This window comes from Notamacropus eugenii, chromosome 1 (genome assembly GCF_028372415.1).
Source record: "Notamacropus eugenii isolate mMacEug1 chromosome 1, mMacEug1.pri_v2, whole genome shotgun sequence".
Lineage (NCBI taxonomy): Eukaryota > Metazoa > Chordata > Mammalia > Diprotodontia > Macropodidae > Notamacropus > Notamacropus eugenii.
This window is the reverse complement of record NC_092872.1, coordinates 741,892,786-741,964,874: the sequence shown is the minus strand read 5'-3', so window position 1 is coordinate 741,964,874 and position 72,089 is coordinate 741,892,786. Positions and strand designations below refer to the sequence as shown.

General features: G+C 39.7%; 1 protein-coding gene across 4 annotated transcripts; it reads right to left on the bottom strand.

Moving 5' to 3' along the window:
• Positions 1-25,091: 25,091 nt before the first annotated feature.
• Positions 25,092-61,051, bottom strand: ADAMDEC1 (ADAM like decysin 1). Of its 4 annotated transcripts, none has more exons than XM_072636302.1 (15): positions 60,974-61,051; positions 57,004-57,158; positions 51,493-51,611; positions 49,287-49,363; positions 47,680-47,758; positions 45,659-45,735; positions 44,376-44,556; positions 44,037-44,093; positions 41,304-41,375; positions 39,417-39,580; positions 37,082-37,163; positions 35,702-35,832; positions 33,903-34,080; positions 32,268-32,353; positions 25,092-25,681 (listed from the first exon to the last, which is right to left on the bottom strand). In XM_072636302.1, exons 3-15 carry the CDS (start codon positions 51,607-51,609, stop codon positions 25,678-25,680), a joined length of 1,305 nt encoding a protein of 434 aa, XP_072492403.1. In that variant the 5' UTR covers positions 51,610-51,611; positions 57,004-57,158; positions 60,974-61,051; the 3' UTR covers positions 25,092-25,677. The 4 variants fall into 4 exon arrangements, with proteins under 4 accessions (XP_072492403.1, XP_072492482.1, XP_072492246.1 ...); XM_072636381.1 differs by having other exon boundaries at positions 57,004-57,059; positions 60,974-60,994; XM_072636145.1 differs by lacking the exons at positions 57,004-57,158; positions 60,974-61,051 and adding an exon at positions 56,081-56,339.
• Positions 61,052-72,089: the final 11,038 nt, after the last annotated feature.

The following is a 72,089-nucleotide window of genomic DNA, read 5'->3' as shown; positions in this document are numbered from 1 at the left end:
GCTTAGGTATCAAAGCCCTATTTGTGTCATAAAAGTTATTTGCTAGGACTCCTTTACATAATGTTTTCCCAAATTGTTTAAATAGTAGTAAGATTACTTGTTCCTTAAAAGTTTGGTAGAATTCATTGTAAGTCCACCTGATCTTGGGGACTTTTCCTTAGGGAGCTCATTGTTGTTTATTCAATTTATTTTTCTAAGATAAGGTCCTTTAAATATTCTATTTTCTCTTCTGCTAATCTCCTTAATTTTGCGAGGTATTTTTATTCATCCACTTCACTTAGATTATCAATTTCAGTGGCATATAAGCAGGCAACATATGACACAGCTTGTTTAGCCATTCCTCAATTGATGGACATTCCTTCAATAAACTGATTGTCACCACAAAGGAGCTGCTCTAAATATTTTTCACGTGTACATGTACATTTTTCCTTTTTTATAATCACTTTGAGGCACAGATCTAGCAGTGGTATTGTTGGATCAAAAGGTATATATAATTTTATAGCCTTTTGGACATGGTTCCAAATTGCTCTGCAGAATGGTTGGATCAGTTCACAACTCCACCAAAGTAGCATTTATTAAGCACGTTATGTGCTAGATACTGTGTTATGAAAGAAACTGAAGCCCAAGGAGATTCAGTGACTTAGAATGCTGGACTTGGAGTCATGTAGATCTGAGTTCAAATCGAGCCCCAGGCAGTTTTTAGTTATGTATGACCATAGGCAAGTCAAATAACCTCTGTTTGCCTTAGTTTTCCCATCTGTAAAATGTAGATAATGATCACACTGACCTGTCAGGATTGTTGTCAGCATGAAATGAGATAATAATTGTGAAACACAGTGACTGGAACATACTAAGCACTGTTATATATCTTAGGTGTTATTTGGATTATAGGTTCAAAGCCCTACAAGTGGAAGGTATGTCAAAGTCCCTATAGTTCAACTCCATTTTTCAGAGGAAGGCACTGGAGTCCCCTGAGGTGAAGTGACTTGTCTAAAGTCACACAGGTGGATCAAATCACATCAAATGTGTGACTGAGCCTAGATCCTGTGACTGTAGTGTCTGTGCTCTTGTCATTTTACTGCCAGATTAGTCTTCCACCTCAAAGTTAAGGTTTCCAGCAGCAGCCAAAGCCAATGGCAAGGAATGGAATTTTCCCCAGTCAACAAGCTAATTCCCCATACTTTCCCCCCATAGTTTCAGCACATTATTTAAAAAATGAAAAGAAAAGACAACCCCATCAGCAGTAACATGGCCCTGCCAGGGTCCTTTGTTTCTGCTAATTGAGCCATAGGGGCTGAACTTGGCAGACCCTGGTGCCTCCTGGTACTTTCATGAGGCACACCTGTTAAAGAGAGCCCTTTCAGCCTTCTCTCCTTTAATCTTCCCACGCCAAAGCCTTCACCTTTTCATCAGGGATGACTGAACAGTACTCGGAGGTCATCTGCGAGTCCTTTGTTCTGAAACCACTTTGTTGCTTCCAAATCCCTTCACCTCCCACATTAAACCAAATTGATACCGAATGATCTCCATACTTCAAAAAAAAAAAAAAAAGAAACAAAATCCCTCACCCCATCCCCAACCATGTAGCCAACTCCTGTCCAAACCTCTGAGGTCCAGCTCGTCTCAGTTGCTTTTTGGCCCCCAAATTCTGTGGCTACATGGAGTTTGCTGCGTTTCTTGTCCTTACAACTCAACTCTTCAGGCTCGTTGATGATGGTATCATGCAGCCATACAGGGCAGCTGCTAAGCCCCCAAGTAAATAGACCATGCTGTCACTTTCCTAGGCAGTTAGTATAGTCCTGATCATGGAATTACTACTTCCACTACCACCACCACCACCACCACCACTACTACTACTACTACTACTACTACTACTACTACTACTACTACTACTACTACTACTACCACCATTTATATAGTGTAAATCCCTTTACCTATCTCATTTGATATCCTCCCAAACCCTATAAAATAAGTGTTGAGACTGAGAGAGGTCAAGTGATTGTCCAAAGGTGGCCCACCCAATAAGTATCTTAGATAGGATTCCAACTCAGGTCTTCCTGACTCCAAGTCCAGTACTATCCTCTGCACTACCTGATTCCATCAGCAAACATTTATTAACAGGCTACTAGATGCCAAGGTCCTTGCAAACTGCAAGGTATTCAAATATGAAGAAACGCAGACCATCTGGAAATTCAAGCTGTGCTTATTATGCAAAGAATGTTTTAACCTTATTTTGTGTCTCTTCACAAGCTCACAGGGCCCTTTGAAATACTTTGTCATGGACCCACTAAGACTTCTCAGGGATGAGGGTAAGGAAGTCTTCACCTGTTGCCAATGCTCTGATTTTTTGATGGTTTGACCCAACAACATTCCATCAACTACAAAACAGAGGTGCACATGGGACCCTAATTCTTAACAAATTCTCTAATAGGCCACCATTTCCATGTGGCAAAAGCCTTCCCTTAGTTCCTATAAAATATGGTCAAAGGACATGAACAGGTCCTTTTCAAAAGGAGAAATCTAAGCTACCAACAACCATACAAAAAACCAATCTAAATCACTGCTAATTAGAGAACCGCAAATTGTTGACACCCATCAGACTGGCAAAGAAAGCAAAAAAGGAAAATTACAAATGTTGGAAAGGCTGTAGGAAATAGCTACACTTGTACAGTTGTGAATTGGGCCAGCCAAGCTGGAAAAAAAAATTTGGAACTATTCCCCCAAAGTTACTAACCTGTGTATAGCTTTAGACCTAGGATAACCCCTACTAGTTCTATACCTCAAAGACATCAAAGAATGAAAAAAAATCAATATGTACAAGCTATTTATTGTATCTCCTTACATAGAGGGCAAAAATCAGAAACTAAAGGGTGTCCTACTATTGGGGAATGGCTAAGCAAATAGTATTTTGTGATTGCAATGGAATTCTTATTCCAAAAGAAATGGTAAAAATAAGTGTTTTCTGGAAAAAAAAGTGGAAAACCATTCTAAAGTATTGCCGTGTGAAGTGAGCAGCAGAAGGACGATTTAAGTAATGTTCACAACATTCTAGAGAAAGCAACTTTGCAGCACCTTGTAACTGACCAATGCAATGATCAAGAGAAAGTCCAGCAGATAGAAGATAAAACATGACTTTCACCTTCTGCCTGAGGGGATGCACTTAAAATGCAGAGGCATACACTGGCAGGTACAGCCAATGTGGGGATTTATTTTACTCAAATACATACATACATACATACATACATACATACATACATATATATATATATATATATATATAGAGAGAGAGAGAGAGAGAGAGAGAGAGAGAGAAAGGGATCTTCATTTTTCTTTTTCTTTGCTGTTATAATTCAATGACAAGAAGGTAGAGGAAGTAACAGATTATACAAATAAATTTATTATTAAAATATCATCTTGTAATAAATTTCAGTGCAAAAGGAGAGGAGTGCAAAAGAGTTCATTGTGGTCTAAGTTCCCTCTTTTCTGATTCTTATAGCAGTACTCAGAATGGCCAAGCATTAGAGTTCTGAGAAGCCCCAGAATGCCAAGTGCCATACTACAGAATCAAGAATGCCAAGGATGGAAGCATTCGTAATTGTTATCTGGTCCAATGATCTCATTTTCAGATACCGAAACCCTGAAAGTTAAGTGACTCAGACAAGATCACACGGGTCATGTGGTATAGTGGAATGAGCATGGTGCTGGAGTTAGAAGACGCAGGTCCAAATTTTACTTCCATGACTTTGGGCAAGACAACACTCCCTGTACCTCAATTTCCTCCTCTGTGAAAAGCAGAAGGAAGACAAAGGGGCTTTGAGGCTGTTCCCCTCTCCCAAGCTCCCAGTTTCTAAGCCTGTTCTTTAATATTTAAGACTGGTAAATCATTCCCCTCTCCACAGCACTGTGAGAGAGGGAGAGGGCAGGAACGTAGGATCTTATTTCATTCATCTGACACAACTGAAATGAACAAGAAACAAAGTAACCAGTAAAGTAATATTTATTTAAACATACCTCAGAGGTTTGGGGTTACTGCTCTCTGCAACTGACCAAATTAAAGACTGAGCCCTCTGGGCTTCCTGCTGTTATACAGCCCAACACAATTTTGCATGTCGCCTAATTGAGTAACCAAGACATAGCTTAATGGTTATCTCAAGGTGGGGAGCTGACCAGAGCAAAGTGTCCCAACAATTTAAGGAAGTAGCCTTGGGGAAGGCCATTTAGGCTGGTGTAGGCAGCTTACGTGGAGGCTTCTCTAAAAGCTCGGGATTTGTCTAGTTAGGGAAAAAATAATAAAACTCAATGATTTTAGAGATTGAGAAAGTTATAATTTGTCTAATATATGGGTGCAGTTTATATATAAATCTCTTTCACTGGGCCATGCTTCTTGCAGTCCCTAAATATGTTTAAATAGAGTTGCCTAATCTTGAAAGTCTAAGTGAAGTACTAGAGTCATACAATGTTTCTAAGCCTTTTACTTTAATCTTGGAATTGAATTTCCCCCACCCAGCAGGGAAAAATTTCAGGGCAGCTAGAGCGTCAGCTTCTTCCCTCAATCTTGCATAGTCCACATGGCTCACAGTATCTGTGAAACGCATGCTTAAGGTCAGTTCTTCTTGCATTGGATCTGTGACTTCTAGCTCCTCATCTACGGCTCCCTCATTCCTAGACTGAAGGAGCTTTTCAGTTTGTTCTGTAAATATTCATTTGTTGTTGCTGTTTGTTGGTTTTTAGTCAGAAGCTCTCTGTTGTCACACCTGCTCCACTGCTTCATGATGCAACCTACAGATAAAGAAGAAAACAAAAAACCTGTTTACAAACATGTAGAGTCAAACAAGACCAATTCTCAAATTGACTATGTCTAAAAAATCCTTGTTGGACTTTCACACCTTCTCAGAACTAGGTAACCATAGGCAAGTAGCAACTGTGATTATCCTTTCTAAGTCTTTAATTAGATGGTAATGGAGTAATCACTGGTAAGTGCAAATCAAATAAGGGCCCTGTTGTGCTCAAGAACTGGAAATAACTTCAAGCAGGACCAGCTGAAATCAGCTTACAGCTCACAAAATGCTACTGTTTGCAGGGGGGACTTTTGGGAAGGTCTGACCCTGGAAAGGTCAGAGTGACATTCTTTCTGAATCCCTACTAGTTGACACAGTTCTTGTTATTTAAGAACCATTCCTTTAAAACTTGATTTGACATGGTTAGAAAAGCTTACTTTACAGCACAAATAGACGTAAGTATCTGATCAAAGGTTGGCTCATTATTCATATACTTGGGAAGTGCATGGGTGTATTGGATTAATGAAAGTAAGAGCTTTCAAAAGGCAAAGACAGTAGTGTCTTCTTTCTTTGTGTCCCCACCCTACTGCTCAGCAAAGCCCCAACCACAAAGGTGCTTAGGAAATGCTTTCTGATTTACCACTTTGGTATAAGTTCTAGCACTGTCTAGCTGGTGGTCACTTCTGATATTTCAAAATGAACAGGGATTGCTCTCTTCTTTTAGGAAAGAAAGGCAGAGAGGGATAATAAATAGAGCTGCTCTTTGTGGTGGTCAAGAACTGGAAATCAAGGAAATGTCCATCAATTAGGAAATGGCTGAACAAATTGTGGTATATCTATGTAATGGAATGCTTTTGTGCTATAAGAAATGATGAACAGGAGGACTTCAGAGAGGCCTTGAAGGACTTATATGAAATGAGCAGAACCAGGAGAACATTATATGCAGTGACAGCCACAGTGTGGGAGGACTGTTTCTGATAGAATTAGCCCTTCACAGCAATGCAAGGACCTAAAACATTTGCAAAGGAGTCTTGAGGCAAAATGCCATCCACAGTCAGAGAAAGAACTATGGAATCGGAACACAGAATGAAGCAGAATATTTTCTCTTGTGTTACATTTTGCTTGCATTTCTTTTTTCTCATAGTTTTTCCCATTCGTTTTAATTCTTCTAGGCAACATGACTAATGTGAAAATGTGGTTAACAAGAATGTATGTGTAAAACTCATGTAAGATTGCATGCCATCTCAGGGTGGAAGGGGGAAAGGAGGGGGAGAAATTCTAAGACTTATGGAAGTGATTGTAGGAAACTGAAAACAAATATATTAATTTCAAAATTTTTAAAAGAGAAAGTTAAAAAAAGAAAATTAATCAATACAGAGTTGGCCCTGGAATCAGAAATACAAGAGCTAAAGTCTTGCCTCTGACACATAGTGACTAGGTGGCCCTGGGCAAGTCACTTAACCCATACGTAGTAGACTTAACTTTCTAAGACGAAGTTGAAGAGAAAATGTTGATCTTTATTCTCTGAGGAAACTGAGGAAGTTTTCTCCTATTATTATCCACTTCTCTATGAAAGATTTTGAAACTCAAATTTTTGTTGGCCAACTCATTTTGCCATTACATTCTTTTCTTTTCTTTTAAAAAGTAATTTTTTCTAATTAAAACCTATTTTCTCTCTTTTCCCCCAAAATCAATGGCGGGAGAGAAAGAAAGCTGTCTTTGGATATGGGCTTCCTGCTGATATCGCTATGTGTTTAAGGGGCATAGATTCAAATTGCTTTCAGAAATGACCGGATCACTTCATAATCCTACCAACAGTATGTCAATATCCCTGTTTTCCCACAGTCCTTCCAACATTTGTCATTTTCCATTTTTGTCAACTTTGTTAATCAGATGAGAAAGACAGACAGAGAGAGACAGAAGAGAAAGAAAAAGAAAAAAGAGACAGACAGGAAACAGAGAGACAGAGATACATAGAGACACAGAGATGAATACATTCTGAGAGTAGCTGTAATTTGCATTTCTCTAATTATTAACAACTTGGAGAATTTTTTTCATATATTTGTTGTTAGAACAGTCTTGTTCTGACATCTCTCCTAACTTGAATGGGGTTATATTCATGAATTTTTGTGTGGGAACAGGTTTAACAGTGACATTCGTAGAAGGGGAAAAAGTGTGAAAGCCACCAGGATCTTCCTCAGAACCCCCTTAGGAGACTGGTCCTCTACCTAGCCTCCCATCAAATTCGATAGTGATCAATTTCTATACTTCTTTATGTTTCTAAACAGGCAGAGGGGAGATGGAGAAGTCAGGGAGAATGGAATAAGTGACTTGTCCTAGATGATCTTGCTGCCCTTTTTTATTCTACCAATATAGTTAAGGGCTCTTTCAGCTGTCACTTTCTCTGTTTACCAAAATAATTAATTCACAAAGTTGGAAGGAACCCCAGAGTCTGCAACAAGAATCCATTGCAACTCTTAAACAGGAATCCCTCCCTTCAGCATCTCTGACCAAAGATTATCCAGCTTCTGGGACAAGGAAATCTTTCTAGGCAGCCCAGCCCTCTCTGCCAAGGCTAAAATCTGCCCCTCCAATTTCCTGGAAATGCTCCCAGTCTTGCGTGTAGATGACAATCCTTTCACATGCTACTTCTAAAGTATTCAATCCCCTTCCATTTCCAGTATAAAGTCCAATGCTGGAATATTCTTTGCTTTAAGGCCCCTCTCAGTTCTGATTTTATGTAAAGTTCCTTCTAATCCTTGTTCTAAGGTCCCTCCCAGTCCTGACAACCTGTGTTTTCAAGCCCATACTCTGATATGTTTGTTCTTTGGCCCTTCTCACTTCTCACTCCCTGTTCTAAAGTCCCTCCCAACTCTAACTTCTGTTTTCTAAGGCCCCTCCTAGCCTAGTCATCCTGTTTTCAAGTCCTTGCTCTAATACTACTTCTTCTATGGCCCTTCCCACCTCTTTGTGTTCTAAGGTCCCTCCCAGCTCTGACATTCTATGCTCTAAGGCTCCTCCGGCTCTAAGCTCCTAGCTCACGTTCTGAGGTTCCTCTCCAGTCTCCCCTAAAGGCCTTCCCATCTCTGACCTATTTTCAAAGGCTTCAGTTACCTCTAACACTTTAAGACTTTAGGTCTCTTCAATCTCTAGCATTTTTTGTTGCAAGAGACCTCTCCCAGGTCTTACCAGATGTTTATAATGTCCCTTCTAAGTCTCACACATACAATACAATCTATTCCCTTTAAAGCTCTTTCAAGTCTAGTTTTTGCCAGGTAATGGCAGAGTCCTTCAAGGGCACTGGATGCTTAGTCCAGCTGAGGTAGGGCATTAGACCTTCCAGAGGGTTCTTTCACCAGCACATCAGCTTTGGAAAGTTCAATCTGACCTCCTGTTTCCCATCCTGGATTTCTTCTTTTAGAAAAATAAGGAGTGGGGGGAGGTGCTGGCCTATAGAATAAGATGGAATTTAAACAGATTCAACCCAAAGAGAGAAGGGTCCTGGCTACCTCCATCAGTTTCATTTTTTATGGGAACATCTTTGAACAAGAAATCCATTTGTAGTTGAACAAGCTAATCATGTAGTTGTGCGTACAGCTCAATCTCCTGTTTCATGGATAGCACATGAGAGACCAGGCTAAATCATCTCTCCAACGCTGCTTGCTGTACTGGTAATTGTGTGTGTTTGTGATACCTCAAGGATATTTATCCTTTCTCTTTACACTACAAATTGATCCCTTAAGACTCTCACCTAAATGAAAAACCGAATAGAAGTGGAATAAAAAAAAATGCACAGGAAGAGTAAGACAGCAGAATGTTTCACACACACATACACACACACACATTCTCATGCGTGCACACATAGTATAATAAGTTGCTTGATTGTCATTATATCTTGGGGCTATCTCCTTGTCTGTTGTTCATTTCAGAATTTCTGACCTGGAAAAAATAGCCTACAATTCTATAGCCCAAGATCATTTGCAGGATGCATGACTCATAACAGAAACACATAAAAGGCTGGGATAGGGAGGAGGTCATTGAAATTACCCCTATTTTGAAGATGGGGAGACTGAGGTTATAGAAGCTGCTTATGATCACGTAGGTGAGTGGTAGAAAGGACGGCCAAAGCACAAACCATTTCCAGCTGAAAGGGCCAGAATTTTTCTCAGCCACACACTAAAGAACAGGCCTTGAGTCTAGGATTCCTTAAGTTGGCCTTAGTAAAGCCAGATGGAAAGCACCGATGATTGGTTAAAGAGTTAAAGCCATGCGTGCCACTGTAAAAGAAGTTAGTTAAATATGGAACTTTCAAAAAGTATGGAACTCCTGACTCAAAACCAACTGGTAATTGATTCTCTCTTTATTGGTAAAGTTGAATGCCATGCATGGTTTTTTTTTTATTATTTGAGAAGAAAGAAATGTGAGGTATTATTATTTACACATTGTAAAGGTTCTATGGTTATATAGATGATAATAGGCTACAAAGGTTGTGTGACATTTTATAAGTCATTTCCCATCCCTGTGTTAGTTTTTACACTTGAGGGAGAAGGAGGTTTGACTAGTCAGTAGTTCTTTAAGAGACTTTCCGGTATTATTACCCTTCTAGGATAATATCTGAGGTTCTACCAGGTGGTGCAGCATATAAAGTGTTGGACCTAGAGTCAGGAAGACCTGAGTTCAAATCCAGCCTCAGAAGCTTTCTAACTCTGGGACTTTTTTTTTTACTTGTGCATCTTACTTATTTCTTCCCCCAAATTTATTAATTTATTTGTTTTCAGTTTTTAACAATCATTTCAATAAGTTCCAAATTTTCTTTCCCTCTCTCCCCAAGACAGCATACAATCTTATATGGGTTCTACACACATACATTCCTATTAAACACATTTTCACATTAGTCATGTTCCATCGAAAACTTAAAATGAATGGAAGAAACCATGAGAAAAACAAAACATAACGAAAGGGAGAATAATCTGTTTCATTCCACATTCTGACTCCATGGTTCTTTCTCTTGTATATGGATGGCATTTTGGATCATGAGTCCTTTGGAAGTGTTTTAGGTCCTTGCATTGCTGAGAAGGCTCAAGTCTATCAAAAACAGTCCTTGCACAGAGTGGCTGTTACTGTATATAATGTTCACCCTGGTTCTGCTCACTTCACTCAGCATCAGCTCATATAAAGCCAGGTTTTTCTGAAGTCTGCCTGTTTTTCATTTATAGCATGAGGGTATTCTGTTACATTCATATACCACAACTTGTTCAGCCCTTTGCCAGCTTATGGGCATCCCCTCGATTTCCAGTTCTTGGACACCACAAAAAGAGCTGCTATAAATATTTTTGTACGTGTGGGTTCTTTTTAGCTTTGGGACTTTTTGTACAAATTTCTTAACCACTCTCTGCCTCATTTACCTCATTAGTAAGATGAGGCAATTAAGTGGCACTATGGATAGAGTACCTGGCCTGGAGTCAAGAAGACCTGAGTTCAAAACTGGTCTAGTTGTGTGACCCTGGGAAAGTCACTTCACCGTGTTTACCTTAGTCATGTCATCTGTAAAATGAGCCAGAGAAGGAAATGGCAAACCACAGTACCTTTGCCAAGAAAACCCCAAATGAGGTCACAAAGAGTCAGACACCATGGAACTGCAACCACCCAGCCTCCAGAGAATTCTAAGCTAAGAAAAGCCCAAATTGAATTGCAGAATGTATCCCCCCGTGAACCACAGTGGATATGCTCATGGTCAAATCACATCTTGGGTAGGCAGGGTAGATTTTACAGGTTTGAAGGGACAAATATCCCATCTATGAGTGCCACCTGGTGGCTTATTCATATTTAGCATCTTGTTGCAATTTTTCCAAGCTTCAAGTCATAGGGAAAAATGGGAAGACATTGGTAGACTCATCCCAAGACATGCTTAAGCTGATTGGGCAACAAAAAATCTGCTGTCCTAAATTACATCCTCATCTACTTACCAGGCTGATGGAAACGGGATCCCCAGGTGTCTCAGAGGGCTGCAACAACTGACCAAATTAATTACATGAAAATGAACAGAAATGAATATAATCCTACAGACTAAAAACCCAAATGATTATGCAAATAAAGGGACAGGGAAATGAGGCTAGAGTATTATTCATGTGAGGAAAAAACAATCTTTGCGGTTTTAGTGAGTGGCAGTTCAATATAAGGAAACATTTATTTTTAATTAATTTTTGTATTGATCTTTATTTAAAGATATCACCTATGTTTCCCACTGAGAGCAGCTAGCTTGGTAGAGTGAATGGAGCCCTGTGGTTGGAATTATCATGATACATCCTTGTGAGTTCAAATCTGGCCTCAGACACTTCCTAGCTGTGTGACCCTGGGTAAGTCATTTAACCTTGTTTATTCAGTTCTGCATCTCTAAAATGAGCTAGAGGGGGGAAAAAGAAAAAAGGCAAACCATTTGCCAAGAAAACCTGGAATCAGGTCATGAAAAATTGGACACAATTGAAAAATTATTTAAGAAGAACATGTTTCCTAATGTATCCTTCCCTATCCCTTCTTCTCTGACAAGAGACCATAATATATAACAAAGAATAAAGCAGAGTGAAAACAATTTACCAAAACTAATCAACATACTGAAAATGGTTGACATTATAATATATTATATATGACATAATATATTTTATACGACATATTATAAATAGGATTTCATACCCCACTCCACCACCTGAAAAGAATGGGGGCAAGTTATTTCTTATCTCTTTTTAAGGGTCAAGATGGCTAATTACAATTTCATAGAATTCAATTTCATTTTTTAAATTGTAATTATTTTCCATTTTCACTGTCATACAGGGCAACTTTATGTTATGGTAGGCAAGCTTTTTTTTCTTTTGTTTTGTTTTAGACACCTTTGATTCCATTAGTTAATTTCCAGCATGGAAATTCTCTCCACCTCCCTCCAGATAGGCAACTGTTTGTTACCTAGATGATCATCTGAAACCCTGAGAGGTTAATTAATTTTCCCAGAGACACACAGCATGAGAACATGCTTGAACTCAGGGCTTCGAGGGTTCTGAGTTTACCCTAATTCTTATCTACTCTACCAAGCTTCTTCACATAGTAGATGATTGATGGTAATAATGATGGAGATAGTAATACTAGAAATTCAATTCAAAAAGCAATTATTTGATCCACCTGTATAATGGACAGCTGGGTGGCTCAATGGCTAGAGTACTCAGCGTGGAGTCAGAAAAACTCCTCTCTCTGAGTTCAAATCTGACCTCAGACACTTAGTAGCTGTGAGACCCTCAACAAATCACTTAACCCTGTTTGCCTCAGTTTCCTCATCTGTCAAATGAGCTGGAGAAGGAAATGGCAAACCACTCCAGTATCTTTGCCAAGAAAATCCCAACTGGGATCATGAAGAGTCGGAAATGACTACCTGCATAATAGGTCACAGAGCATTAAGGCTCTAAAGGGAATAGAACAGTGACTTATTCCAAAATAAGTGTGATCTAAACTCCACTGAAAAGAATGAGAACAAGAATGATTGAAATTAGGGAGAGGGATTTCACAGTGGTTTCACTGCTGTTAGGAACTTCCTCTGTCAACACTAGACATCCCATTCTCTGCCTAGAGAACCTAAAGATTAAATGACTTGCCTAAGGTCATATAGTGACCTTATGAAGGTCACTATGAAGTGACTTTCCGAGCGATGAAGGCTCAACAATAACTTCTCACCCTCCCCCAGTCGGTCATGTTTTCAGTTGGTCAACATGCACTTTTTAATCACTTACTGTGTGCCTAGCACTACTCTAGGCCCTGGAGATCCAAAGAAAGGCAAAAACATTCTTATGAGGGAAATGACATGCAAATAACTGTACTTACTAAATGCTGGGGATGGAAGCTCAGTTCCATGTGGACAGTCTCGGGAGGGTAAAGGTGGGAACTTCTAAATCTTAGAGTTCTCACGAGGCCCCCCATAAACACCAGGGAATAGAGGAGTGAGACCGAGCAATCTCGTGTATTTCCACCTCTTCCCGTGAGAAACGTGATGGGAGAGAGCTCTCCCTGCCCTCGAGATTGTCCCGGATCTGGGCACACCTATTGTTATCTAACAGGCACGGTATTCAGGTGCAAACTATGCGGCTGGAGAGCTTAATTGGGATCAGGAAAGCCTGAAAGCGCTCTTAGCGCGGGAGGGGCCCTGACCGACAGAAGGCCTCTCCTCCCTTTCCCTCTCTTTGCTCTTCCCTCCCCCTCTCTCCCCACTTACACTTCTGCTTCCAATCTCTTATTGTAAGATCTTTGCCTCCTTGGGAGATTCCTCACTCCCTCCTAAGGAAGAATTCCCCTGCACTTGTAACCAGAACCCTGAATAAAAGCTTAACCCTTGTTCAACTCTGGGAGGTCTCTTCTCTCATACGACTATCCGGTTTGGCCAGCCGAAGACCTGGGAGAGGTAAGGTAAGAAGACTCGGGTAGCCCTCAGGCCTCTAGGCCTGGCAGTTGGCGTCTCCAAACAGGGACAGGAGCGCAGATATCCTGGGTGGTTGGGAACACCCGGAAGGGGCTATGAAAGACGCGAGTCCCGAATCCTAGATTCGGAAGGAGAGAAAGAGTGAGTAGCTTCCCACACCCATGGGAAAAGGGCAGGGATGAGGAATCAATTGCCAGTAATAAAGCCAGAGGAACAGGAGGTCTGGGGTGAGATACTTTACAGGGAATGCAGGGAGGCGGGGGTCACTATAGAGTTAAACGACCTCCGAGAATTTTGTAAAAGGATTTGGAAGGTTTCTCCTTGGTTCGAGCAGACCAGAATATCAAGAGAAAGATGGGGAGTGGTCGGAGAACAAATGACCGCTTATGAACAACAATACCTCGGGGAGCTGGAGGATTTAGATTTCCTGATATTCGGTGTGATTAAAAGTCTTCTGGAAGGCCCGGAGAGACCAGGGCGGGATTGGAATGAGAGTGGAAGTGGAGAGAGGGGAGGGGAGAACCCTGGCAAGCAGAAAGTTAAGGAGTGTAGAGAAAAAATAGGTTCGGAGCTCCATCTAGCAGATGGGAAAGGCGAGGCAGGGGAGCATACACCGTGTCTTCCCTCTGCACCTCCTTATAGCATGCTCCATTGGTCAGACAGTCTAGGGCCACAGTCCAGTTTGGAAAAGGGAATATGAAAGGCTATAGAGAACGGAGAAGACTTAGGGACATTCCCTGTGCTAGAAATAGCGGACCCCAGTGTCCCCGGTGGGGTTCAGAGGAGCCACATACCCATAGAGTGGAAGAGAGTAGCGACTCTCAAAGAGGCTTGTACCAAGCACGGCCCTAATTCACCCTTTGTCATAGCCATGCTTGAGACTCTCAGTGGTCAGTTCGTTCTGACTCCTAATGACTGGAAGAGCTTAGCCAGAGCCTGCCTTACCCCTGGGCAGAATGTGATTTGGGTATCAGAATTTTCTCAGAGGGTAAAGAGCACTACCAGTGGGCTGGGGGCTCAGGCCCCCCAGGCTTATCAGCGATTTACAGGAACAGGGCAGTTTGAGGCTACAGGAAATCAATTACAGTACTCGGCCGCCAATTATGTCTTGATTGCCGGAATGGCTATTGCCGCCTGGAAGTTTATAGCCTCTAAGAAAGAGAGAGAGTTTCCCATGACTAGGATTACGCAAGGAAACACTGAGCCATTTACTAATTTTGTGGGCAGGCTGCAGGAGGCAGTAGGTTGAGACATGGGAGAGGAGAATCAAGGGACAGAGATAGTGTTAAAGACATTGTTGCGGCAGAATTGTAATCATGACTGCAAAAAGGCAATGCTGGGACTGCCAAAGAATGCATCTGTTGAAGAAATGATACAGAGATGTGACAGGGTAGGAAGTCAGGTCTACTTGGCACAGGTGCAAGGGAAGTACCTGGCCGCAGCCTTAAGTAATATCTCTTTGGAGAAAAAAATGTTTTCACTGCGGAAAACCGGGACACCTTAAGAAAGAGCGTAGGAAAGAAATAAGTACAGGGAGGGGCCAGGACCCTTGTTTTTCATGTGGAAAGCCAGGTCACCTAGCTAGACAATGTAGAAAGTCGGGAAATGGGGTGAGGGGCCCCTCGAGGGCCCTGAAAGTGTACCCTTTGGCAGAGAATCGGGACGGCCCCTTGGAGGGAGAATACAGGAGATTATGGGGCCAGAGGAAGGAATGCAACACCTTTACAGCTTAGATAAGTGCCAGCTTGCAGCTCATCAGTTCACTATGATTCCCCTGAGAGACCCCATACAGGAGGAATCCCTGATATTGCAGAACCCCTCTCATGCACCCGTAGTTATATATACAGGAGTTTATCCCACTGGCACCACAGCACTTCCATGCTCCAATGTGATAGCCAAGCCGGCTCATATAGACAATCAGCTTCCCATAGCTATTGCCCTTCCCTTAAAGCACTCAGTTCAAATCCAGTTACTAAAGGAAATAGGACAGAATAGACCTGAGTGTACAATCTGGCTCAATGGAATTCCCATGACTGGCCTCCTTGATACTGCAGCGGATAGGACCTGCCTTAGCGGTCGCTCAGTACCCCGGCACTGGAAGCTCAAAGAAAGCCAGAGGCCAGTGTGGGGAATAGAAGGATGACAAAATACCTTAGAGACAATGCACCCAGTAAAGTGGGAGGCAGAGGATCGCCAAGGGACCGTATGGCCGTTGGTGATTCCAGGACTTAGTTTTAACATCTGGGGCAGAGACATTATGAGCCGCCTTGGGATGAGGTTATCAAATTTTTAGTAAGGGCCATTGCTGTTGCACTGGAGTCCCCACCCTTGAATTGGAAGTCAGACACCCCAATTTGGGTGGAGCAATGGCCCCTGACTCCAGAAAAACTCCAGGCACTACAAATATTGGTTAAGGAGCAAATAGAAAAAGGAAATATAGAACCATCACAGTCACCCTGGAATGCTCCTGTGTTTGTTATAAAGAAAAAATCCGTAAAATTCAGGTTCCTTACAGATGTTAATCAAGCATTTGTAAGCACCTGGCAGCAGCAATACCAAAATAAACAGCCAGTATGCATTCTTATCAACTTCACCTTAAAGGCGATCCTCGCTAAACAAAAAAGGGGAAGAGGTAGCCTAACACAATCAGAGCTTGATACAGCTGTGTATACACACAATTTTTTGCATATCTCAAAAAACTCACATACTACTCCAGCTATGAGACATTTTGTGACTGTTCCACGACAACTCCGCAAGGAAAGTAATACCCAGGCTGGAAATAAGGACACATGGGCCATGGGATATGGCCTCAGGGAAATGGCAAGGTCCGTATAAGATACTAATATGGGATCCAGGGTATGTTTGTGTCTCCACAGGAAAAGGGGACGCGTGGATTCACATTAGAAGGATCCGTAGCTGGAAATCGGTGTCCGAAACGACGGAGACGTAGGAAGCGGAGACCCCGGAGACCCCGGAGAAGGATCATGCACCACCTGAGTCTGCTGCTGACAGCTTTAACCTTGCTGCCCAGAGAGGAAGCAGCCCTCATCCCAACCACTGACATTGCTGCCCACTCCATCTAGGCATCTCCTTTCAGCGGCTGAAGGAGGACTTTGATATCACAAACCCAGGACACTCGGGGCGGGAGGGGGTGACCAACTTTTCGCCTGAATACCACAGGCTTGGCCGTGAGGTCCATCTGCATGACTGAGGGGGTGGTGATGTGTAAGGCGCCAGCACTGAGCTGCTTCTCTTAGAATATGCTTTGGAATTAGTGATTGCCCTTTCTCTTGTTGTAACTCAGCCATTTAGCTTCATCTTTGTTTTGTCTGATGCCTCTCTTTGTCAGTTGTGCTAGCTGCAGATTTCTGTGTAAATGAAGTCTTGTTGTGGGGTACTCATATGTTAAAGGCTTCCTAACCCACTCAGCCTCCAGCCACTATTTGCTCTAGAGCCATGTGCGCGCTGCGCAAAACAAAAAAGGGGAGATGCTGGGGATGGAAGCTCAGTTCCATGTGGACAGTCTTGGGCGGGTAAAGGTGGGAACTTCTAAATCTTGGAGTTCTCACGAGGCCCCCCATAAACACCAGGGAATCGAGGAGTGAGACCGAGCAATCTCGTGTATTTCCACCTCTTCCCGTGAGAAACGTGATGGGAGAGAGCTCTCCCTGCCCTCGAGATTGTCCCGGATCTGGGCACACCTATTGTTATCTAACAGGCACGGTATTCAGGTGCAAACTATGCGACTGGAGAGCTTAATTAGGATCAGGAAAGCCTGAAAGCGCTCTTAGCGCGGGAGGGGCGCGGACAGGACAGAAGGCTCCGTTTTTCCTCTCTTCACTCTCCCCTCCCCCTCTCTCCCCACTTACACTTCTGCTTCCAATCTCTTATTGTAAGATCTTTGCCTCCTTGGGAGATTCCTCGCTCCCTCCTAAGGAAGAATTCCCCTGCACTTGTAACCAGAACCCTGATTAAAAGCTTAACCCTTGTTCAGCTCTGGGAGGTTTCTTCTCTCATATGACTATCCGGTTTGGCCAGCCGAAGACCTGCGAGAGGTAAGGTAAGAAGACTCGGGTAGCCCTCAGGCCTCTAGGCCTGGCAACTAAATACATACCACATAATGGAAAGCAGTCTTAGAGACAAGGTACAAAAATAGGAGTCGTGGCAAGGAGCACAAAAGGGCTCATGAAAAAGATGGTGACTCACTTGGGTCTTGAAGAAAGACGGGGAAGCCAGAAGGAAGAGCTGAGGTAGGGAGATGCAAAGGCCTGGAGATGGGAGATGGAGTATCATATGGAAAAAACAGAAAACAGGTCAGTGGAACTAGGTTAGTAAGTGGGCAGAGTAGAGGAAGGTGGAAGTAGAATGAACAGGTAGGCAAGGGGTCAGTTTAGAAAGGGTTTTAAGTCAAACAGAAGGTGTGTGTGTGTGTTTTTTTTAATTGAATCACAGAAGTAATAGGGAACCATTAAAATTTATTGAGTAGGAGATGAAATGGCTAAACATGTATTTGAGGAAAATTACTTTGAATGGAGGATGAAATGGAGTTGGAGAGCCTTGAGTCAGAGAGACCAAGAAGAAGGCCATTGTAACAGTTTAGATGGGGCAACTGTGTGGGTGGAGAGAAGGAAACAAGATGTTCTGAAGGTGGAATTATCAAATTCTAGGTTAGAAATCTTGGTGTCATCTTAACTTCATTCTCTCAATACCACTCCTACCCCATCCAAACTGTTCTATTGGCAGCAGGTTGTATGGGGGAGGAGTGATAATTGAGAACGTGGAATTAAGATGACACCAAGATTTCCAGCCTGAGTGACAAGGAAAATAGTGGTGCCTAGAAAGTAATAGAAAAGTTAGGAAAAAGAGTGGATTTGGAGGGAAGATAATGTGTTCTTTTTGGCCAAATTGAGTTTGAAATTTCTGTGGGAAATCCAGTTTGAGATATCCAATAAACAATTGGTAAGGTGGAAGGGCAGTGAGGTAGTACAGTGGATAGAGTGCAGGACCTGGTATCAGGAAGACTCATTTTCCTGAGTTCAAATCTGGAGTCAGATACTTACTAGCTGAATGACCCTGGGCAAATCATTTAACTCTGTTTGCCTCAGTTTCCTCATCCACAAAATGAGCAAGAGAAGGAAATAGAAAACCACCCAAGGTCTTTGTCAAGAAAACCCTCAAATGGGGTCATGAAGAGTCAGACACAACTGAATGACAATAATGTGAAAACTCAGGAGAAAAGTGAGACCTTAACATACAGATACTAGAATTATCTGCATAGACAATTCAAGAGAATAGATGAAAACATTAAAGGGAGACAGTACAGAAAGAGAAGTGAGTCTAGGACTGAGCCTTGGGGAACACTCACAGTGGCCTGGATGAAGATTCAGCAAAGGGGACAACAGATAGGTAGGAAAAGAAGCAGGAGAAATCAGTCATGAAAGCCTACCTTATTTCATTTCACCTGAAAAAATAATACTTTGGTAAGTACTACTGATACCATTAGCTTCTGTTTACAGAAAACAAAATTAAGGTGAGATAATTTAAGTCAAATGTCCCAAGTCATGGTTCTTAGATTACATTAATAAGCTCCCAGCAGTCAGAAATGGTCTTATAGACCTTTGCCCTGGTTCTGACATCCCTTAGAGAATTGTTCTATGTATGACATTTTGCAATGAATGTTGACAGATTGAATTGTACTGAGGATGACTGTGGTGGTCTTGTTACTATGCAGAACTTATTCTCCCTGTCAGAGCCTCTCTTGCTTTATCTACAAAATGGGTATGATATTTGCTCAGTCCTCACATGATGCCTGAGAAAGAACTTTGGGTGGTAGAGGGCTGACCAGTTCAAATATGTGTTTAAAAAGGACCTTTTTCAAGACTATGGGATTATTAAACTTCAGAATGGTCTACTATATGGAGACCTGGGGTCCTCATAAACTGAATCTCTTCTTGCCTGGCACCATCAGAGTACAAATATTAGACATCCTAAGAGATGACACAGAAGCCTTGAAAGTTTGCAAAGTACTTGACATATATTATCTCCATAGGATCCTTGATCTAAAGATCTCAGGGACCATTTATTTCAATTGTCTCATCCTATAGCTAAAGAAACGGAGGCCCAGGGAGCTTAAGGGACCTCGTCCAGGTTTCTGGATAAAAAAAGATCACCAGGGAAATTTGATTTGTTGTACTTTGACTTGGGGGTCTCACAGTAGCCCAGGGAGCTCATTAGTAAAGCGGTTGGGAAAATCATTTTGTAGATGCCAAGGCAGCACATTTCCTTGCATCTCGCTGCTTTTCAACGTTAGTGTGTATTTTAATAAGTAACTATAAAATAATTAATAACTAATAGTTAATCACTAATAATAACTAATATTTCTATAGCTCGTACTATGTGCCACACTGTGTAAGCATTTTACAACTGTTTTCTCATTTATTCTTTATCACATCACTTGGAAGTATTCTACAATTGAGGAAATTGAGGCAGACAGAGGTTAGGTGACTTGCCCAGGGTCACATTACTAGCGTCAGAGGAAAATTGGAACTCAGGGCTTCCTCTCTTGGCCCAGAGTGCTATGCCACTGCATCGGTGAGCTGACAAATAAAATCAATAAAAGTCACAGAATCGTAAGTTAGAAGGTATTTCAGAGACCACGTAGTTAAAGTCCCTCATTTTACAGATGAGGAAAATGAGGACCAGGGAGGTAAATGTGTTCATACTTCTAGTCAGTAAGAAGCTAGACTTGGCACCAGGTCCTTTGAATGTAAAGCTCCTTCCCTTTCCACTGGACTAAAGCAGCTCCCCAAAGAGACTTAAACAATGGCTTTGGAGAGAATAGGGATGCAGAGGAAGGCGAATTCCTCTAGAAGTGAACCAGGCAGCCATCCAGATGTATTAACTGCCCATTATCATGACTGGGCAAAAGTTAGCGCTGGAACTGAGGTGGTGGAGAGTGGGAAGTGCATGGGCCCTGGAGTCCAAGAAATTGGGTTCAAATCTCTCCATTTTTTACCTAGGAGATGCTGGAGAAGTTACTTCACCTTTCTGCGGCCTGGCCTCAGTTTCCCCATATTTTAAATAAGAGGGTTGGACTTCATGGACTCTAAGGTAGGTCCCATCAGCTCTACATTTTTGTCTAATGTTCCCTCAGATGGACATGCCTGTAACTATGGCATCTGGCTAAAGCTTTGGCCACCTAGTGACCAGATGGGATGGAGTACAAGGATGCTGGGCCGGGAATGGACCAGGCCAATTCTCTCCCTTGTTTCAGATCTGCTCACTCTTGGCTGTCCTCAAAGCTGCCTCTAAAGGCCTGGCATGTACCCCTTCAGGAAATCTTTCCTAGAGCTGTGAATTGTCCCCGTGGGTTTCCACCATCCTGGGAGTTAACACCGTCAAGGCAGCACTTGGTGTCGATGCAATGCCAGCACTCAGACAGCAGGGGGAGGAATTGCTCAAGACAAAGATGATGATGACATGTTTGTGGGCATGAAAGGATGTGGAGATCCGAGAATGTCAGCTTCCAAAATCCCAGCTGAGGTCTGAGGAGGAGGGAAACGGGTCCAGGAGGGATCTCTGAGGCCAGCAAACCCAGCCCTGCCCGTTTTCTCCGGACGAGGCTTCCTCCTTCCTCTGGTGCTGTCTTCTCATTGGTACAGTCAAGGTTGGCCCCTAAGTCTGTAAGACCACTGCCTCTCTGCAGTGAAGGGGTCCTTCCCCTCTGTGTTGTAGAGGTAGCCGGGCATGGCCTCCCGACCTGCAGACAGTGGAGGGATGGGTTTGAATGCACTGACAAATGGGACTTGGGCTGCCTGGGAGAACCAGGCCAAATCGCTCAGTCTACCTGAGCCTCATTTGTAGAAATAAACTCATGAGGTACAACACCACCTGGTCCACAGGGTTGTTGTCAGGAAAGTGCTTGCTTCCAGATTCTTCTATTCTAGAAGAGAGTGGAAGAGAGCCTAAAAGATCCTGGACAGATGAGTCTCCTCCCTGACTGAGGCTTTCTCCTCCAGAGCAACAGGCCTCCACCTTAGGCACACTCCCTCCTCAGGGGGAGATGCCAGATCTGTAGGATACTCAAGCCTTTCTGCCAGGCATTGTACATGCAGTGGAAGTAGATGTGGCAGCTGAAGCCCTCCTGGACCCTGTGGCAGGCATGCTGCAAGAGGGCCTCCAGAAAGGGAAAGACTCTACAGAAGGCCATACAATTAAATCCATGATTGGGAGGTTATGAGCCAGTATGGGGCATCTCTCATCTCCTCCTTGGCTTCTATTATCCTCTTGGTTACTACCCAACTATGGCTGACCCATTTTCTCCTAGAAGGTATTCAGTCCAAGAGAACTGGGTATAGATACTCTTAGTATCAGACATCACAAAGCTGATTCCCCACTACCTAGTGACCTCCATCTCAAAGGTCTGGGGTGTATGACAAATGGGCTGAAAACACGCTCCTGTGACCCAAGACACAGTCCAAACATAGGTCAAGAAGACACTCCTCTCTTGCCATCTTGCCTCCTGTTCATTGGAAGTAGACGAGTTCCTCTCATCCCTGGGTATTCTGGGGGGCTCATAGAGGTAGCAGGCAGAGTACTTGTGAATCCCAATGGTGTTGGTGCCCCTCTGGGAGGAATGAGTAGTGATGGAGATGTGTGCCATGGATCCCACAGTGTCTGGTTGCCCTAAAACCTCACCAGCAACTAGAAAGTTTCTCCTCTTTGCATTGATGGTCAAGATCTTACTATGGAGAGGTGGCTATTTGCTTCTCCTTGCTAGGGATCAGTAGAATGAAAGCATTTTAATATCCTCTGACTTTCCTTTGACTCTTTTCAAGCTCACAACCACACAAACCCAGTAGTTCCTCCTTAGAGTCTGAGAACTTCCCTTTTTTCTTGTACAGTTGTTTTTCAGTTATGTCCAACTCTTCATGACCCCAGTTGGGGTTTTCTTGGCAGAGATACTGGAGTGGTTTGCCATTTCCTTCTCCAGATCACTTTACAGTTTGAGGAAACTGAGGCAAACAGGGGTGGGTGACTTTCCCAGAGTCACACTACTAGTAGGAGTATGGGATCATTGAGAAGCACACAATATTTAGATGAGAACTCATTCTGGGACAGAGAAAACATTGTAGGTTAATCATTTCCTTGGCACCCTCCACATCTCCCTGCACCACTAGAGGCTTCTCCCTCTTATGCTAGGCCCACTTTCTATGAAAAAGTGAACAAGTCATTTACCTTCCTGGGCCTCAGTTTCCTCCTGTGTACCAAAAGGAGACTTGGAGTACATAACATCTGAGGTCCTCTCAAGTTCCACATGTAATAATCCTATGATCTTATGATCTTTTTCCTTCCTGTTTTTCAAACAACTTGAAAGCTCAGTGTATTAACTTCACTGCCTGGAGTCAGAATTACTCAGACAACTAAAACTATGTGACCTTGGGCAAGTCACTTAATCCCTGCCTGACTCAGTTTCCCCAACCGAAAAAATGGGGATAATAATAGCACTTATCTCCAAGGTCGAGTCAGTGTGGCTTCAGAAAGGGGTGAGGAACATTTGATATGGTGTTTGCTACCCAACAACTCCAGCAGAATCGCCAGGAGCAGAGGTGTGTACGCAACATTTGTAGATCTGACCAAGACCTTTGACACTGTTAGTCATGAGGGCTTATGGAAAATTATGGCAAACTTTGGTTGTCCGGAGAAGTTCATCAGCACCAAGGAAATGCAGGATGCTCAAATTTGGGGTAACCACCCCAAATGTTCACTCAAACTATCTGTGCCCAACCTGTGGTAGAGAATTCTGAGCCACAGTCAGACACATTGAAACTTGAGTTTATCATGGTGATGCCATTTTTGTCCTCTTTGAGAATGAAGGACAACAACCACCCCCACCTCCCAGGGTTAAGAGGGTCCGATGAGACAATATTTGTGACACACTTTGAATAGTGCTTGGAATATCGTAGGTGCTATGTACATGCTAGACTCTTTCTTTTCCCTTTCATTCACTGCACAGTGTCCTTGTGAACTCCCTGTTTGCCCCAGTACTGACACTGGTATATCAAGAGGCCAAGGACTTTTAGGTGCCAGGTTCCTTTTCATGACTTGTAGTCTTTAGATATGAATTTCACTTATTTTTTTAATATTTAACATCTGTATATTAATCTTCATTATCTTAACCTCTCTACATGTTATCAGTTCTATTGATATACTTGGCCAGGGCAGGTCACTACCTCCTGGGCATTAATTTCCCACACTTGGCTTTAAAAAAAGTTCACAAGTAAAAAATATAATAGTTATTGCTAGACAGCAGTTCATCTGAAACCATTGACTGAAGAAGCAATCCCTGTGGAGATGAGGATTCCAATGTCATCTTATCCAGTTTCCTCACTTTATGATAAGACACTAAGTGACTCACCCAAGGTCACAAAGACAATGAGTATCAGATGCAGGGTAGAAAGAATAAAAAAAATAATAACACAGCTGATTCTTACCAGCATCCATGCCTCTTCCAAGGCCAGCCTTGTGGCTTCCCTAGCTACCTGCAGGGACACACACACACACACACACACACACACACACACACAGCCTATCTGTGAGACAGAGAAAAGACACAACTTCCCAAGTCTAGATTCTAATGGATAGATTTTATGAGAATGATCCACATAGTTGAGAGAGAGCTGCTACTTAAGTGCCTGGTTAACGTGGTCTTGGAACTATTCCTCTGGAATGAAGGGGAGTGAGGACCCCAGTCCTCTTCTCTATAATAACTTGATAAGCAGGAGTATAAACAAAGGACTACCAGAGATGAAAAGCATTGAAACTTAGGCACTGTTGATCTTTAAAGATTGGCTTGATATAGAAAAGGGAACCTCTGGTTAATGAGAACACTTCAGATGCCTGAATGTCAGAACTGATAACGTATCTCAGAGGCCATCAAGTGGAACAAGGCTGTCAGAAGAAGTTCTGCTACATCTCCTTTAAGTGACCATTTGGTCTTGACAAAACAACAACAAAAAATAAAACTGAGGGATTCATTATCACCTAGAAGATTCGGTTCTACTATTTTCTTGAATGTCTCAATTTGCTACAAGCTTTTTATTATATCAAGTTTAAATCAATTACCACTTCCAGGGCTTAAGAAGTCCTTCATAGTTTTGAAGAGAGCTACTTTATCTTCCCTACATCTTCTCCAATCCAAATATCCTGAGTTCCTACAATGTTTGGAATGGATGGTATCCAAGTCTCTTACCATCCTAGCTGATTTTTTCGGTCCCCTCTTCAGCTCACCAAAGTATTTCCTAAAATGTCTCAGATGAAATTGAACACAACACTCAAGATGTGCCCTGACCAGCACAGCAGGACCCAATTGGAATCATTCCGGATGCTAGATTTCTCAATGACGAATAACATCACTCTAGGTTTTTGGCTGCTATGATAAGCTGATGATTTCTCCTGAAACTACAATGTCCTCACCAACACCAACAAAAGGTCTGTTTTTGGATCTAATATCTATCCTTTCCTCTCCCATCTTGAATTTATAAAGTCACTTTTTTAACCCTAATTCGAAAATCTGATGGCTAGAGAAGTAAAGACCGTACAGCTAGGGATGCCTGCCATTTCTCCTTTCTTGTCCATCTTTGGGAATTCATGCATTCTCAAATCATGTTTTGGCAGCCAACTCTGAGATATACTCTAGATGGGTAGGTGAGTTAGCTGTGTAAATAACACCAACGTGAGCAGGGGGCAGGAAGGGGAATGACAAGGATGCAGTTGAGAGGAGGCAGACCATCAAGGCATCATTTGCAGAGTGGCTGAAATACACAAAGACTATATGTCTATATCTATTTATTTACATGTGTGTGTGAATTTGTTTATTTTGTTTTATTGTGGAAGAATGATTTTGAGGCAGAAAATTCCCAGGGAAGTTGATATTCTTATTTGTTACATAAAAAATTGTATTTATTTCTTCTTCTTTTTAGTTTAATCTATCTGATGAGCTTTAAATACCTAGACTAAGAAGAAAGAGGTGGAGAACCACCCCTTACCCCCAAAGATTTCTTTATTAGTGACATAAAATGAACACAATTCATATTCAATCATCACAGACTTTCCTTAATAAGGGATTGTGGAAGACAAATAAAAAACATGCATAGATATCATTGCAATAATGTGTAGGAGAAGCATTGATAAATGGGAAAACATTAAATGTGCATTGGTCAAGACCATAAGCATACCCTAAAGATTAAAGAGAAGCAAGCTGAATTCATTTCTTTCTTGTTTTCGTCAATAACTCTTCTTCATCACCCAAAGCAGAAACCATAGTAAGGTGGACAAAGCCTTCAACTTCGAAGAAATTGTGTTTTCATCCTGAATCCTCTCCTGTGCACACATTCTAGCAGTTTAGGCAGATAGATCCTTTAAGCTCACTGAGCCTTAGTTGACTCATCTAGAAAATGGGAATAAGAAAATCAGAACTTTTACTCCCTGGCTATCATCACCAGCTGTCTTCTTGCCTATATCAGAAAAAATACATTAGAGGACCTAACCCATTCAGATCAGAATTATTCTTCTTTCTACTGACCCCTCAGGCAGCTGACAATTATTTCTCTACAACTTACTGGGTGCCAAATGCTGCACTAAAGTCTGGGATTATGAAGATATGAAGAAAGGGGAAAATAAAATGCACACACACATACACACACATGTATATGTGCACACAAACACAATATTCTCTCACAACAGTCCCCACCCTTAAGGAGGTGTATGTTGTAGTTGGAAAGACAATATGTAAATAATTAGGTAAAAATAAGATAAATACAAAGTAAATGGAAAGTGGTCTGAAGAATGTACTAGAAGCAGGAGCAAATGGAGATATTGGAAAAGGCCCCTTGAGAGATGGGGAATTTGAGCTAATCCCATATAAAGATCCAATTCTGCCATTATTGCCATACTACCTCCCACCCGATTACCCGTTTAGGAACCATAAACATATCAGGATTTGCACTGAATCAGTTCCCCTAGCTCCAGCACAAGCTTGGCAGCTTTCAAGATGAAATACCCCTGATTAGTTGTCAGCGTTCTCCCTTATATGTTTCCCCCTCCTTCATTTGAATGGAAACTCTTTGAGAGCAAGAGCTATCTTGGCTTCAGTAGGCATATCCTCTGCACTAGGAACAGCACGTGGCCCATTGTAAGTACGCTATAAATGCTTGTTATTCATTTGCTCACTATCTGGAGAGTGAAGATCAAGTCAGATCCTACAAAAGTGGGAGGAAAGGGAAACTGCCAAACTCCCGACACTCTTGTGTTCCTGACATCCCTACATGTTGATGTTGCATTTGAGGGGGTCATGGTGCAGTGAGTGGCAGAGAGAACTTGGAGTCAGGAAAATTGGGTTCAAATCCTACCTCCAACATTTACTGGCTTTGTGAGTTGGGCAAGTTACTTAAATCTTCTTGGTGAATGAATGAATGAATTCATAAATGAAAAGAATGAGTGAATGAATGCAAAAAAAATATTGTGTCCACTATGTGCTAAGCACTATGCTAAGTTCTGAGATACAAACAGAAAAATAAGGAAGCCCTCTTTTCTCAAGGAGCAGGAAGAAAACCTACGCAGGTGCTCTAAGAAACTCTAAATTATAATTGGGCCCCCAATTGGTGAGGGTGGCAGGAGTTTCCACACTATGAATTCCCAACACAAGTCTGAACCAAAACAACTCAGGACACAGAAGGACAAGGCATAGGAGAAGAACTGACTTTAGATCCTGATTCTAACAGTTGGACAAGTCATTTTGTGTCCCTATAACTCAGTTGCCTTATCTGCAAATTGAGGGCAACAACATGCCTGCATGGCATGCTTGATATGTCTCAAATGAAACCATGAATGTAAAGCATCATGCCACACTTAAAATGCTAAATAAATAGGGCAGCTAGGTGGTACAGCGGATAAAGCTTCAGGCCTGGAATCAGGAAGATTCGTCTCTTGGAGTTCAAATCTGACCTCAGACACTTAGTAGCTATGTAACTCTGGACAAGTCGATTAACCTTATATCCCTCAGTTTCCTCGTTCATAAAATGAGCTTGAGAAGGAAAGGACAAACCACTTCAGTGTCTTTTCCAAGAAGATTCCAAATGGGTTTATGAAGATTTGGGCACAACTAAAACCGACTAACTAGGAGCATAGATTTATTTTTATTATTATCAAAATGGTTGTTATTGAAATGGTAGTTAATTGAACCAATAGAGAATTTGGAATGGAATTCAATACTCTTTGTTTTATATTACTATTATTAATATAGTATTATTATATAGTATAATTATAATTGAGATGTCTTTATTGCTACTTATGTTGCAGCTGCTAATGGTGGTGGTGGCTGTGAAGATGATTCTTTTTAGGTATCAGATATCATTATCATGGAAACTGTAAAATCCATCATAAAAATGACATTCCCTGCCCTTAGGAGTGTACAATCTAATAAAACGATGTTATATGTCCATGAATGAAAAGACAACCGGATAGAAAGTGATAAGAGCGTTAAGGGATCCATTCAGACACAGTGCCATGAGACAGATAGCAGGGAAGAGTGACTATTTAGTTGTGGGAGCAGGGAAAGTTTGATAATACCTAAGGGCGAATGTGGTTAGAATTACTAATAGAGCTGAAAGGGCCTTAGAAATCATCTATTCCAATGGTGTCATTGTGATAAATGGGAAAAGACTAAACAAGCTCAAAGCTTAATATAAATTTTGTTTTTAGTTATCAAACAATTTGTTTCCTCATTCTCTATGGCTAGGGGAGAAAAGAAAGAAAAGAAAACCCCTTTAAAAAATAAGCGTAGTCAAGCAAGATAAATTCTGTCATTGGCCATGGTATCAAGTAGAGAGTGAAGGACAGGGATCCATAGTGACATGGAGAATGTGAGCCTTCATCAATGAAGAATCTTGGTAGCATCAAGAGAAAGAAAGAATTTGGGATGAAGAGAAGTTTTCAAAAGGGAGGTAAAACATTCTGTTTTGCACCTCTTGAGTTGGAGGTACCATTGGAATTTATCACAGACAAATAGATATAGTCCTGATTGACCAAAAAGAACTTAGAGGTAGATATAAGAATCTATGAGTCATCTGTGTAGAGATAATATTTCATTATCAGGAAGTTGAGTACACCATTGGGAGGAGAGGTTGAGAAGAAAGAAAGGAAAGCACAGGACAGAATCTTAGGGGACGTTCTAAGATATGGAATGGGAACAGGAATATTCACTATTAAAGGAGCCAAAGAAAGAGAGAATGGATTGACAAAGAATCCGGAGATAAATGCAACAGAGAAACCTAAAGAGTAGACATTTTCCAGAAAGATAGAGATGGTTGATGGAAGAGATAAAAAATTCAATTCAAGAAGATGAGAACTGAGAAAAGGTCTGAGGGTTTGTCACTTAGATACCTGGTGATGTTGGAAGAGACAAGTTTGAATAGAATTATGCTGTTTGCAAAGGACAGAAGAATGGTGAAAAAACAGATGGTACAAAGCATATCTATTCTTTGTAAGAAGTGAAAGGGAGGAGAGATAGTAGATGACAGCACCAGGGGACATCATTATAAGGAGAAGAATATTCTTGACTGTTTTAGGAGAGTAGGAACATGCTTTCTTTCTCTTATGTTTGTTTATTTGATTTCATAGAAAGGAAGAAGCTACTTAGAAGGGAAAATAATAGAGATTAGAAAGATGTAAAAGAAATATTTGCCCCTAAAATTAGATCATTCCTTTACACCTCATTTGTTCTAAGTAATTATAGAAATTTTGACTCTTGTCTTCGTTTCTCTTCAATAATTATCCCAGCACAGCCCCACCCTCCCTACAATTCTCAAGCTTGTTGAGAGCAGGGTCTGATCCACATTTCTTACTGGCTCTTTAGTATCTGGCCCAATGCCTAGCAGAGCACAAATGTTCAATATCGTTTTGTTGGTTGGACAAGTAAATGGCATGAGTAATGGCATGAAGTCACAGAGAAAACAGGAGAGAATGGAATCAAGGAAATAAGGGCATTGCTTTGCCTTGGCAAGGAAGCAGAAAACTTCATCCATTGAGAATGAAAGGAGGACAGAGAAGATGGGCAAAGTCAAAAATATATGAGTGTGTGGAGGCTAGAATTTGAGGGAGCATTCATTTTCAGTGAAATATGAGGTAAAGTCATTTACAGTAAGGCAGAGAGTGAGTCTGGAGTTAGGGGACTAAGAAAAGGAGAGAAGTTTCAGATTATTAATATGATTAACTGTAGTAACAACAACAAACATTTATATTGAGTTTTAAGCTTTTCAAAGCATAGAACTAGAGCTGTGGGGATTTTAATTAGAATAATAACAACAAGGAATTCCGTTAGAGATGGCTAAGTATCATGAAGCAATGGCAGAATGATAAATTATATTCATATCATGTAAGTGCAACATGAATTGTTACTAGTTAGAGAAGTATATTGTTTTAGCATGCTTTTATTAGGTAACCACCATGTATCAGACATAGTGCTAGGCCCTAGGGATACAAAGATTTTGAAAAATTATTTCCTGTTTTCAGAGAGCTTACATTCTACTGGAGTAAAATAATACAGACTGATATAATTTGGTACCAAATATATTCAAAATCATTTAATAAGTGGAGGGATCACACAAAAGTCTTATCAAGGAAGTGGCACTTGAGCATAGTATTGAAGGGAGTTAGAGATTCCAAGAAGCAGAGTTTGGGGAATAAAGGGCAGATAGGTAAGGGACACAGTCTGTGCAAAAGCAAAAAAGTAGTAGATATAATCCTATGCAGAGAAAATACTAAGTAGATCAATTTGGTTGACATGTAGTGAGAATAATGTGAGAAGACAGTATAATTCCACCTTCTCACAAAAGCATTGTTTTGTTTTTTTTTTAATTGTGTGCATTTTGGTTTCAACTTACTTCAGTCAGTACTTAATATGCATGAAGTCATGTGTTAGTTACTAAGGTAGAAACAGGAATGGATAAAACATGGCCCCTGTAGTCTAATGGGGGTAATAAAACACCTAGTGTATATAAAAAAATTGCTATTAAAAACTCAAAAGCATAAAGTCATATCAGTAGCATAAACAATGCCTTCTGGAAGGCCAATACAGAAAAGCAAAAAGGACCTCCCCAAAAGACTAATCGAGAAAGCTTCACTTGTTCATCATTTGATGTGAGCCTTGAAGGATGAGCAGCATTGTACCTGATGGAGATGGGGGAGAAGAGGAAGAAGGGCATTAATTTCATGTATAGTAAATGGGATGGACAAAGGTAGTGATTCAGGAAACCTTGCAAGGTATTCGTGGAAGAGTAAATAAAATAGTTTGTCTGGATTATTGAGAAGATGGAGGGTACTATGATGAGTCCAGGGCACCAAGGTAAAGTCAATCCAGACTTTGGGAAGCCTTGAATGTCAGGCTAAGGACTTTGGGTTTTATTCAGTCAGTGACACATAACCATTGAAAGGTTGTGAGCAAAATGGTGCCCTAAGCTGACATTTGTTTAGGGGGAATTATTCTAGCAGCTTCATGAAGCATGAATGAGAAGGACCCAAGGCTAGAGAGCAGGAGATCAATTAAGAAGCTATAACATTAGTCCAGATGAGATGATGGCATTTGAAGCTTTCCTAACCTGCACTCCACCCATTCCCCAACACACACACCTTCCCAGTCTTCTTATTCCTTACAGCCCTGCCCCCCCCCCTCCATTGTTTTCCATGCAGTGGCATTGGTCTCTTGGCTATTTCACGAGCAAGGCACTCTATCTCTCAGTTCTGGACATTAGCACTGGCTGTTCCTCACAAACATTCTTCCTCCTCATCTCCAACTCCAGGTTTCTTCCAAATCCCAGCTAACCCCCCACCCCCACCCCCCACCGTAGGAAGCTTTCCTGACCCAAGTTGATTCAGTTCCTTTTCTTAATTATTTCCTATTTATCCCATCTATAATGCGTTCATACCCAGTTGTTTGCATGATGTCTCACCCATTAGATTATAAGCTCCTTGAGAGCAGTAACTGTCTTTTGTCTTTCTTTGTATCCCCAGCCATTAGTTCAGTGTCTGGCATATTCATACTGACTGACTGATCTAAGAAGGGCTTGGACAAAATGGTGGTGCTAGGGATAGAAACGATGGAAGGAATGCCAAAGACTGGGAACTGAGGGAGAAATGGGAGATGAGGAAGGGAGAAGAATCAAAGCTGTCACCAAGGCTGTGACTCTGGGTACCTTGCAAATGCTGGTACCAATAACAGAAAAAAGTGTCCCTGTGCATTGCACTATAGCCCATTCCCAATATACGAGTTTTCATTAGGAACCTATCATGTATAGAACCATTCTTGGCGAAATGAAGATTAAATTAGACTCACTCCTTGCCCTTGATCCAACAATTCAATTCAACATGTATATGATAATTAGTCAGCATCTAGACTGGGTGCTGGGGGCACAAAGAAAAGAGAAAAAAAGAAAACAATTCTTATCTTCAAGGAGCTTATACCCTGCGCAAGAAATTTAGAAGCTAAAAAGGGAGCGAGAATTAACATTTACATCAACTTTAAAGTGTGCCAAGATTTTATATTGTCATCATCATCTCATTTAACCTTCACAATAATCTGATGAGGTAGATGCTATGATTATCCCCATTTTAAAAATGAGAAGAATGAAGCCAAGAGAAATAAGACACTTTTTCCAGGGTCACACAGCCAGTAAGAGCCTCAGCTGGAATGTGAACTCAGAATTTTCCTGCTATTTGAAGTCTGGTTCTTTCTCCTGTCTGCCATATGGTTTCAAACCTGTCCATATCTAATTAGGAGGTGAAGAACAAAAAAACATAGGTCCAAGTAAAGTGTTTAGGAAGCATTCTTGGAGGGAGAGGCTTCTTCTGTGTGAGGGAACCTGACCTTGAAAGAAGGGAAGGATCAGAAGGATAGTTTGACTTTGTCCACAAACTGTCAACCAGCAGAAAATTAAAATAAGAAAAAAAGAAGACAGTGAGAGGACGAGAGATGGTCTTACTCTGTATGTGTTGCTGTATTTCCTTCACACTGGACTCCAGGCTTCCATCTGCATGTCTCTGAGTCACAGCAAGGGTTTTTGCATTGCTTGGACAAACACACAAACACAATGACAGAAATTGGATTATTTCTCTTTTGCCTCATTAGGGCAACTTGTTTCTTCGGGTTTGGACCTCTAGGATCATTGGCTTAGAAACTGAGAGCTGAAAAGGACCTTAGAAGTCATTTAGTCCAACGCTGTCATTTGACAGAGAAGGAAATTGAGGTGTAGGGAAATTAAGCAATTTGCTGCAAGCAGAAGAAGCAGAAGGAAAGTGGGACTTTTTGTTGTTCAGTTGTTGGTTTTTTTTTTGTTTTTTTTTTCTGGAGTTCAATTTTCTAGGATCAGGCTAAATTGCAAACATTTGAAGGATTGATCTCCTTTGAACCCTGATGGTTCACAGCTGCACTGAGTCACATAGGTTGTGTGCATTCTGGCTGAGCCAATCAGGAGCCAAGTCTTTGTTATACATGTACTGGGAGGCTGGTATTTTGCTTTGGGGGTTTGCTCATGAGAAGGAACTTTTGATTCCCTGACTGAACTCTGGGTATATTTCTTAAGAGCCCCCTGACTACTCAGATGTTGGTTCTCTCTTGGTCTGGTGATATATGTAGGTGTTCAGACACTTGGAGTCTTTGTTGTATCTCTGTGCTAATTTCTTGGCTTGTATTTTCTATACTCACTTCTCTCTACTTATCTGCAATTAAAGTAAGATTGTTGACCCCTTTGAACCTGTCTTTCTTTTAAAACAAAGGAGATCAAAGAACTTGTGCTAGCAACCCAACCTGGGTGTGCTAGGGTGCTTGCTACTACATTTGCCCAACAGAAGTTAAGAGTCAAGTGAGATTTGAACCTGGATCCTGGAGACTTTTGTTCATACTCCACTGGAAAAAAAATGAAACAGCCATTCGGAGGTCCTCTTTTCATATTGCTCATACATCTTCCTTGACTATGCCCTCCTCTACAGCTAGGACCACTCCTAGCTTTCCAATCTTGTTATAATTTACTCACCTCCATGAATTCTATGATCCCGTAACAAAGGGCTTCTTGCTGTTCCTTGTATGTGATAACCCATTTTCCAGCTATTTGCTTTTGGCTATTCTCCATGCCTGGAATGCTCTCCCCTTGACCTCTCTGCCTACTTCTTTCAAAACTTGTCTCAAATAAGACACTGGAAGCCTTTCTCTCTTTTTCCCTTCCCCTCCCCTTCTCCTTTACCACTTCTTTCCTTCCTTTTCTTCCTCTCTCCTCCCCTTCCTTCCCTTCCCTTTCTGTCTTCTCCCCTCCCTTTCATTCTACCTCTTACTTCTTTCCTTCTTCTGTTCTTCACTCCCCTCCTTCCCCTTCCTCCTCCACTCTCCTTCCTTTCCTTCTTCACCTCCTTTCAATTTCCCTTCTCTCCCACCTCTTCACCTATCCCCCAAGATGATCTAGGTTTTGCATTATTGTATAGCTTATGGCAAGAATGCTGTTTTTGCCTTTCTTTGTATTTCCAGGTTTATATTATTATAATGAAATTCAATATCATCATCTTCACCAGCACAATTATTAAACCTCAATTAGACTTAAGAAAAATGGGAGAAAAATGGGAGGTACCTTGGGTGTCCCACAGTCGCAATCTTCACCTACTTCCTGGAGTTTATTCCCACAGATTGGGTTAGTTATTATATCTTCTGGGACTGGTGCTTGGAGAAGACACATTGGTTTTTTAGATAAGAGGTACTTTTGAAAATGTCTGCGGCAGATGTCACTGAAATCCTTTGGGAATTTAGAACTGTTGATAAAGGAGATACAAAGAATCTGAGCGGGGCTCTAGGATCTGTCTCACTTGACCACTGAGTGTAAGAGGTCAGCCAGGATTAACCATGGAAAAGGGAGGCCCAGGAATGTTGTGCTTCATGGCTAAAGAGTTCCTCATGGGCAGAAAGGGACCAAGTTTCCCTTAAGATTTGAAACTTTCCAAACAAGGTAGCAGCAATGTAGTCCAAATAACAGGATCAGAGCAGTCATCAATTTCCAGCTGGAAGAGATTTCATTAGCCATCTAGTCCAACCCTCTTATTTTATAGCTATGGTAATTTACGTCCAGGGAGGTTAATTCATTTGTCCACAGCTAGTAAGGGCCAGAAAGGGGATTTGAACTCAAGTTCAGAATTCCAAAACTCTCTTCCCTTCATACTGCTGGGAACTGAGATTTCTTAGGTGTTCATTTGCATTCCATCATCATAGTTTTCAACACATCCATGGAAAATTTGCAAGAATCCAGGGACACTAAGCATAAGAAATTGGAGTAGGATTTGGGGAATTAAACAGTAGTAACAATGAAAACTATTAGTTTCATCCAATGCATGTCCACAGTGCATGAAATTCCATTTACTGCCTCATTGACTTTGTATAGACTATCCCACAGACTGTCGCTGACATGTACTTTCTCCATTTTTAGAATCATTAGTATTTATCAAGACTCAACTCAAGATCCACCTTCTATGAAATGTCTGTCTTGCCCCAACTAATTCCAAATTCCTATTATCCATATCCTCCCTTCTTAACATAACTTTGCATATTTTGTACATTATATGAGAGGCAGTATAGAATAATGTCTAAAAAAGTCAGTAAGACCTGGGTTCAAGTCTTGACATAAACTTTGTGAATATGATTGTGTCACAATATTTCAGCATTCTAGATAATCTTCTAAAGATGTAAGTTGCATGGCAGGTGCCTATATGTATCAGGGGAGGGAGTTTCTGGGAGTTCCCTAAACCAATGAAATTAAAAGTCTAAAATAACATCAAAATACGTGGAGAGCAATCTGGATCTCTGCATACATCTATAGATTAAGATACATTATTGTGTTATTTCTTGCATGCTGCCCCACTCCCACCCCAAAGAGAATTAAGTTGTTTGAGGACAAGCACATTTTGTGTTTCTGTCTTCAGAGTATAGCATGGTAACTGGTACACAGGAGGCATTTAATAAATGTTTTTGAGTGGATTGGTGAATGAATAGAAGGATGAATGAATAAACGAATGATCCCTGAATCGACTTAGAACCTAGGAAACCTAAAGATCACATAGGGAAGCATCTAAACCCTTCTTTACAGAGAAGACTAGGACCCAGAGAGGTTAATAAATTGCCACAAACTACACACCTGTTAGGTGACCAAGATGGGACTAGATTCATTACTTTAGTCTCCTAATCTCATTCTCTTAGCCTTTGTCATTCTCTCTCTCTCTCTCTCTCTCTCTCTCTCTCTCTCTCTCTCTCTCTCTCTCTCTCTCTCTCTCTCTCTCTCTCTCTCACACACACACACACACACACACACACACACACACCTCCACCAACTCCCTTTACTGATTTTTTTTTCCTCTCCTTTGTCAGGTAGTGATGTTGACTCACGTCAGGTACTGGTTCATCACACAGCTCCCAGAGGGACATTTGGTTGTATAAGGCACATCAGGCATTCCAAGGACATGACCCAACTCATGGGACATCACTCCTACTAGTGACACACCATTTTTCCTCCAAGCCTAGACAAAAAGAAGGGAGACATTACTTCTTCAATGCTCAAATTCACCCAGGGAGTAACAAGAAACTTGGTCTGAACCTAGATCTTCTAAACTTAAAACCCAGAACATTCTCCACCCGACCAGGCTGTCCCTATTCAAGTAAATTAAATGATCACTGAGTAGCTATTAAGTGTTAGATCTCAAGGAAGAATTAGGGATGAGTAAGCCACGGGCTCTGCCATGAAGCTTGGCAGTAACTAGTCATAGGAACTCACCACTCTGTTTCTAAATTAGCCAAAACACAAGTGATCTCTTCACTGTCATCCAAGGAGGATGTGGGGACTAAATCACAGGCAGCCCACATGCCAACTTTCTGCCCCAGGCTAACTGGGTTTTTTCAGCCATTGCTGGTGAACCTAGTCAGAGTCCTTCAGAACAGTAGAGTCATCGTAGGGCATGCTTTAAGAAGCAATGTGACACTGTGATGGTGAACTTAGAATTAGTTACATCTGGGTTCAAATTCAGCTACAGGCACTTGCTAGCTATGGGATCAAGGACAAGTGATTTAATTACTTAGAGACTCAGTTTCCTCCTCTGTAAAATGAGGTTCTTTATATTTGAATTATCTACTTCAAAAAATTATTGACTTGATCACTGTGAAAAACTTAAAGTACTCTAAAAGTGTGGCTTGTTTTCTAACCTGATCATTGAACTTCCCAAAGGAAATGCTCCTTCCTATATGAAGCCCTCCAAAATCCCTCCCCCATAATAATTCTTAATTCCACCCCTGTCCCTGTTTTGTTTCCTAACTTTCTAATGCTCTTATCATGCACCATTGTATCTTATAGCTATTTATCCAAAGTTGAAGTTCATAAGTCTCTTAAGGTCTTAGAATATGCCTTATTTAATGTCATATTTCCTATAACGCTCAGTTCAGAGCTCTGTATACAGTGGTGCTCAATAAATGTATGAAGCTTTGCATACATGCATGTGAGGTAACTAATAGAAGTGGTAGAGATACCATCTTCTCTTCTGCCTAATCCATTCCTGGCTTTTCTACTCCCTATCCTTCCAGTCACCCTTACATCAGACTGCTCCAAACCTTGTACCTAAACTAAAGCCTCTTTCTTCCATCTCTCCTTCCCTCTTTCCTTCCCTCTACCTTCCTTCCTTCCTCCTACAAATATTTACTAAGCACCTACTCTTTGCAGAACATTGCTCTGATAATGAACACAATAAACAGTCAATGAGATTTCCACCATGTACTAACCTCGATCACAGCAACAGAACTTGAACTGCACATGGCATTTGAAGCCGCATACCCCACCCGTTTGTTGTTGAAGGCAATTCCACTGTGTAAAAGGACACAGATGTGCACATGATCAACCATGACTCTGGAACTATTTATTTACTTCAGACTTATCTGAGCAGAAGAACACAGATTCTAGTTTGGCAGGGCATGAAGGAACATGAAGGTCATTTCATCTAGCTATTTTACAGAGGTGAAACTAAGGTCCAGACAGGGTCAAAGTATATACACATATATGTGTATATTTATATATTTAAATGTTATCTATATTTTAACATTTAAATATTTATATATTTATGCATATAAATATGCATATATAAATATTAAGAGAAGGAAGAGGAGAAAGAAGTAGAGCAACAGCAGTGATAATATTACTCTAATGAGCTCAATAGCTGGTTTTATTTCTTCATGTTCAAGTTCAAGGGGACTGCTCTTCCCATTCTCTCACCTTTAGGGCTCCATCACACACCTCTGAGCATAATACCTTGGGATGAATAGCAGACCTGCCACTTACTACTTGTGTGATATTAGGTAAGTCCACCTCCCTGAACCTCCTTTCTTCATCTATAAAATGCGACAGTTGGATTAAATGATTTCTGAGGTCTCTCTCAGTTCTAGTTTACCTGGCTTTCTTCAATTCTCAAATCCCACCTCCTATAAACCTCTACTGCTGATGCTTTCTTTCTGAAATTACCTCCTATCTACTTTTTATACATCTAGTGAGAGAGAGAGAGAGAGAGAGAGAGAGAGAGAGAGAGAGAGAGAGAGAGAGAAACAGAGAGAGACAGAAAGAGACAGAGACAGAGAAAGACAGAGACAGAGAGGAGGAGGAAGAAGAGGAAAAGAGAGTGAGAGGGAAAGAGGGAGGAAGGAAGGAAAAAACAAAACTGGAAGAGAGAAAGAAATAAGGAAAAGAAAGAGATAGAAGGAGGGAAGAAAGAGGAAGAAAAAGTGGATAGGGAGAGAGAAAGGAAAGAAGAAAACAAGGGAGGGAAGGAGGAAAGAAGCAAGGAAGGAAGGAATGAAGATGGAGGAGAGAAAGGAATTGTAGGGAATAAGGAAAGGAAAAAGAAGGGACAGAGAAAGAAAACGAGGGAAAGTATAGATAGATAGGCAGATAGATAGAAAGAGATAGAAAGATTAGATAGATAGATGATAGATAGATAGATAGATAGATAGATAGATAGATAGATAGATAGATGTGGATGTGTGTGTCTGTATTTCACCAACAACTGTTCCTATTTCTTATAACACTGGTTTAAACATCAGCCCAGTGAAGTAAGGACTACAGTCATAATTAGTTTCATTTTACAGATGAGAAAACTGAGCCTTACAGAAGTTAAATGATTTGCACAAAGCCCATAGAGTTAGTAATAGAACCCAGGTCTCTAGTACCTCCTGTTCCTCCTCCTGTACAGTGCTGCCCATGCCAACATGCCATGGTAGCTCGAGGAATAGAACATGGTACCTGGAACCTGAGTTCCAATCGGAGCTCAAACACTTCCTAGCTCTTTGATACGAGGCAAGTTACTTAAACATCTGTTTGTCTCAGTTTTCTCATCTACAAAATGGAGATAATAATAGCACCCATGAGCCAAGAGTGCTGTGAGCATCCAATAAGGTAATTGTCATAAATCACTCCGCCCCATAGTCTGACACACAGTGGGTGCTGTGTACATGCCAGCTATGATGTTGGTAATGAAATAGCTGAGGCCCAGGAAAGCTGTGACTTATTAATTATCACAAAAGTAGTCTCATCAGAGGTAAGAATGGAAGCCAAGTTTCATGACTCCATATTCACTGTTCTTCCTCCCATACCTCCTGCTCCCCCATGGCGTAATTGATAAGGCAATGGTATGTAATGGAAGAGCATTAGCTTTGGAGTCATGGGACCTGGGTTCAAACCTTACCTCTGTTGATTACTTCCAATGTGACTTTGAGAAGACATTGAACCTCCCTGCGCTTCAGTTTCCTTATCTAGGATTTCATAATCTTGTAGTATCCCAAAAGGTATAGCCATATTTAGGACCCTCTTACCCTCTGAACTCCAGTGCCAAGAGTCATGGTAACCTCAGAAGTTACCAGGAGCCACTAAGATGCCCATGATTGAGGATTACTGGGATTCCACACCTGAAAAAGTAGCATCCCCTTCCCATTCTTCATACTAACAGAGTCTTCTAACCCCAAAGAGATTAAGCACAAATGTCAGAACAACAGGCATTGTGAAAGGTTGGAGAGGAGCCCTGTGGGGGTGGGGCTTATCATCTTGGAGTGGCCCTGATTTATTAACCCTCACCTGAGCAACTGAGCGTGATCATGTTTCCTTTCCTTCCATCTTTGGTGCCAGGACAAGAATCTGGTGAATGTGTCCTTTGCATTTGGTACCACATGAATCTTATCGGTATCTGACCAAATCTCCATGCCCACCAAGGCCACATGAACATCCAAGGTGTTATAGATCTGAGGAAAGAGCAAAGATCTTTGTAACTGAAGACCCCCAGGACTAAGAACCCAGGCAACTCACCTCTTTCCATAGATCTAGGCATCTACAATTCCTGGGCAATCCATCCTGCTGAAAACAAGCATCAAGGAAAATGGAAAAATAAGGTTGTCCTCAGCCTGTATGGAGGTAGGTGGCTTCCAGTCTCTAAGTGGACAAAGATGCAGGAATCATTGAATTGTGTTATTGGATTCTTATCTTATTGTAGTAAGTTTTTGGCAAATTGCACCAATTTCTTTCTCTCTTTCTATCCCTCTGTCTGTCCCTTTCTCTATCTCCCTAGCCCTCACTCATGACCTTTGTTTGTTTGTTTTCTGTTTCTGACACAGGACACTTCATCTCCTAACTCCAAGTCTTTGCCCTGGCTGGCTGACATGCCTGGAGTGCACTCCCTCCTTACCTCCATGATACAGCTCAAATACAATCTTCTACATGCAGCATTCTGTGATCCCTAGTGCTCATGCCCTTCTTTTCAAGCTACGTTATATATAACTCCCTTGGTTAGATTCACATTTATTAACTATAATTATGCAGTACATTTGAACTAGCTGCCTGCTTTATTTCCCATTGGAATGAACTTTTTTTATCCCCAGAGCACAACATAGCTGTGGCACACAGCAGATGTTTATTTCATACATACTTGTGGATTAACTGAGCAACACCCAGAAAACCCTGAGCTGGGTGTTGGGGTTTCAAACATAAAACAAGAACGAAAGCAAAAACCAGACCTTGCTGACAAGAGCCAACCTTCTGCTGTGGTGGGTGAGACATCTCTACATAGCAGTACATATAAAGTCATTTGAAGAGGCAGAGAACACTTTGGGGGTGATGCCCTTTGGGCGAGTGACTGGCCTCACCAGAGTGGGGCTGTATGCATCAGGGAAGGGAAGGAAGATACAATGTTTAGCAAAACATAAAATCTTCTATAAATGAGGTCAATTATTACTGGTGATACATCTATTCAACACATTAATAATAATTGCAATGAATAATGAATTTAGGTGAATGGGTAATGCTCTTGCCCTATATATGGGGATATATAGGTACTGGCAGGGTCGGTGCTCAAACCATTGAGATCATGGAAAACAGAGATTGTTTTATCATTTGGATGAAGAAAGTTGGGTGGTGCAGTGGCTAGAGCACTCCGCCTAGGCTCAGGAAGACCAGCATTCAAATTTGGCTTCAGATACTTACTGTGTGATTCTGGGCAAGTAACTTAACTTCTGTTTGCCTCAGTTTTCTTATCTATGAAATGGTGATAGCAAAGGCACCTGGCTCCCAGGCTGCTTTGGAAGATCAAATGAGATAACATTTCCAAAGCCTTTATTACAGTGCCTGTCATATACATAGTAGGAGCTTCATAAATCCCCATTTGTTCACTTCCTTCTTTACATGTGTACTCCCACAGTTTATCACACTGCCAGGAATTATAGGTGCTTATTAAAGGCTTGTTGATGTACTAAATGAGGGAGCCAGTGAAATATTAGGGTAAAACTGAGTGGCGTCTTTTGCACCTTTTTCCAAGGGTAGTTGTATCAAAATTTCCTGGATGACTGGTAGAAGACCAAGAATCCTCAATTCTGTAAATTTTTCTCCTTGAGTTTTCCCTCCTTGGTCAGATAATCATCAGAAAATCCCCAAATCCAATATGAACACAACTTACCCAGAGGAAGGGAAACTCACCACATTGAGGAGATTGACCACATGAAAAAGAAAATTTCTCATTGATGTCTGATTCCCTTTGTGTATACCAGACTGAAAATAAAAAAGGCATAATCTTGATTAAGACAACAATGAAAAGAAGAGTGCTGGAGGGGAGGGAGGTGTGCAATGAACTAGGTCTTCCTATTGTCTCCCACTTAAAGTTGCTTCCTGACATTCAAGGCTTTTCACAGTCTGGCTTCATCTTATCCATTGGATCATAGCTTTTTGTTGTTTCACTCTTTTTGGCTGTGTCCACTTCTTCATGACCCCATTTGGGGTTTTCTTGGCAAAAATACTGGAGTGGTTTGTCAGTTGTTTCTACAGCTCATTTTATAGATGAGGAACTGAGACAAGTAGGATTGTGACTTTCCCAGGGTCACACAGCTAATAATTTGAATTCAGGAAGCTGAGTTTTCCTGACTCCAGGTCCTTATCTATGGTAACATCTAGCTGCCACTGGATCATAGATTATAAAATCATAGATATAGAGCTAGAAGACACAGAGGTGTTATTAAGTCCAACTCCCCCCCTACCTCCTAGGTCCTCCACCTTCCTCCTTTTACAAATGAAGAAACAAAGTCACCAAGAGGTTAAGTTGACTTGTCCAGAATCACATAACGATCAAGTGTCTGAAGGATAGCTAGATGGCAGTCAATAGAATGCCAGGCCTAGACTCAGAAAGACTCATCTTCCTGAATTCAGATCTGACCTCAGACACTGACTAGTGATGTGACCTTTGGTAAGTCATGTAACCCTGTTGCCTCAGTTTCCTCATCTGTAAAATGAACTGGAGAAGGAAATGGCAAACTACTTCAATATCCACCAAGAAAACCCCAAATGGAGTCATGAAGAGACAGACACAATTGAAACAACTGAACAACAACTTCCTGACACCAATTCCAATCTCCATCCAGTACACCACGCTGTATCCTAGTCTTAGGCCATATTATTCCAGGTCTCCCACTTTTCTGTATGCTCTAATGAAACCAAATTATTCTCTGCTCTGCAATAAATTTTGTGCTATCTAATCTCTATGCCTCTATTGAGCTGAAGAATGTTTCCTTGCTAGATTTAATGATTGACTTCTAGCCCATATACCAAAGTTTATCCTCTTCCAGCAAAACCTTCCTCATGTTTTTCTATTGCTGATGACTTTTCCCTTCAGATCTCATCTATAATTTGGGGGGACCCTTTCTGGTAGTTCGTATTTGTTTGTTCTCCCTAACTGGCTAAAACATAAACTCTACGAAGGAAAGAATCATGGCTTAGCTAAACTTTCTATCTCCCTCTTGCCTTATCACAGTATTCTGTCCACAGTAAACAATTAATAAATTGTGGTTGAATTCTTGAGTATATTGGACAATTCATCCTATGAAATTGACTTACATTTCCAAGTCATCACTAATTTCATCTATCAGACTGGGAATTAGAATAATATAAAATGTCTCAGCTCAATCTCTATGTGTAGGGATTTAGTATTGTTATAAAAGTTAGTATTTTTGAAAGAGAAAAAATATACATGTGAAAACTCAGAAGCCTTGGTTTATATCTTATTCTTCTAAATATTGCAAAATTCATTAATAATTACCCCTTATTACCCACTCCCAAGTTCCCCATTAGAGTGATTGATTTCTGTAGCTCTCTTGAGGTCTGAAAAGAGTTAAATCCTCTCCCTTTTCCTATTGGAAAACTGAAATTGCAAGAAACTCTCAATTTTGTATTTGCAACGCAAGACTAGCCAAAATGACATTTTAAAAAACATTAATAGATCAAATAATGTGGCACTTTAGCTGCCAATTGAGGATATAATCTCACATAGTCATATAATCTCTCCTAGAAGGGATTCTGGAATTGTTGAGCCTGTCATACCTGAAAAAAATATAGCCTCCTTCAAGACTTTTGCCAAGAGATCATGCAGGTTCTCCTTAAAGACCTACAATAAGGATGATCTCATCATCCCTTTGGGCAGTCCATCACTCAGATAGCTCTGATTGTTTGGAGCTATTTTGTGAGATCTAGCCTAAAGTGATCCCTCTGTACCTAGTGCTCCTGGTTCTGCAACTCTGGGGCTGGCCATGCCAGATCAGTCTAATGCCTCTCTTGTATAACAATGATCATGTCTCCTCTGTCTTCTTCCCCAGGATAAACACCCCTGGTTCTTTTAATTAATCACAAAGGAGAAACTTCACAACCTTCCTCATCCTCATCACTCTCTGCAAGAAGCTGCTGAGCTTGTCAATGTCCTTGCTGGACTTGAGAGTGAGAATGCAACCCAGAAGTCAGATGTGTTCTGAGCAAGGCAGAGGATCACCGCACTATAAATTCCTGGAGATGGAATTTTGCAATGTCATATAAAGGATAAAGAGCTGACTTCGTATCCAGAAAGACCTGTGCATGAGTCTCAACTCTGGCACATACAATTTCTGGGACCCTGGGTGAGGCACTTGACCTATTAAAGCTTTGGGAGTTCTCAGTCTATCTAGACTAGAGTGATTAGTTTTAATTGCATTGATAAATGGAGTCTTCTTACCTGGAAAATCTCTTTATCAATGAAATCAGAGCCTTTATTTCAATAATCTCCTTATTCTGATACAATATTCCTCTTACAAAGGTTAAAACATTAGCCTTTCTGATCACTATATACCACTCTGTTGATTCTTAACGAGGATGCTAGCCAAGCTGACTAAGAAACATTAATATCTTTATACTCACATAAGCTTTATCCAGGACCAAGAAAAGGCGGATATATTTTGGAGATGTAAGAAAATTCTGTGGGTATTAAAAACAAATTGAAAAAAAGACTTGAAAATATAAATTATGGATATGATGACTATCAACATTGATTTTAAATGGAGAGGGACTCTAAGCAACTGAGAAGTTAGTCTGGGCAAAACAGCCCTCAGAAGTCCTTTAGAGAGCCGGCATTTCATAGAGTTAGCAACTAGATTGTTAAAAAAAAAAAACAAAAAAACCCAAAAACAGTTCTGGAGAGGGCACTGTGGGGAGAGGATGAAGGACACGCAGATGCATCATTGTGAAAGGTGGGCTCACTTTTGGGTCGGAGATGGCTCTAGGTTTCCGGGTGCGGAGATACTTCTGGTCTGAGCTCTCTACTCCACAGGTCTTGTTTGTGGGGTCCAGATCCTCATATTTCAGGATAGTGTGTGCCTCTTGGTCACCACCTTTCAGAGGCTCTATTAGGTACATTTGATTATGGTGCTTAAAGAAGCCCCTGAGAGATAAGAGAGGAAAGAAAAGCCAGAAAGACTGGCTTCTTTAACAGAGCTGGAAATAGCAAACCAAGAACCCAAGGGGAGGCATCCTATCACACTCCAGGTGCAAACGGGGCAGAGGACCCCATCAGGACAAGTTTCAATAATGAACTCATTGGAGTAGAGGGAGGGTAGAGAGTTGAAAGCCTGGGATACAAGGCTTCAGCAGGGCAGAGACACTTAGGGTCTGTTTTAAGAGACTTCTGCTGGGATAGTATTGAGCCTGGGAACAGGTTTGTGGTCATAATGGGAGGGAGCTGTCCACCCTGTTGCTCCCTATTTTAACAAATGATACCTCCTAACTAAACTTAGTTGTTTTTGCTGATTGAAGGAATACTTGATTATTATCAGCTCTGCTCTGTAAATTCTGATGTCATATGGCAAAACTCCAGCTGCCCAAACCAGCTAATAGCCAGGGTCCTTAAGTGGGTGTTAGCAAATCTCATTAATTAAGGTCCTGAGTATGGAAAACTGAAAGTTATATTATTAAATGATCTATACAAAGAAAATATATCATATACATACATATAATTATATTCATATATGGCATACAATAATGATGATGTGATTCTCTATTATCATATATATTACATAGAATCATATGTATTATATATGTGTGTTGTGCATGTATAACATATAGAATAATTATATGTTGTATATTACATAAAACTGTATATTATATCTTTATATGTGACATACCCATACAATACATGGCACACATATATAATATATACATATCAATTTATCTATTTTGATGTTCGCATCCTTTAACTCCCTTCTTTCCCTGACTTAGTGATTGATCAATAAACATTTATTAAGCACCTGCTTTGTGCCAAGCACTGGGAATATGATGACAAAAAATGAAAATTTGAGAGAGTTTATATTTCATTGAGGAAGAAAAACTAAAAGGATTTTTAAAAATAGATGTCAGCAGCTCTAGGAAGGCAGAGACTGCTTTCCATTTTGGCATGGTGTCTTCCATATGGTAGGTGCTTAATAAATGCTTGTTGGATTGGATCAGGACTTGCAGCAGTGCTAAATCTGACTGTTAGAAGCTCTTACCTCAGCCCCCCACACAGACTGAGACTGGCAATGGAATCCTTCTCATTCAGAATATGACCTTGGTAATGGCAGTGTTCCTGGAGAGGAGAGAAATGCAGTAGGTTGTGAATGAACAGTTTTCCTTGCAGGAAACCACAAAGGTGCATGGGTGGCCCATGCTTCTGTCTTTATCTTAGCACACAAGCTTGACTCTTGGCCCTCAAGATACCAACTGACATCCTCACCATTGCTTTCTGTATCTCCCACTTAAGTGAAAGTCTGCCTCCCATGCCCATGGGGGCCATAGAAGATTTCTCAGAATGCTTCAGCTCAGAATGACTGGGTGCATTCACATTTATTGTTGATGTCCCAAAACTACAATGAATTATTTCAATAAAGAACACTGGTGGTAGGAGGATCTGAGTTTAAATCTGGCCTCAGACACTTAACACTTACTAGATGTGTGACCCTGGGTAAGTCACTTAACCCCAATTGCCTCTCAAATAAAAACGAAGAGAAAAGAAAACTCATGTTAAGGATATAAGATTTTTGAACTAGACCTTTTTGAGCTGGCCTTAAGAAACACTAGCGTTTAGTGGACAGAGAACTAGTTTGGAAGTCAGAAACACCAGAGTCCAAGTCCTACTTCTGACAGAAATTGAAAGTGTGATCCTGGACAAATCCCTCTCACTCCTTTGGGCAGCTCCTTTCAACCATAAACTACAGGCAAGGTTCCAGCCTACACTGATTGAAACAATTTCTTCATCTCTGCCAAAGAATTGCCATGTCCAGTTCCTATCCGTACAACTAGATCTTTGAGGATATTTTGTCCAACCCCTTAGTTTTACAGATGAGAAAACTGAGATCCGAAGAGGTTAAGTGACATATTCAAGGTCTCATAGGTCAAAGGATCATAGTTTTAGTGCTAGTAAGAATCTCTGAGGTTCAATCCCCATCATATTACAAAGGCGAAAACTGAGGTAGAAAAGAAAGATGTGACTTACCCAAGATGATAAGTATCTGAGTCATGATTTGAAATCAATTCTTTTGGGACCTTTTGGGTTTAACTATCACCTGGTGACATTCCACTATAGACCCCTACTCTCAGTTCTGCCCCCTAGCTTCATGGTTCTCCAAGACCATCCTGGTCTCCTTGAAAGGCTCAGTCTGAGGGAGATTCTCAGGGCTGTAACAAACATACAACTTCAACAGGAAAATGTGCACTTTTGGTCAGGTTTTCCAAAAGTTGGCCTCTATAAATTAAAGTGCATAATCAGTGAATATTGTGGAATCCATTTCTGTATCCCGTACTCCTCAAAGTCCCACCACCCTGCCCCCTTCCTAGGCTACTGTCCCCCTTCCTTCTTCTCTACTCACCATATGTAACAAACTCTTAGTCTGGGGTCAGGATCCACATTTAGAACTTTCTACACTGTGTTCAGCGTAGAAATAATAACAATAGTAACATTTTACTCAGCCTAGGTGACCTCTCTTCATGGGACCCCAAGACCATAGAAAGTAAGGATTGCTTGATTTGTTTTCAGTTGTCCTCCCATCATTTGTCAGAATGCTTAACATACAGTGGGTGCTTTGGAAATGCTTGTTGACTTTTGACTGACAGAGCCATTGGAATATGGAGAGCAAAATGAAATGACTCCTTCTGCATCCTTTTATTCCTGGAGAGTGGTTTTTAAAGTCCCATGACTGGGCTATAAGAGACGTTACATTGAGAATGATGACTTGATTCTATGAAGTGTTCATTTTTGGTTCCCTGCCCCCTCCTCTCTTGGTCAGGATTGATTAGGTGAGACTAGAAGAAGGCTGAGAAGCCCCAAGCCCAACCGCCTCATTAAAAAAAGTCAAATGTAATAAGAATTTATTGTCACCATAGATCTGACCATGTCTTCCTTGCTCAAGAAACTTCCTTATTGTTTTAGGGCAAAACACAAATGGCAGTAAACTTTGACTTTGACAGTATACATAGGATTGTCAGTAAAGGACAGTGAATGCCAGAATTGAAGCAGATACACCCTCATAGCTACCGTGGTGTGAGGACTTCTGGTGATCTTCTTGCCATCAGATGAGTAATATGTTTCTGTATAGTCTGGAGATAGGAGGTCACTGGGAAGAAAAAGAAGCCGGCAGTGACTCGTGAGATAGCCAAAACCAGGGTCAACCAAGGAAAACCTGTTCCTTGACTTGACTCTAATGTCGTTCACAGAATCACAGAATCTGAGAGTTGGATGGGAATCAAGTGGTCAGCTAGTCCAGTCCTCACCCAAAGGAAGAATGCCAGCTGCTATCCAGCACAGAATTGAGTTTGAGTTTTAGACTTCAAATCCCACCCCTCCATTCATTATTTTCTTTGAATCTTAGAACCCTCCATCCACCACATTGAACTCTGAATTTCTGTTCCTTAGAGATGCTGTCTTGCTCATATTCTCTCTTTAATATATCTTCCATCTTACTTCTTTTGCTTCTATCAACAGCTGCTGACCATTTCATTTCCAGTCCGTGACTTTTTCTATGCATCATCTATATGACTTTGAAATGAATATGACTAAAGCACAAGCCCAACCAAGCCCCTCTCATTATCAAAGTTTCATTAGATTCTTATTACCTTAAGGATAAAATGTAAACTCCTCTGCGGGGCATTTAAATATCCTTCAAAATCTGGCTACAATTGATCTTTCTAGACTGCTTTCACATTGCTTCCCCTAATGCACTAGATTGCTTACGAACTTCCATATGTGATCTATATCCTACCTCCCTCTGTCTCCATGACTTTTCAAAGACTGTACAAGTCAGCCATGCCTACAATGCACACTCCCCTAGCTTTTAGCTTCTGAAGTCCCCAGCTCCGTCTGATGCATTGTTCAGGGGTACTCTTCTATGGGAGGACATGTTGGATCCTCTGACTTGTCACTTATGCCCCAGTCACAGAAATATCTCATTTTTCTTACTAATTCCTCTCATTTAAGGTTTTTATTTTTTAGACAAAGAAACCCCATTGGCTCCAAGCCAAAACTACCATTCTCCAAACCATATCAATGACAACTGAGTCTGGGAATGAACCCAATTGCATCTCCCCCATTCCCGCTTCTCTTCCCTTTTCTTACAAATTCTTTTTTTCATGACCTAGGTTCCTTTAGTTCCAGTCTCCAATCAAATGTCTACAATAATTAAAATAAGAAGAAATTGAAATCTATATATTATTTCAAAGTTTACAAAACATATATTATCCTTTCAGAGCCCTCCAGTATATCTCAGATACAGATACTATATCTATATATTTTTTCCGTTTTATAGACAAAGAAACTGAAAGTCAGAGAGGTTGTGACTTTCCCATTGCAATATAGCTAGTAAGAGAGAGTGATGAGATTTGAACCCAGATCTTCCGGACTCTAGCAAAATACCAAAACTTCCATCAGGGCCATCCTCCTTTTCTGCTACTCTAAGGCTAATGGCTCTTCAGGGATCTCCAAGTCCTCATTTCTCCTCGGAAAAAGATCAACATGAAAAATAAAAGTGAAGGCAGATTTCACATTCATTCTACATTAGTTCCTCCACCTTCAGTTTGAAGGGGTGTGTTCTGAAATCCAAAATGGACTTATTACTTAACAGGATCAAGTCAGACAACATGACTCACTTGTTTTGGTGTAGTTGAAAGATCACATTTTCACCATTTAATGTAATTTGATATTGTACTTCAGGTTCATATTTTTCCTGGAAAAAAACAAAAAGTCACTGAAGCACTTTTATTAGCACTTAGCACTTTTTTGTGTGTCTTCTAGGTTGATTAGTGAGATTCAAAACTGGAATAGACTTCAGAAAACAATCAGTTAATCAACGTTCAGCCTATTTTGAGGAAGGATATAATTTAATCAGCTTGGCAAATTCCCGGTTTAGATTTCTTATGCAGATCACAACCCATTAATAACTTAGTACATAAGCTTAGAGAAGGGGGTTTTAAAGTGATATCCACAGATGGGTTCTGTGAACTTGGATGGGAAAAGTGAATATTTGTTGACTTACTGAAAACTGTATTTAAATGTAATTGGTATGATAAGAGATTTTCAGTATTGTCACCATTTCATTAAGACATCTAGTCATTTCAACTGGTCAGTCTGTGAAATCAAACTGAGATATTAATTACAGCCTTGGGGCCATCATTAGGCTCTATCTTAATCTGTCTGTTCACAAGATTCCAGTTTGAGATATCAGCTTTATCTCTGGTATTGGCTGGTCAGTTTATTATTTTACCCAGTATTGATATTTCCCTTCTGCTATTATTTCTTTGAAGTTTAAGCCTTTCTCTTTTCCTTTCCCTTCATTAAAAATTCCAGTTGTATCCATTCTGACTCATCAGATATGAGTCCTAAAAATCTTACTCATAACCGATTGGTTTTTTTACACCACAGTACTGTTCTCCAAGCATAAAATGAACTGATTATTAAAATGTCTCTCTGTGTTGATAAGTATGACTGTCAGCTATATCTAGGAAAAAAATCTCTTTATATGTATAGTATATATATATATATATATGCATATATATACACACATATACAGTGTGTGTATGTATATTTGTATATATATATATATATATATATATATATATATATATATATATATATATATATATATATAATTTATGTGTGTGTATAATATTGATTTCCTTTAAGGTTCCATATATTTTATTTTATACATTCAAAAATTTTGTGAATAGGGCATCTGTAGCATTCACCAACTGTCAAAGGGATCTATATATGAAATAAAAGATTACAAGCCCTTGTTCTGGGGCATTATCTGAGAGAGTAAATGACTTGACCAAGGTCAATTGGATAATAAGTGTCAGAAGTGAGATTTGAACCCAGATTTTCTTGGCCTTTCCAGCATTATATTCCCTATCCCAAGTTGTTTCCATAACTCTTATTGCACCTTATAAATTTTATGTTTTTAAATAGATTGGAAATGGAATTCAAGGCAACCAGTGAAGTGAATTTATGGAGATTGGGGAGGACCAAATGCAAAAGATTAAAGTTAATTGTACGTCCTTTGAAGAATGGCTAGATAAACCTGGGGGGCAGTATTGCGCACAGCTCTAGACATAGGATTACTCATGGAAAGTGTGTTATAACATAACTATATATCTATCTATATAGATAGATATATAGTTATATATATATATGTAGATATGTATAGATACATTCATATATCTATACATATACACATACATATATGTAACTTATAACCATGAATGTGCTATAACATATTCACACTTGGACAATTCCTCATAGGGTTGATCAGTGCAATTAGGTACCACCTAATGCTTAGGCACCTACCCCAAATGAAGAAATAACACATCAAAGGAGGTAAACACTTCCTGGGCAAGTCAAGACCCTTTTGTGGGGGAGTGTATTACAGTATTGGCCCTGTAAAGTCAGGATGACCTAAGTTCTAATCCTTTCTCAATAACTTAGCAGTTATGTGACCCTGGGAAAACTTCTTAGCTTCTCTCAGCCTTATATTCCTTATCTGTGAAATGGAAATAATTATAGCACCTATCTCACAGGCCTGCAGTAAGCACAAAATGAGACAGTGGATATAAAACAGGTTGTAAAGGTGGACAAGCTAGATCAATGCAAGGTAATGTTGTTTGACATTTTATGGTGTCTGCTCACTTTGTGGGTGTGGACTCCAGTGAGATCAGGCAGCACAAAAAAGTTGGGCATTTAGGACCCAGGGATCCAACTGTGAGATTTTATCCATTCCAGAAAATTTGATGGGGGAGGAGTTATGTTTTCCAGTTTTCAGGTTGAGATGAGTACCCCAGAGGAGCATCTCCAAGTGGTTACCTCTTTGCCATCAGGCTCCGTTGAGTTCTCTTGGATCTGTCTTTTTTGCATGACATGTAGTTTTTGAGGATAAACTACTTCATATTGTTTGAATTCCTGTGGTTCATTTAAAATCATCGCTAGAAAGGAAGGAGAGACATTGAATTAAGGATGTGGTGACCAACTTCCTCCTGAAGGCTGGGAAAATGATCTGAATAGCCCTTGAAAATTACAGATATTTTCAGATCCTTTCTCTCATCTAATCTTTTCAAAGAATCTCAAACTTTCAGGCAGAAGAAGCCTCAAAAATCATATAATCTAATCTCTACTGAAATGGTGAACATGCTCAAGTATGCGTGCATCAAGATTTGATGACCTTTATAGATCAGAAATGCAAAGAGATGAGGAGTCTTTTATTATTCTTGTAGGTCAAATCATTTTGGAATTCTTTTCATTGAGTCTCAGTCTCTTCCTAGCTTAGTAGGGTGATTGGTTTACGGGAATAATTGGGATGAAAATAGATTTAAGCCACCTGGCACCTACTAAGCATCTACTATTCTCTGGGCACTATGGTAAATGATGGAAAAAATAAAACAGTTTCCTTATACCCTAAACTATTTATAATAGTTCTTTTTAGTAGCACTAATTTTCACCTTTTATTATGTCTCTGTAGCATTTAACATTGTGGATCACCTTCTCTTGAATAATTGAATAACTAATGTTTCACAAGTCTCTGCCCTAGCCTCTCTTCCTCTCTCTTATCTCTCTTTGGGATTGCATTAGCTCCCACAAGATCTGATAATCATCTCCATGCAGATGTTTCTGAGATCTGTCCCTAACCTCTCTCCTTAACTATAGTCATACAACACTAATTGTACTTAGGATATCTCAAACTCAGCAAGCTCAAAATAGAACTCACTACTTCCCCCAAAATGACATCTTTTTTCCAACATCATTCTCTCTGAAACTCTGGCTCAAAAGCTTGGTGTCATCCCTGAGTCCTCCCGCACAGTCTACAAATAGCCTATCTGGTGATGACTTGTCCTTTCTTCATAGCATCTCATGTAGATGCCCCCCTCTTCTCTCCTACATCTCAATCACAATGCAGTTTTAAGCTTTCATTATTTCATTCCTGCATGACTACAACATGCTGATAGCTTGCTTCTGTCTCAAGTCTCTGACTCGCTTGAATCCACCATCCACCCAGCTGTCAAGATGTTTTTTTCTCAAATGAGGGCCTTATGTCACCCACTTCCTGATGAGCTCCCTCAGTTTTCTAATACTTTCAGGATCGTAAGTATATTTATTTTCTCTTTTTGATGTTAAAAATTCTTCATAACTTGTCCCCAGCTCTCTCTTCCTATGATACACTACATGACCTTTTTTCAGTTCCTCAAAGCCAACCTTCCATCTCGAGCCACTGTGTCTGCATTGGCTGCCCTCCATGCCCATAATGCTCTACTTCCTCATCTCCATCTCTTGTTTTACTTGGATTCTTTTAAGTTCTTGTTATTCAGCCATTTTTTTCAGTCATGTTTTATTCTTTGTGACTCCATTTGAAGTTTTCTTGACAAAGATATGGAGTAGCTGGCCATTTGCTTCTCCAGCTCATTTTTGTAGATGAGGAAACTGAGGCAAACAGGGTAAAGTGCCGGAGGTCAGGTTTGAACTCAGGTCTTTCTGACTCCAAGCCTGTCACTCTATGCACTGTGCCACCTGCCCCCCCACGCCTTTAAGAATCACATCAAAATCTGTCTTCTAAAGGAGGACTCTTCCTCTACTCAGCAGGCAATTCTTTCCCTTCTGAAATTACTTTCCTATCTACAAGAATCACTTCCCTCTTTTGGTTCAATGTAGCTTCCTAATTCAAGCTCAAAGCTTTCATCCTCTATCTTTCCTTGGCAAACATGACAAATACTTTACTCATCACATCCAAATGGCATTTTGATGTGATTAGAGAAAGATTCCACGAGGTGACAGGTATTTTGTTGGTAGAACTATTTGAATTTTTTCCACAAGAATGGTGTCAGCAATTTGATGTCACCTGTGAATATCATGTGTATAATGAACGATAGGCATTTGGTAACAGCCTATTCTGTTTCAGGCCCAAAGTACATGAAGCCATCAAAAGAAAAAATCCTGACCCTGAAGGAGCTTGTTCTACTCCAGAGAGTGGGCAAAGTTTACCCAAATAAAGACAGATAACGTGCCTGAGGATTTCCTGGAAACTTCTGAGTATTCCAGTGACATAGTAACTCAACCCTTACCTTCCTGACTGCTTTTGACATCTGCCTAGCACTAAAGGCACTTGTCCAGTGGGCATGACAATGACAATTTTGAATTTTATCTTGGTTATGCCAGTCATAAAACTCCTACCTCATCAGTACATTTGGCTTCAGGGATGACTGTGATTAAAGGGTAGAGCTCCTCCTCAAACTCACACTTAAGAAAGGCATCCAGGCTAGCTATCTCTTCACTTCCCACCTGGCTGCTCTCCTTTGGCCTTCTCCAACATGTCCCTGCCCTGGGTATCTTTTCACACCCTCCCTTTTCAACTTCCTTGTATATGTTGCCTTCCCCCATTGGATCGTAAGCTCTCTGAGAGTGATGTTTAACACTGTGCCTGGAATTCCTTAATAAATCTTTCTTTTTTTTGGCTGACAGTGGTAGAAGAATGACCTGTTATATCTATTAAAAAGACGGACTATTTCCATCTGGCTCTCTCTTCATGAAACCCTACAACTTTGTGTGAAGGGTGGCAGATTGGCTGACCCTTTCCAGTAAGGCATTTTGTTGACTGTTGCCACATGGCAACTCCACTAAAGAAGCTTCTGTGTCCAGTCCTCTGGCTGCATTTTCTGTTCTCAATTTCCTTTTCTGAGTAGATGACTGATCATCTACCTTGAGGTGGACATGTCCAACCTTGGAAGTGACTTTGTGAGCAGAGGTCTTTAGGTGTTGGCTCCTTATAAAAATCTGAGTGAAAGCAAAATCAGAGTTCACTCGTTATGGAAGAAGGTCCTCAACAATAGGTAGAGACCAAGCCCTTGCTTGATTTGATAGAAGATGAAGATTTTGAAGGAGACAGAGCAAAACTGAGGAGAAATATAAAATACCTCATAAGCAGTCTTGCAAACAGCTTTATGTTATGTTGAGGTTAAAGTATCAGCTTCCCTTTGGATTATTAGTTGTTACTGAGTTCCATTTTATATCATTCTTTCAATGCACATTGTGAATCTCTGATGTTTAGTATTTATTTTGTGTATGCGTACTGAAATACTTGTCCCATAATCTGTTCATGCATAACTTCATACTGCATATTGAGAATCTTTCTACTCCACTGTTTGGGAAAACACAGACACAAACCCAAACAAGAATAATAAAAATAAAGAGGGAACGTAGTCTAGCCTCTCCTCCTATCAAAGGCCAGGCTCCCTTAGGAATAAACCTACCCTGGATCATAGGCCTGAGGCTGGAGCAGAGAGGACCTTTAGGCAGAGGGAGTGGACACAGTACCTCCCACACCCTTCACTGATTTCCTATTTAAAAAATTATAAATATGACATGGCATAATACAATGGAATACAATACAATACATTGTATCATGAAAGGTTATTTTTGACATGATATGGCATGACATAATATAACACAACACAACATAACATAGTAAAACATACTATACTATACTAAACTAAACTAAATTATACTGTACTATACTATACTGTACTATATACTGTACTATGATATGATATAATATAATACACATTATAACAATGCAATATAAGATAATATAACATAACATAACAATATAATATAATACAATTAATATAATCTAATTTAGTACCAGCAGCTAGAACCTCCAATTCTCCTCCAGGCTAAGCAAATTCAGATGCTTCAAGCAATCCTCATATAGCAAGGATCCAAGGACTTAGGAGGTCATGATTGCCTCCTCCTTGCTCTTTAACTCCTCTGTCTCCCCCTCACACTACAACACGAAACTAGGCGGCACAGTGGATAGAGTACTGGTCCTAGAGTCAGGAAGACTTGTCTTCCTAACTTGAAATCTGGCCTCAGACACTTAACGAGCAGTGTGACCTTGGGCAAATCACTTAACCCTATTTGCCTCAATTTCTTCAACTGTAAAAGGAGCTGGAGAAGGACAGAGCAACCCATCCCAATATTCCTAAGAAAACCCAATTTGTTTCATTAAAGGTTGGATACAACTGAGCACCAAAGTTGTTGTTTTTTCTTAAATTTTGGCACCAAGAGTTGAACACAATACCCCACACCAATCAGGGCAGTTGGACAGAGACTTTTATATCCTGACTCTTTTTTATGCAGCCTAAAATTCCATTAGTTTAGTTTTGTTTTGCTGTTTAACTACCACATTATACTACTGACTTATATTTCAGTCCACTAAAACTTTCAGATCTTTTTGGAAAAAACAAAAGCAGCTGTGTCACTTTGCTGCCCCCCATCCATACTTGTGAAATTGATTCTTTACAGCCATATGCAAAACTTTCTATTTGTCCTTATTAAAATTTATCTTCTTATTTCCAGGCCAGGACTTTTCTTCTAACTAGGCTAGCAGACACCTCAGTAGGCTTACCTTGAGTATGCACCATGAGTCCCAATGCAGAAAGCAGAAGGCCTAGAGCCATGGTGGCTAAGGCTGAGAAGTATGGCCTGCTCTCACAAATGTTGCAACCTCTAGAGCACCTTCACTTTATATCTTTCTAGCTCCTCCTCCTAAACCCAAAAGTTCAACTCAAGGTCTCCTTCTCAGTTCTTAAATGCCGCTGAGTTTCGTAATGGAGTCCTTTAGCGGGTTTCACCTCAGATGCTGCTTTGACAAGCCCTTATACCATTCGGCTAAGTCATCTGTTAGTTGATGACTGTCCTGTGCTTATCTTTGCTAGGGCTGATCTTTTCACTCACCATCTGGCCCCTTTCAGGGATTCTCTGAAGTTGACATCTGCCATCCCTATCTATGTTTACATCTCCCTAGCCAGGAATGGCCACAGAGTTGCTCTGCTAACTTTTCAAGAACATGGAGTGGCAATATTTCTTCTCTGCTTGTACACTTATCGATGACCCAGATTGTTTGGAGCAGAGGGAGGGTTAGGGCTCCTCAGGGATAAAATACTTGTGGTAAGAGATTATAGTTACTTCATGACTCCCATTCCATTCCTCAGTTTAGCTCGCATAGCTCATTTGTATATTTGATGGAACATTTACATTTTGGCTGTGTCTTATTTATTCCAGATGGATCGGGAAACAAATGAACTCCCCCCAAATATTCCCACAGTTCTCATACTCATGCTTGGATTCATATAAACTGACATGTGCTGAGGGCTTTCCAGAGCCTCACAAAATGATTTAAGATTCCATAGAATCGTTGAATCTCAGAGTGAGAAGGGAGCTAGAACAAGTAGAGGAACAGGACCAGTGACTTCATTGGTCTAGGGAACTCCTAGGTAATATATAATATGAACATATAAAATACATACAGAGTACAATGAAGAAGCTTACAAGTGGACGGTGCTCATAGCTGGGGGACCAGGAAAGGATCCTTGTAGAATGTAGCACTTTTCACCAAAAATTCCAAGGGAGTAGACAAGTGCGGAGAAAGCTCCAGGGATGGAGGGACAGCAGATGTAAATTAATAGAGATGGGAGACAGAGATTCTGTGTGAGCAATTCAGTGTTAACCACTATGGATGGACAGTTATATATCATTTGATACAACCTGTATCTGAATCTCCTCTAAAGTATTCTCATACTAGTGGTTGTGCAAACTCTAACTGAAAACCTCCAAAACCTCTGCTTGTGCCTGGCAAATGGTGAATGATTTATAAATGTTTCTCAATTTTACTTGGCTCTGGAAGCAGCTTATTCCTAAGTGAGACAACTCTGCTAGGAAGATTTTCTTACAGAAAACCTAAATCTACCTTTCTGGAATTTGGATATCCATTATTCCTATTTCTGCCCTCGAAGGCTAAGTGGAATTAGGTTAGCTCTTTCCCACTGCACAGACTTTCATGTCCTTGAAGATGGCGGTCATTTGCTCTACCCTTTCCTTCTCTAACACTCCCCAGGTTAGCCACATCCTTCCTAAAATATGATACCCAGAACTGAACAAAATCCTCCAAATGCTTTTGTAAATGAAATTATTTTCTCCCAATGGCCTCTCCCACCTTAACCTTTACAATCCTTTCTGTTGTTCTTCACATATGTTACCCCTCTCCCAATTTCATGCCTTTGCCCTAGCTGATCCCCAAGCTTAGAATTCTGTCCCTCCTACTTGCTTCTGAGTCTTTCTCTAGGATTCAACTCAAATTCCAACTTCTCTTAGAGGCTTTTCCCCATCCCAGCCTCTTCTTGTGCTTTCCTTCTGAGATCATCTCCACTTTATGCTGTATATGTGTGTGAATATTCTTGTCTATATGTTATCTCCTCCATTAGACTGGGAACCCCTTGAAGGTAGGGACAGATTTTCCCTTTGTTGTATTAGTTACATTCCCAGTGCTTAGTACAGGAACTGGTACATAGTAAACCCTTAATAAATGCTTGTTGAGTAGCAACTCTCTGCTGGTCAAATTGCTAAATTTATCCTGGCCTTTACATTTTTTCTCCCATCTTTGACTTCCTGTCTTTTTAGAAAGCATAATTATTAGAAAGTTACTTCTTACAAGACTGCCTTCAAGCAGTTTATATTCTATGTTTGTTTATATGTGCATGTCGGTATGTTTTTAAGTGTGTATGTGTGTGTATGTATCTGTGTAGGTGTTGATACATTATATAACAGATTTGTACAATACAAGGTATAATAACATGAGGAGTTCATCAGTTGGGGAATGGCTGAGCAATTTATGGCAAGTGTAGGTAATGAAATAACATTTTCCCACAACAAAGGATGAAGAGGGTATTTTCAGAGAACTCTGGGATGTAAACATAGATAGGGATGGCAGATGTCAACTTCAGAGAATCCCTGAAAGGGGCCAGATGGCAAGTGAAAAGATCAGCTTCAGCAAACATAAGCATAGGACAGCCATCAACTAACAAATGACAAAGCCCAACAGTATAAGGACTTGTCAAAGCAGCATCTGAGGTGACTCCAGAGATGGGTTTCATTCTTGGAAATGAATCTCTGGAGGCAGCTGCCAAGTTTATGTTGTGGTAACATTGGTGGTTTTTATGGTTGCTTATAGGATCTTTGCTGAACACATATCATTGTCACTTGATTTTATAGCCCTTCTAAATCACTGTGTGTTTGTATATTTTATTGAACTGTATTCCTGGAAGGAACATCATGAAACACAACACTCCCTTGGATCAGAGTTGGTGAAAAAAAGAAGTGTTTATTCCAAGAAAACAGTATGCTGAGTGCAGCTGACTCTCCTAAATAATGGGATACTCCTGCTTGCTATTCCCAACTGACAACCCCAGAGAATGATGGGGCAGGTACATTGCCTTGGGAAAGTGCTACCAAGCAAGAGAATAGCCCAAGTGCAAGCAGTAAGAATAAGAAGTCAAACGATCACCTAACCCACTCACTGGATAATCAGAGATTGGTCTCATTTTGGAAGTTCAACTTCATAGAATTATAATCTCAGAGAAAGGAGGGATCATCATGTCTAGCATCATGTTTAACTCCTCACCTGAAGCATAAATTCTAGCATTAGTAAGAGCTAAATCATTCTGTTGCTTCATTGCTTACAATGTTCCCCCAAAGTTTGCATCCAATCTTCTTAAAGAGTTCCAGTGACTGGGAAGTCATTTTCTATATAATTTGTCCATTCTAGGGCCATACAGCTCTGAGTAAGAGAATGTGATGTTAAACTATAGTATGCTTACTCTATCACTTCAAACCTTTGGTCCTGATTATACACTCTGAAAACCAGAGTATCCAGTAACTCTCTGTGCAATGGACAAACCTTCAACTCAGATTGTCATCGTGTTTTCTTGTAAGCTTCCCTTCTTGAGGCTGAACATGTCTAGTCCCTTCAATTGGCTGTCTAACAAAATTGTTTTTGTTCCCACATGTAGGTCTCAATGATAAATATCACAATATTTGTATCAAGACATATAAGATAATACATAGATTGATTGGTTGGTCATTGTGTTTCTTTCTTGGAGAAGACCAAAATGACATCACTATATAGGGTCAAGACACAATATGTCTGATTATGGCTGATCAGACCAATACTAGCTTAAAGGCTCTACCACACTCTGGACACAGATTTTCTATAGATCATACACACACATATGTGTGTATGTGTATAGATGTGTATGTATGTGTATGTGTATATGTGTACATATATGTGTGTGTATACACACATGTATACACACATACACACGTGTATGCATAGGTATGTATGTGTGTATATGTATGCATATATCTATATAGATATATAAATATAGAGATAAACTCTGTCTCTTTTTATCCCCAGAATAGTCCTTTATTATACCTCTCATTTTATAAATGAGGAAATTGGAGATTAGAAAGGCTACATGAGTTGTAATAGACATATGTGTAATAAATGTTCAATGTAGTATTTGAACTCAGGGCTCTCTAGACTCCAAGTGCTTTGCTTATTTAGTCATTTTGTCTTGGCATAGAATGAGGACCACACAACCTGCTAAGGAAAGGGGAATTTCAAAGGCATATCTCAAAGAAAAGTAATAGATAAAAATATTCTAATGCCCTGAGAACTTTGCGTTTGCAGGGATAGCTTAAACGTAAGAATATTTAAGAAAAATAGAATATATTATATAGATATCCAGAATATACTGTTGGGTTAGAAACTCCATTATCATAAAAAGAATGACAGTTCCTGTGAATACAATGGGATCTCAGAGGGAAAGGCAAGATGACAGAGTGAGTGGTAGCATTGAAGTTGAGCTTTCTTATGAACCTGAAAGTATTCAAATTGATCTTGGATCTCATGGAGGCAACTGTCATAACCAACAATTCAATCTACTCATGTCTTGCCTTCCTAAATAACTCTTGTTCCATAGTTTCCCACAAGCTAACTATTGGAGATCTACTGGGATTTCTGGAGAAAGGGTGGATCTTCTTCATTTTTTAGGGACCAGTGAAAGAAAGGGACTGTCTCATGCTATCATCATTGCCATAACTGTCATCACCACTTGCTGGTATGGTTATTTAGGCTATCTGTGATCCCTCTTACTCAAAATGTGAGTAGTTCATATCTATCTTATTGTTAATCAAGCGTGTCTTTTATGACATCTTTTATTATGTGTTATACTTTCCTGCTCAAATGGCTCGAGAGCTAGTCATGGGTTTCAGGAAGAACTGAATTCAAATTCTCTCTTTGACAAATACTGTCTTTCTAACTCACAGCTAGTTACTCAACCCTTACATGCTCTAAGAAGCTCTTTAAGAATTTAAATTCCAAAAAAATGCCAGTCTATATCGGTGGAATGTTAATGTGAATGAAATCATGGGCTTTTTCTCAATTCAATTGTTACCCTCTTACTTTAAATCTTCATGGTTCATTATCCATCATCTATCCTGCTCTCCAATTTGTGCCATCCCATTGACTTCTGAGTTTTGCTCATCTTTAATTCAGAGACAGTAGTGTTCCATAATCATAGTCATGCAACAATACACATAGAATATTGAAATTTTTTAAAGGGGCTCTCCCCAATCAGGCTCTGGCTTACTTTTGGGGATCTTGTTCATTAATCTTCTGATGTACTGCTCTCCACTCAAACTGCACACCTTGATACTCCTCAAACGCTGATTTTTATCTCCTTTACTTATGTTTTTCATAGACTTGGCCCCATGAATCTAAGGCAATATATATTTTTAACCTCTTCCTCTTAGAAGACTTAGCTCCTTTTAAGGAGTAATTCAGGTACAATCCTCTTTAAAAGATCTATCTAGATGCCTTCAGTTCTCAGAGCCCCCACTGTCCCAAAATTATTTTGTATTTATTTTGCATTTTTTTTGTCTTCACTAATCTGGACTGATATTATATCCATCAGGAAAATGTAAATTCTCCTCCTAAGGAAGAGACTTTCATTATTATACTTGTATCCTCTGCACCTAGTTCAGCACTTTGCAATATCAAATTTAACAAGTGCTGGTTGAATAGAAAAGGGATGGGATGGAATGGGATGGGATGGGACCAAATGGAGTGGGTGGGGTGAGGTGAGAAGAGAAGAGAAGAATTTCTTGAATATTGAAAAACATAAAGTACCTAAATTGACAAAACAGGAAATAGATAAGCTTAAGAATTCAATTTCAGAAAGAGAAAATCAATAGACCATAAATGACCTGTGATAGGAGATTGGAGATGTGAGCTTCAGGTCCAGAGAGATACATCATTGAATTCTATTCAGTGATAGAAAAACAAATGGGAGGGGCGAGTCAAGATGGCAGAGTAACAGCACAAACTATCTAGAGCTCTGCCCCCAAGTCCAATCAAATACCTGTAAAAAATGTCTTTAAACAAATTCTGGAGCTTCAGAAACCACAGAATGATGGAATGAAGCAAATCTCCAGCACAAGACAGCCTGGAAAGTCACCAGGAAGTGTCTATTACACCACACAGGGGGCAGGGCACAGTCCAGCATGGGCCACAAGTGCACAGAGGGGACCTGAGCAGGCCTTGGGGAGACTAAATCTCTCAGACCTGTGGTGGTTTCCAGACTTCGTGACCCCAAAATGCTGAGGATAATTTGGAAGGTCAGTGGAAAAAACCTGTGGGACCAGTGCAGGAAAGTAGAGCAATCTGGCCCCAGGCCCAGGGTGCCTGAAGGGGGAGGGGATGGAGGAACCTAAGGCAGCTACAGCTGCAGCAAGGGCAGCAGCAGCCACTGTTTCTGGAGGTCTAGGCCCACAGATGGTGAAGGGATCAAGCAGCAGACAGTATGCCTCCCACCCCCATTGGAAGCAAAGAACAGAGGACTTTCAAGCATTCTTGATGAAAAGACCAGAGCTGAATGGGAAATTTTACATTCAAACACAAGAATCAAGAGAAATATGAAATGGCAAACAGGAAGGAGAAATCATAAGGGACTTGTTAAAGTTAAACTGTTTATGTTCCTATATGGAAAGACAATATTTGTAACTCTTGAGACTTTACTAGTATTTGAGTAGTTGAAGGGGTTATGTACATATAGACAGAGGGCACAGGGTGCGTTGAATAGGAAAGGATGATATCTAAAAAAAATTAAGGGGTGAGAGAGGAATACATTGGGAGAAGAAAGGGAGAAACAGAATGGGGCAAATTATCTCTCATAAAAGAAGCAAGAAAAGTTTTTCAATGGAGGGGAAAAGGGGGGAGGTCAGAGGGGAAAAGTGAAGCTTACTCTCATCACATTTGGCTCAAGGAAAGAATAACATGCACACTCAATTTAGTATGAAAATCTATCTTACAGTACAGGAAAGTAGGGGAGAAGGGGATAAGAGGGGTGGGGGATGATAGAGGGAGAGCAAATGGGAGGAGAGAGTAATTAGAAGTAAACAGTTTTGGGGAACAATAAAGTCAAAAAGGAGAATAGAACAAATGGGGGGCAGGATAGGATGGAGGGAAATATAGTTAGTCTTTCACAACATGACTATTATGGAAGTCTTTTGCATAACTACACAAGTATAATCTATATTGAATTGCTTGCCTTCTCAGTGGGGATGGGTGGGGAGAGAGGAAGAGAACTTGGAACTCATAGTTTTAAAAACAAATGTTAGAACTTGGAACTCATAGTTTTAAAAACAAATGTTAGAAATTTTTGCATGCAACTGGAAAATAAGAAGTACAGGTAATGGTGTATAGAAATCTATTTTGCCTTACAAGAAAAGAGAGAAGAAGGGGATAAGAGAAGGGAGGGATGTGATGGAAGGGAGGGCAGATTGGGGGAAAGGGTAATCAGAATGCATGGTGTCTTGGGGTGGGGGTGGGAGAGATGGGTAGAAAATTTGGAATTCAAAACCTTGTGGAAATGAATGTTGAAAACTAGAAGTAAAAAAATAAAATTACAAAGAAGAATCATTGTTAGAAATAAAAAAAAAAACAAATAATATGACTATGTATTATAGGAAGTTGTAGGCTACCTTTTGACTTCATTAATAGAGGATGTCGCCAAGAGAGGAAATTTCCTCTTCCAATGCAGATTGCCAGTTGCTCTGCAGTTTCTACTCATTGAGCACTGCCTGGAGCACTGAAATCTTAAGTGATCAGGAGTATTTACCCTGTAGAGTCTAAAGGGATGCCTTAGAACTCATCAAAGCAAGAGTGCCACTCCTGATTCTGCCCCATGTTATAAAAAAATGTATTTTTTCAAAAGAAGGAAGGAATGAATTTTTCTCAATTCCTGCCATAAAAAGATATTTAGTCCTAATATTCAAACCATGGCATATCAGCAGAGAAAGAGGACCATATGTCAACATAGCTACAGAATAAAATAAAAATACTAAAATAAAATATTCAACATTAATAGAAAAAAGAAACTATAAATATACTGTATTCATTTCAAGAATGCAAAGATGGTTAAATATTAACAATGTATTTAGCATTCACTCAGCCAACATTTATTAGGTGGCTACTCTACGCCAAGCACTATGTCAAGGGTTGAGGATACAAAAAAAATGCAAAAACAAAACAAAAACAAAATCCAGCTCCAAATCTCAAGGAGCTCCAGCTGTTAACAAAACAGTAAAACAAAAGATCACATCAATAGATAAAGAAAAACAAAGTCTTCAACAAAACATCCCTCATTTATAAATATGCTAATCATATCTAAAAGGATAGAAATAAAAAAAACAAACTTCCCTTAATATTATCAGAAGCCGTTATCTAAATCCAGAGTTGTCCTTATTTTAATGGAGAAATAGTGGACCTTACCAATTAAGAAAAAGGATGGAGCAAAACTAACCACTAGTCCCATGATTACTTTATGTAATTCTAGAAATTATAAGTTTAGCAATAAAACAAGAAAAACAAAACAAAGGAGCAAACATTGGCAAAGAGGAGTCTTCAGTATCTGTATGGATGATATCATGATGTTCTTTCAAAACTTCAACAACAGCTACAAAAGACTAATCAAGATAATAAACAGCTTCAGCAGAGTAGCAGGACGTAAAATAAACTCACAAATCATCAGCATTTTCATATGACAACCATCAAATGAAAAGAAAGCTAGAGAAATAATACTTAAATGAACAACATAATGGACAAGTAGCTTGGCATTAACTTTACAAGACATTCATGCTACTTTTATGATTACAACTACAAAATGTTTTTTCCCCCTCATGGAGCTATATGAAAAACTCAATAATGAAAATGAATTTTATGTTCATGACTTGGACAGGATAATATATTAGATATGATGTTTCCAACCAAATTAATTTACAGATGCAGTGTTATATCCATTAAAATTTAAAAATATTATTTTAGAGAATTATAGAAAATATAAAAATACACATGGAAGAATATAGAAGTCAAGAATGATGAAAAATAAGAGGAAGAAAAATGGATAATAGAAGACTGTCTCCTTTTGTGGCTATAGATTGGAAGTAAATTCTTTTCCAGTCATGAAAGAAAGGAAATGCCAGCTAATGAATCCGTCAGTAGGTGCTCACTCATGGGACAGTATGCTAAAAAAGATAAAAGATAACTCTACTTAAAAATTTTAAAAAGGCATTTGAACACACACAAAAAAATTGAGGATGGCAAATATATTTCTATTAAATGTCTCTGATAAAAGATAAATTCCAAATATGTAGGAAGTTGATAAATCCATGGCTCTCTACTTACCACTTCTAACTCAATAATTATTTCCCATTCATTTCTCTATTTACATGCTATATGGCTTTATTAGAATCTCAGGTCTCTGAGGGCAGGTACAAACTTTCTGTTTGTATTCATATTCCTAGGGTTTAGCCTGGCATGTATAAATAAGGGCTTACTAAATGCTTGTTTCGTTTTTTTTTTTTTTACTTGATTTGTTGACTTGTATCATTTGGGGGATTGCTAGAGGAGAGGCTTTATCATTTTAATACCTAACATTATGACTTTTATGTAATGCTTATTAAATTTAAGGTTATTGAATTAAAGAAAGAATGCAACAAAATATGGGAAGAAACCAAAAGGGAAGAATAATGGGGAATTAGAAGCAAAATAAAAAGAAAAAAAATATGTTTACTATTTGCTATGTAGACAAGCATAGTAGAGAGTTTGCTAGACCATCAGTAAGAAAACCCAGGTGTAATTCTCACCTCTGATAAAAGCCTTATGACCTTGGGTGAACCACCTTACTTTTGAAATAAATCTAAAATGAGAATGATGACACTTACTTACCCTCACAAGGTTATTCTCAGACTCAAATGAGGTAGTCATTTAGTCCATCCACAAGTAAATATTAAGCACTATGTGCTATGTTGTCTTAGAGACATAAAAAAGAGCCCTTGCTCTAAAGGAATACAGGAGACACCATGCTAACAACTATATACAAAGAAGCTATGTACAGTAGAAGTTGGAGTTAACCTCAGAGGGAAGTCAATAGAATTAAGAATAATCAGGAAAGCCTTCTTGTTTGAAGGAAGGATTTTAATTGGAACTTGAAGGAAGCCAGGAAAGCCAAGAGGCAGAAGTAAGAAAGAAGAGGATTCCTGAAATGGACAGTACCCAATGGAAATGCCCAGAGGCAGAAGAAAGAGTGTCTGGTGTAAGGAATATCAAGAATATCAATGTCACAAGATCACTGAATAAGAGGTAAGATAAATAAAATCATATTGACAAGAATGTGAGTGGTAGATGTCACTCAACAGAGATACTCACTGCCCTTCCTCCCATGACTCCTACACTTAACTAACTAAAAACAAAAGCAAAAAGAAATCCTGAAGGCTAATATGATGCTTTCATCTCATTAAGATAAAAAATAGAGAATAATTAGATGAACTCTGAGGTCCCTTATAGTTCTAAATCTGTCAGCCTTTGATCCAGGACTTGGGATCAAATTTCAACTCCAATGCTTTTACTATCTGAGTTACTTTGGGTGAGACACTTAACCTCTATGGCTATCATTTCTTTCATCTGTGAAATGTATGAAAATTCTCTGTCACCTTGGAATCACTATCGAAAGGTCTGTCATTATTGGTATCAAGTAGTGGCAAAACATGGGAAACACAACTGGACATTGATACTGCTTCCATGTTAATGTTAATGGACTCACTGTCAATTTCTCTCATCAACTGGTCAATATCTGGTGGGAGGATTATGTGTACTCTCAGGCAAAACCACTTTTTATGACATTGTACTTGATTGTTTATAGGACTGATGTTTTTGCTTATTTAATTTTATGATGTGTTTTATCTGAGATTTTGCTGTTTTGTTTTCAATTTATTTTGTTGTTGATTTTGCTTTCCTTTGTTTGGAACAACAAGATCATAGAATTCTTTGATTGAATCATCATGGGAACAAGAGTAAGGGAGATGGAGCAAGGGGAAGAAGATTCACTTGACCAATGCTAATCATAACCTGACTATGACTTTCATTCATTCATGTAAGCATGGATTAGACATATACTACACTCAAGGTGGTGTGTTCATTTCATAGGATGCAAGGACTATAGAATGGTATGATTAAAGATCTACAGCTGGAAAAGACCTCTGAGGTCATCTAGTCTAATTTTCTCATTTAACAAATTAGTAAAGGTTCAAGCATGATACCTGACTTTCCTAATGTCATATGGTTAGTTTTAAGCTATTTGAACTTCAGTCTTCTGATTTTCTAAATGTTCGTGTCCAAAGAAGTTAAAACAAAATTAATCCATTAAAATGTACAGTGGAGTAAGGAAGGAACCCTCTGAAGGTTTCCCAAATCCCCCATCCAAGCAACTAGAAAACTGCCTCAGAATTGGTGGTCTAGGAACAAGGAAGCAGTTGGTAGGAAAAGTGTTTTTCACTGGAATAGGAGGGGACCAGGGTCTAAGAGAAGCAACAGCACCTGTAGCAGTCAGACTCACAGCAGGGACCCTGCAGAGACTCCAATTCTCGGCCATTCCACCAGTGATGTCCTGTCCTCCTGCACATCAGCAGCCCTCTAGGTTAGTGAACAGTCTGTGTAGTTGACATGGCCCCACCCCCAGGACAAGTGAAAGAAACCTTGACCTCATTGCTTACCAATAATGAAGTTCCACCCCTGAAGCTGGCCAACAGTGAGACCCCACCCCTGGGTCCTACTAGCAAAGACACCCTGCTTCCATAGAAATCCAGCAACTTGGTCCCACCCCTAGAGCAGAAACAATCAATAATTTCATTAATGAAATGACAACAGTGAGGCAATATACCAAAATTTATGGTATGCAGCCAAAATGGTACTGAGGGAAAAAAGTATATCTCTAATTTTTTGCATCAATAAAATAGAGAAAAAGCAGATTAATTATTTGGGCATGAAACTAACAAAAGAACTAGAATGTGACTGATGGGATGATAAAAAAAATAAGAGGTGAGAAAGAAAATTGCACTGGAAGAAGGAGGGAGGGCCTGAATGGGGTAAAATATCCCACATAAAAGAGACATGAAAGGGATATTATAACATAGGGAATGATGGGTGGTTGTGGTGGGTGAACTTAAACCTTACTGTCATCAAAACTGGCTCAAAGAGAGAATGATATACATACTCAGTTTAATGTAGAAATCTAACTTACCTTATAAGGAAGTGAAAAGGGATGGGGATCATAGAAGAGCAAGGGGCACTGATAAAATGGAGGCTATATTGGGGAAGGCTGTGATGAAAAGTAAAACACTTGTGAGGAAGGAAAGGGGAGGTATAAGAGAGGGGGTGATAAACAAGCAAAAAATAGCATGGAGAAAAATACAATTTGTTATCATAGCTATAAATATGAATGGGATAAACTTACCCATAAAACAAAAGCAGACATCAGAATGAATTAAAAACCAGCATCTTACAATATGTTGTTTATAAGAAACACATTTGAAGAAGAGATTCACACAGGGTAAAGAGGCCAGGACAGAATCTATTAGGCTTTAGCTGAAGCAAACAAAACAAGAATAACAATCATAATCTCAGACAAAACAAATACAAAAATAGATCTAATTAAAAGAGATAAAGAAAGAAGCTATATCTTGTTGAAAGGTACAATAGATAATGAAGTCATATCAATATTAAACATATATGCCTCAAATGATATGGCAGCTACATTTTTGAAAAAAGTTGAATGAGTTAAAGAAAAAAAAAAAAACAAGAAAATCATACTAGTGGGGGACCTCAACTTTCCCTTCTCAGAACTAGATAAATCTAAACAAAAAACTTAGAAAGAAGTCATGGAGGTGAATAAAACTCTATAAAAATTAGATGTGATGGATCTCTGGAGAAAAGTGAATAGAAATAGGAAGGAATATAACTTTGAATAAGCCTGAAAAAATATGGCACCCATCTCTATTAAGAACACTGGAAGCATAGAAATAAGTGGAGTTTACCTTACAATGATAAGTAATATTTATATAAAACCATCAGCAAGCATTATTTGTAATGGGGATAAGCTAGAATCCTTCCCAATACAATCAGGGGTGAAGCAAAGATGGCCATTATCACCTCTATTATTTAATATTGTAATAGAAATATTACCTATGGCAATAGAAAAGAGAAAGGAATTAGAATAGGCAATGAGGAAACAAAACTATCAATCTTTGCAGCTAATAGGATATTATACTTAGAAAATCCTATGTAATCTCCTAAAAAAACTTCTTGAAATTATTAATAACTTTAGCAAAGTTATAGGATACAAAAATCCCACATAAATAATCAGTATTTCTGTATATTACCAACAAAGCCCAGCAGCCAGAGTTAGAAAGAGAAATTCCATTAAAAATTAGACAATATAAAATATTTGGCAGTCTATTCACCAAGTAGGCAAACCCAGGAACTATATGAATACAATTATAAAACACTTTTCACAAAAATAAAGTCAGATCGAATCAATTGGAAAAAAATGAAATGCTCATGGGTAGGCCAAGCTAACATTAAAAAATGGAAATTTTTATCTAAATCATTGTATTCATTCAATGTCATAACCATCAAACTATCAAAAATCATTTCATAGACCTAGATAAAATAATAATCGAATTCTTCTGGAAGACCAAAAGCTCAAGGATATCAAAAGAATCCATTTTAAAAATGCAAAAGAAGGTGATCTAGCCATACCAAATCTCAAACCATATTATGAAGCAGTAATTATTGAAGCAACCTTGTACTGGCAAAGAAATAGAGTGAGGGAACAGTGGAATAGACTAGATACAGTTACATTACAGTAAATGACCATAGTAATGTGGTATATAATAAAATAAAGATCAAAGATTTTGGAACAAAAACTCATTATTTGACAAAAACTACTGGGAAAATTGAAAAACAGTATGGCAGAAACACCAAATACCAAGATAAGCAAATTGAGAGAGCATGGAATAGTTTATCTGTAAGATTTATGGATAAGGGAAGAATTCAGGACCAAAGAAGATACAGAGAGCTTTACAAAATGTAAGTAGACAATTCTGACTACATTAAATTAAATGAACTTGGGACAAACACAATCAACAAAATTATAAAGAAAGCAGAAAACTGGAAAAAATTGCAGCAAGTATCTGATAAAGAACTAATTTCTCAAGTATATAGAGAATTGGGTGAAGTTTAGAAAAAGTACAGGTCATTCTCCAATGGATAAATGGTCAACAGTGGTGAACAGGCAGTTTTCAGACAAAGAAATCAAAACCATCTATAGTCATATATAAAAATATTCCAAATCACTATTGATCAGAGAAATGCAAACTGAAACAACTTTGAAATCATCTCACACCTATGAGAGTGGCTAATACAACAAAAAATGAAAATGTTGGGTGTTGGATGGGGAGGTGGGAAAATTGGGACACTAATATTCAGTTTCTGACGTTGTGAACTGATCCAACCATTCTGTAGAGAAATTTGGAACTATTCCCAAAAGGTCATAAAATCATTTGATCCAACAATACTACTATTAGGTCTATATCCCAAAAACAACCAAAAAAGGGAAAGATACCTATATTTATAGGCGTACCTATAGAGATACCTCTATAGGTATACCTCTATTTACAGCAGCTCTTTTTGTGGTGGCTAAGAATTGAAAACCAAAGGGATGTCCATCATTTGGGAAACAGCTAAAGAAGCTATGGTATATGAGTGTAATGGAATATTATTGTGCTATAAGAAATAGCAAGCAGGATTGTTTCAGGAAAACTGAAAAGACTTGCATGAACTGATGCATTAAACAGAACCAGGAGAATGGTGTACACAGTAACAGCAATATTTTTCGATGAAGAATTGTGAATGACTCAACTGTTCTCAGTAATACAATGGTTCAAGATAATCCCAAAGGACTAATGATGAAGCATATCTTCCTGCAGAGAAAGAACTGCTATTCCTTTAATAAAGACTAAAACATGCTATTTTCACTTCCTTTCATTCTTTTTTATACAAGTGTTCTTGTACAAAATGCCTAATATGGAAATGTTTTATATAATTGCACATGTATAACATGTCTGATTGCTTTTCACCTCAGGGGAGAGAGAGGGGTAGAATTTGGAACTCAAAACTTTAAATGAAAATGTTAAAAATTTTAAGTTAAATAAAGATTAAAATTAAATAAAAAATAAATAAATTAGGTGAGAATGTAAAAATGTGCCTATCAGATCTATAGATAAGGGAAGACTTTATGTCAAACATGAGACAGAAGTGATTATGTGAAGCAAAATAGATTATTTTGTTTAGATAAGATTAAAAAGCTTTTGTACAAACAAAAAATTCAAAACAAAGGAAAAGAAAAGGAAATGACTTAGAATATAAATACCCTGAGAACAGGTGTTATTTCCATTTTGGTTTTGTATCCCTATAGTCTACCAGAGTGCTGAACATAGTAGAGGCTGAATGCATGCTTGTGGATAAATTTATTGATTGCTCAAGTATGAATTATACTAGATGACTCAAATTTTGAAATTTCCTGATTCTTGTCTAGTGCTTATCACAGTGCCTGCCACATACTAGATACTTAATAAGAATTTATTAACTGACTGACTGACTTTGCTCAAAAAGTAGGAGATGTAGCAAATAAGAAAACATTGTCACTGCCCTTGTGGAACTCATTATTTGGTAAGTAGACCTCTAGTTAAACAAGTTTCTGCTGTACTGTCTCCATCAATGTTGCACATAGGTTTTAGTGCTATCCTAGTCGTGATCCTCTTCATTATCACTCCCATGCATTTAGTGCCATCAGGTTTGCAAACCATTTTATCCCATTTGGGCCATCAGATAGCCCTAAGAGGCAAGTAGAACCACTTCTGCTACTACTGTCAGACTTGGCACAGTGAAGCAATTCCCAGCCTGGAGCCAGGAAAACGTGACTTAAAATCTTATCCTAGATGTTAATAAGCTGTTTGACCCTAGACAAGTCATTTAATCTATATCTCTCTTAGCTTAATTATGTCTAAAATGAAGATAATAGAATTAATTTCCAGGATTATTGTGAAAATAAAAGGAGTTTTTATTTGGTAAAGTTTTGTACAAGCCTTGAAGTGTTATAAAATTGATAGTTACATTTATTATT

Excerpts from the sequence above, each read along its gene's own strand:
- ADAMDEC1 (XM_072636145.1), bottom strand. The coding sequence starts at position 56,132 with ATGGCTCTAGGCCTTCTGCTTTCTGCATTGGGACTCATGGTGCATACT. Across the intron at positions 45,736-47,679 it reads CCAGAAGTCCTCACACCACG|GAACACTGCCATTACCAAGG; the intron begins GTAGCTATGAGG and ends TCTCCTCTCCAG. Across the intron at positions 32,354-33,902 it reads GCGACTGTGGGACACCCAAG|CAATGCAAAAACCCTTGCTG; the intron begins GTACCTCCCATT and ends TGTTTGTCCAAG.